Source organism: Musca autumnalis, unplaced genomic scaffold (genome assembly GCF_047663935.1).
Source record: "Musca autumnalis isolate F117 unplaced genomic scaffold, ASM4766393v1 scaffold_1, whole genome shotgun sequence".
NCBI classification, from domain to species: Eukaryota; Metazoa; Arthropoda; class Insecta; order Diptera; family Muscidae; genus Musca; species Musca autumnalis.
In genome coordinates this window covers 46,576,814-46,648,902 of record NW_027411644.1, presented here as the reverse complement: position 1 = coordinate 46,648,902, position 72,089 = coordinate 46,576,814, and positions in this window count along the sequence as shown.

Below are 72,089 nucleotides of genomic sequence, written 5' to 3'. Positions count from 1 at the left end.
GGACTTGATCCAAAATTTGGCATCGTCATATTTTGTCCAAACTTAGTTTCAAATATTTTGCCCAAATTTTGTTTAACTTCTAAAATGGCCCATATCCGTCCTCTCCTTAGAGTACCTCCGCCACAACAGTTCAAAATTTGTGTCTAGGTTCTGTTTAGGGTCTGTTCGAAGATCAAAATGTTGCGGAGGAGGTATTTAAAGGAATGTGGATCTTATTTTGGGACAGATATCGCGTCCACCAGTCATTTCAGCGGGCCATCGTATGATTTTGGACCAGTATGCCAGGTAGCATGGAGTTGTCAACGGAAAACATAATATCGCTGCAAACAGGACCACAACGAACAGCATCGGTGTACATGAACTTTAATCCTAATCCTACATTCGAACTGTCCGTACATGAAAGTTTCAATTCATATAGGCCGAGGATATATCTCTGTCGGCAAAGCCGACTGATACTTTTTTAGTTGTTTCTTTAATAAAAAATTGTATAGTCATACATTTAATTTGAGAAATACGAATAAGACAGAATAGAATTAAAAATTTTTGGTTACATAATTACGAGCATACAATAAAACAATCCGTAGCTACCGGTCAATCTGAATGTCAAGGAAAGAAAATAATAGGAGCCATACGATTTTTATACTTTCAACCTTTAGGCAAAGGAGTGTATATGGTAATATTCAAAAAAGTTTTACAATAGTTGAAGTTGAGGTTCACCTTTTAATAAGTCGCGAACAGTAAATATATTTTATACAATATGAATATATTTATACTAATTGAAGTGTTTTTAGGGGCGATCTCATAATATGGACCATAACAAATAGTTTACGTGGAAGCGGTGCTGGTGGTAATACAAACGGGACCTTAAAAATACCGAAAATCGGGAGGTACCGTTCTATGGGGGCTATATGAAGGCGTGGACCTATACCGACAAAATTCTGGGGGAAAGTTTTCTACCCCCAACGAAGACTAAGTACCCAATTTCAGCAATTTCTGTCTGCTATATCAAAACGTGGACCGATATCGCTCATTTGAAATACCAAACACCCCAGGAGTAATAGAAATTTGTATATCAAATTACAAAGCTCTATCTTAAAAATTGCGAGCTCTATCTTCATTTCAACAGACGGACGGACGGACAGACGGACATGGTTATATCCACTTAGAATTTTACCCTGATCAAAAATGTATATGCTTTATAGGGTCTTCGATGTATATTTCGATGTATTAGAAATGAAATGACAATTAATTATACCCTCCATACTATGGTGGAGGGTATAAAAAATATTTCAACAATGAGTTTTCCTTTTTGTTGGTGCTGTAATAAGCAAATTATAAAACTAATCTAGATTGTGTATGTATTTCGATTTTTTTTTTATAGATTTACATGGACTCTGAGTTAAGATAAATTAAAATTACTCCAACCTTTTTTCATAACTTTTTGATTTTCCGCGAAAATAAAAATAAATTAAGGCAATAATTAACCATCGCACATTGGGGCAAGATTCCAAAAAACGGAGATTAATTCAGGGAGGCAGTTGGGTGATAAAATGTTAAAATTTTTCGAATGTTTACACCTCAATCAATATAACGGAACAGAGGTGTGGTGCAAATTAAGGGATTGGAGATGTATATTCGAAGCACTCATAAATGGGTACCATAAAAACTATGAAGTGTTTTTATTGTTTTGTCTACATCTCTTATTTTATTAATATAAAATCTTCCAATATGATTAATTATTGGTTAAGCTAATATTTAGCAAAAAATAATAAAGTTAGGTCAATATTTTCGTGTAGCTCCCACACAAGGGTATCTCCCGATTATATGTATTTCGAGGGTCTTGACCACATTTTTAGTATATTTATCTGTAAATTAGGATTTTTAGTTCTGAAAGCCTGAGTGCGAAAATCTGTCAATAAAGGTCAAAGTTTTGTTTCTTAAATTTTAACACTGTGCTACACGAAAAGTAAGCAACATACGGCTTTGCTATTTTTGCTAACGTTAACCCTGTCAAGACAGGTTATCAAACATTTCTGTTTCAATTTTTCAATTAAGACCCGTTTTTTTTCAATCTTGCCCAACGTACATCGTCGGATAGATAACAAATGCTGTTAACGATTTATACATATATTTTCTTATTACAGCACAAAGGGAATTTTTAAATAATTTTTCTATATAAGGGAATAACATCACCATAACTTTTGGGTGCAGCATCTAATTTTGTGAACCTCCCACACCAAATTCGGAAAAACTGAATTTTAAGAGCTCCTCGCGTAACAAAAGCACATTATTTACGGACGCAAGTCTAATGGTTTGAGATAATGGCCAAAAGCTCCAGGGAACCCGGATGGCACCAACAAAAATGGAAAATCCGCACTATAACTCTCACAGGGAGTTTCATTCATCCATTTATGTATCAGTTTAGAATACGGCTTATATCGGTCCCGTCTTTATGGTACCTCCCACAAATTTTGGGAAAAGTGCAGTTTGAATAGTCGTCTCGGATCTATTTGAATTTTTGTTTTCACGGTTCCTATTGCAACAGTACTAATTGTTCCAAGCATACTTCCTGAGATAATGTCCCCCAAAAGCTCCAAAAAATCCTGCCAAACTTAGTTTAAGGTAATTTAACACGTTCGCGGACTCAAAAAAAACTCAGAGAGGTGCAAAAAATGACACTCATTATACCCTATACCACAATGTGGAAAAGGGTATTATTAGTTTGTTTTGGTAAAAATTCATGTAACACCGCGAAATATGCGTCGGAGACCCCCAATGTGGTATACCATTTTTCATATCTCGACGAGATAAAGCGATTTTGAGATGTGTGTCCGTCCGTCAGTCCGTCTGTCCGTCTGTCCATTATAAATTGTAAACACGCTCCAGGCCGCAATTATGGACCGATCGTCACGAAATTTTGTATGGAGTTCGGGTTCAGATCAGAATAGATCCCTATTCTTATTGGGGATGATCGTGAAATATTTAGCGGGTGAAATGGACCAAAAACATAATATTTATCCAATTTTGTAGCGGCTCTGTAGGTCTCAATAATAGTCCGATAAACACGTAATTATACCCTATACCACAATGTGGAAAAGGGTATTATAAGTTTGTTTTGGTAAAAATTCATGTAACACCGCGAAATATTCGTCGGAGACCCCCAATGTGGTATACCAATCTTCATATCTCGACGAGATAATGCGATTTTGAGATGTGTGTCCGTCCGTCAGTCCGTCCGTCCGTCCGTCCGTCTGTCCATTATAAATTGTAAACACGCTCCAGGCCGTAATTATGGACCGATCGTCACGAAATTTTGTATGGAGGTCGGGTTCAGATCAGAATAGATCCCTATTCTTATTGGTGATGATCGTGAAATATTTTGCGGGTGAAATTGACCAAAAACATAATATTTATCCAATTTTCTAGTGGCTCTGTAGGTCTCAATAATAGTCCGATCAACGCGTAATTTTAAATAAGGTAAGAGTATATCACAAAGGAGAAGCTTGCAATTTGAGATGGCGATCGGATAATATTTAGAGGGTTAAATGGACCAAAACTTTTGTGTGAAAATTGTGAAAATTTTTAATATACAGCTTATATCTTAATTCCTGGAAGTGACATTCCGGACAAGTGAGATATACTTGAAAGTGGAACGCTTGACCTTTCAATTGATGCAAATTATGTTGGTGTGCATGGTCAGATACCAGAGTTACAGCCTAATATATCCCGTTATTTGTTTGTAGTGTAATAATAAACTCGCTAGAAGTCGCAATTATACATCAATAGTCACGAAATTTTGCACCGGGTAAGAGTATAGGTCGAAAAAGATGCCTACAATTTTGAATGATGATCTGATATTCTTTAGCGGGTGAAATGGACCATCACTTTTGTATGAAAAATATAAAAATTTTATTTTTGGTCGATATTTGAATTCCTTGAGGACATATATATTTCGCAAAGTAGCCTACATATGGAAAAAAACTACTGACCTTTCTTCTGATGTAAATTGCAAAAAAGTGTTTGCTAGATAACGGGCCTACTGCCTGATATAAAATGGGTTCTGTGTAGAGAACCACATTTTTATACCATGCTACATATTGTCTCTCCAAACGTTTATGTAACACCACGAAATATTCGTCCTAGACCCCTTATTTGGTATGCCAAAATTCATATCTCGACGAGATAAAGCGATTTAGTGATGTGTGTCCGTCCATTAAAAATTGAAAACAAGCTTTAAGGGCAGCAATTATGGACCGATTATAACAATTTTTTTAAGGAGATTGGGTTCGGGCCAGAATAGAAATGATTAGTTTTTGGTGATGATCGTGAAATGTTTACGGGATGAAATGGACCAAAAACAAAATTTTAACCAATTTTGTAGCGGCTCTATAGGTCAAAATAATAACCCGCAAAATTTAAAAGTTTGAGTTTATGATGAAGAAGAAGCGTACAAACCTAGCGGGTTAATGGACTGAAACTTTTGTGTGAAATTGGTAAAATTTTCAATACCGTAGCGGTTAAACAACGGAAGTAGTAGTACTACATAAGTGGGTTTCATTACATTTTAGTTTGTGTGAACTAAATTTTCCTTTCCTGCCACAAAAATGTCTTTATCATGCTAGATAACTTTTTGGTTTTGGTCATAAGTATTATACATTACATCTCTGGTATTTGATAATTAAATTTTCACAATCATTGAAAAGAAGTTCCGTGGAGAGTGTTTGTCCAGGGATAGTGGTATAGGGTATCCCATGGTCGGCTCCGTCCGACTATAGACTTTTCTTACTTGTTTTAAATAAGGTAAGAGTATATCACAAAGGAGAAGCTTGCAATTTGAGATGGCGATCGGATAATATTTAGAGGGTTAAATGGACCAAAACTTTTGTGTGAAAATTGTGAAAAATTTTTATATACAGCTTATATCTTAATTCCTGGAAGTGACATTCCGGACAAGTGAGATATACTTGAAAGTGGAACGCTTGACCTTTCAATTGATGCCAATTATGTTGGTGTGCATGATCAGATAACAGAGTTACAGCCTAATATATCCCGTTATTTGTTTGTAGTGTAATAATAAACTCGCTAGAAGTCGCAATTATACATCAAAAGTCACGAAATTTTGCACCGGGTAAGAGTATAGGTCGAAAAAGATGCCTACAATTTTGAATGATGATCTGATATTCTTTAGCGCGTGAAATGGACCATTGCTTTTGTATGAAAAATATAAAAAATTTATTTTTGTCGATATTTTAATTCCTTGAGGACATATATATTTCGCAAAGTAGCCTACATATGGGAAAAAACTACTGACCTTTCCTCTGATGTAAATTGCAATAAAGTGTTTGCTAGATAACGGGCCTACTGCCTAATATATAATGGGTTCTGTGTAGAGAACCACATTTTTATACAATGCTACATATTGTCTCTCCAAAAGTTTATGTAACACCACGAAATATTCGTCCTAGACCCCTTATTTGGTATGCCAAAATTCATATCTCAACGAAATAAAGCGATTTAGTGATGTGTGTCCGTCCATTAAAAATTGTAAACAAACTTTTAAGGCCGCAATTATTGACCGATTGTAACACATTTTTTAAGGAGATTGGGTTCGGGCCAGAATAGAAATGATTAGTTTTTGGTGATGATCGTGAAATGTTCACGGGATGAAATGGACCAAAAACAAAATTTTAACCAATTTTGTAGCGGCTCTGTAGGTCAAAATAATAACCAGCAAAATTTTAAACAAAGTTTGAGTTTATGATGAAGAAGAAGCGTACAAACCAACGAGAAGATCAGATAATACTTAGCGGGTTAATGGACTGAAACTTTTGTGTGAAATTGGTAAAAATTTCAATAACGTAGCGGTTAAACAACGGAAGTAGTAGTACTACATCAGGGACGTAGCCAGGATTTCATTTCGGGGGGGGCCCACCTGACCAAAATTTTGAAAGTTCATGTTAGCGAAAATTTCTTATTTAGCAATGATTTAAACCTTATTTTAGACTTATATTACTGATGAAATAATTTCCATAACTATTTTTAATTAAATTGACGTAAGACTTCTTGGCCAATTTCCCCTCGTTTTCAGAACTCTGGTGTTAATATATGTTCAAAACAATGTATATATTAATAGTCTCATATATGTATATTTTGGGTGTATCATTTATGAAATAACTCACAACTACTAATTCAGTGATATCACTTCGGTAAGACCAAAAGGAAGAGTATACAATCGGAAAATCTTAGAAATATCTTAACATTTATTTTTTTTTTTTTTTTTACATGGAATGTTGAGGACCTTTCCTTTGTTTCCTACTTCACAAAAGTCCAAAATCGCGGCTTTAATTTCCCACTCCAATTTTATTGAGTAATTTATGGAAGGACTTCTTCTCTGAGAGAGGTCTCCCTTGACCCTTGTGGGATGTTTGTGGAACAAATATTATTATATTATTATTTATGGAAGGAAAATGGGATTAGTAGAGAATTGATTTATGCAAAGGGAACGTTTGGATATCATGGCGTTATCCACTAGTGTTTTTTATATTTACAGGTAGAATTTAGGAGTTATATAAATAAACGACACGTGTCTTCTTTTTTTTTGGTATTTTATCACGCTGTGGTGTCAGAATATGGTAAATTGTTCAATTTAGGAAATTCAGGTGTTCAATCGCTGTTATTATCATAAAGAACCCAATTGTAATATTGTAAATTCTGGTTTCCTATCGTGGTTCTTCTCATAAATGAATCAGGATCAAGGAAAACTCTGGCAAGCTGTCTTGAATTCTTTTAAAATGAAATTCTGGCGCCCAATCCAAGGTCTATACATGTATACATTCTTTTATACTCTCAGTCTTTAGACAAAATGTGTCTCATCGAAGCCGACTTAGCTATGTTCGTCCGTCTGGGTGGCTGCCTGGGGAACACGATAATTCGAACAGATCAACCGATTCGGTCTAAAATTTGGCCTTCGTGATATTTAGTCCAAATTTTGATCAACTTCGAAGATAGACCATATCGATCCACCCTCCCAGAGAGTATTTCAAAAATTTTCGAAGAAGTGCAGTTTAAGAGTTATCTGGATAATTAGTAAATATCAAAATTTCAGGGGCAAATCCATACTTCCAGAGAAAATGCCATCATGTGTAGTGGCTGATGCGCACAACTTTCGATATGGAAACTGCGTTGGTCCAAACTTTGTTTATCGCAATATTTCTGCGAGCCTTATATAAAGTTCGAAGATGGTGAATTTCGGTTTGCTCCTTCTGGTATATATAATATATATAATTGTTCCACAAACATCCCTGAAGGAACGAGGGAAACTTCTCTCATATCAATGAGAGCACCCCGATTCATATTGGCTCAATGATATGCGAGTCCGAACGGCGTGTCTTAAGACACCACTTGTAGAGAAGTTTTTCATGGCTTAAATAATCAGGAAATGTCGCCAACATTACTGAGGGGTATTTTGCCACCGTTGAAAATTTGTTGTCGCCTGGCCTGGGAATCGAACCGCAGACCTTTAGCGAGCAAGGCGGGTGTGCATACCATTGCACCACGGTGTCACCCGCTCCTTCTGGTATTTTTCCCCCAAATTTCAGCTAAAGTGGTATGTGCGAATTTTCTTGAACGGAGCAACAGATTTGGCCTAAAATTTGGATTTTGTCCAAACTTAGTTTTAGCTCGAAAATGGACCATACTGGGTACATCCCTCACAGACCTTCGAACTGAATTGACTGGTGGGCGCAATATCTTTTAAAAGATCTACTTCTGGTCCATTTCTTCAGACACCTCCTCCGCAACACTTGTGATCAATGATAAAATCCGTCCGTTTGTTGTCAAGTTCATACGTCCAAAAATGGGTACACAATTCTGAAAATCTCGTAATACATAGCTTTGGGTTAAAGGATTTTGGTTGTGTAGCCACTATTCGTTATATCCATAGATGCAAGTTTCAGTTCACACAAGCTCAGGGTATATTCCTGTCCGCAAAGCCGACTGATACTTGCTGAGATTTTGAAGAAGAAGAATCTGTTTTTTTTTTATTTCGTTTGTCGTCACAAAGTCCTTTGACGAAGAAGGAAAAAGGAATATTTCTAGAAAAGTGCATCCATTGAAAGTACTTCCCAAAATACAATTCAAAGAGTAATCGACAGAAAAAATCTTTTTTTTGTACAAGAGACATTCACTAATTTGTAGCAAGAGACCAGTTTCAAATAATCTCAACGGACGACACTGCGGTGGAACAGATTTTATCATAAATATGGTTGATACTCGTATAGTTTTTTTTAGAAAGGTTGGCGTTTTTATTTGGGATGACGACTTCTATAGTCAGGCTTAATCCCATAGTCGTTGTTTTAATATTTTATTAAAACAACTTTAATTTATTATTTTTTTGCAAATTTCAAACATAATAAAGAATTTGTAATTGTTATGATGTTCAAAATAGTTCATTATAAAAACGTGTTAGAGACTATATACAAAAGTTTAAAACCACAGAAATTAAGAGATTTTATCTTTTATTGTTGAATTGCTCTTATAACAAATTTCAAAAACAAAACATCGCAAGAATGTTTTTTGTTATAAGCCAAAGAATAGGAAGTAATATGCTGCAAACGTTCAATAAATACAAATAAACGTCTTGTACTGAACCCAGTAACACTTACAGTCAGCCTAAAATTACGATTAAATGCTTAAACAACACCTTAAAACTTAACAACAACTATGCAGAAAATTGCTCAAAAACCCTAAATTGTTAATTATATTTATACTTTCAAATATTTTGGACAATAATACCAATGTAGTTAATTAGTTCTCTGCAATAATTCTTGTAAATATTTTACATATTTCTTACAAAAAATAAAACAGTTTAAAAATTTTACTCAGAAATTAAAAAAAATGTGTAACATAAGCAAATAGCCTATGGGAACGAAAATCATTCCGGGGGGGGGGGGGGGGGGGGGGCCGGGGGCCCGGGCTACGTCGGTGTACTACATAAGTGGGTTTCATTACATTTTAGTTTGTGTGAACTAAATTTTCCTTTCCTGCTACAAAAATGTCTTTGTCATGCTAGATAACTTTTTGGTTTTGGTCATAAGAATTATACATTACATCTCTGGTATTTGATAATTAAATTTTCACAATCATTGAAAGAAGTTCCGTGGAGAGCGTTTGTCCAGGGATAGTGGTATAGGGTATCCCATGGTCGGCTCCGTCCGACTATAGACTTTTCTTACTTGTTTTTGATTAAATCGTCATTGAAAAATGTACTGAAATCAACGGCATAAAGATAAAATTAACGGTTTTGGAGATACGGTGCCAAATGTTTAAAATTTTGCATATATTTTGCAATTTGAGGCAATAAATGTAGTTTTTCGAGTTCAATATTTCTCTAAATATTTTATTCTTGTCCTTATATACAAATTTGCTTCAGAGGTCAGAAGAAGATTCGCATTGGTTTCAGAGATATAGCCCTCAATATTTAACCATGTTTAGATTGGACCAAAAAAATTCGAGCTGGATCTTACACAACTAAACCCAACTAGGGTTTCTTGTCGTTTGGGTCTGTACTTTCAAAAAATCCTCAGTTCGAATTGTTTGCACAAGATCACCTTAAAAATGTTGCACAGTGTTATGGGCCATATCGGTCTACTCCTTCGGGTACATCCCCTACAAAAGTTCAATATTTTCTGTAAAATGGCGTGAACTATAACTCTCTAATGGAACAATGGATTTGGTCCAACCCTGGCACATTATATTATTCCATCCAGATATCGATCGGGTTCGAATATTTAATATATCGGTCCACTTCTTCGGGTACCTCCCACACCAAAATCGGAAAAAGTGAAGCTCCTGAATCCTGAATCTTGTTAGCAGGTTGTCCTTGCAGCTCCCCTTACAACGGACATTGTTTTATGGCGCATGTCGATTCTTCCTAAGATAATGGCCCAAAAGCTCCAGGAAACCCGGACGGCACCAACTAAAATGGAAAATCTGCACTATATCTCTCGCAGGGAGTTTCTGATTGGTCCAATCTTTTCACATCGTATTACTTTATATATTCATACATCAGTTGGGAATATGGACTATATCGGTCCCGTTCTTATGGTACCTCCAACACAAAATTTGGGAAAATTGCAGTTTGAAGACTCGTCCCGGATCTATTTGAATTTTTTGCACAAGGTTGTTTTCACGGTAACTATTACAACAGTAAAATTAGTTCCAGATTAAGTCCAAATTTCCAGAGATAATGGCTCAAAAGCTCCAAGAAATCCTGCCAGCACATATTAAAATGGATGTTGTGCAAGATAACTCTCGACATTTTCCAATATTTCTTCCAAATTTAGTAATTTAATATTTCGAGTTCTCTCTGAATAAGAAGTTTGCCTACTATTAAGTTTTGGTATACGTCAACAATTTGGTATAGCCCACATTATTATAACTAAAGTTTTCTCGTATTTTAAGCAAACCTTCAGATCCTAACATTATATTATTGTAAGCTATGACAAGCGTTTCTACTGTACACTGGCTATTTTACATAGAATATAGCATAAAATTTACATAAAATAAAATGCAATCTAAAACAGTTACTCACTTGTATTTTGCTTCCTCCAACATTGTTTTGTGTGTGTATGAATATGTGAGTAGGTGTGGGCATGAGTGCGGGTGTGTGCCGGTTTATGTGGCATTTAATGCTGGCCAGAAGGCCAAACTAAAATATGCATTTCCCACAATCCATGCGACAAGACATTGGGCACGGATATCCATGCTAGTCCTGCCAGCTATACAGCTGATGATGAGGATGTCATAATTCAGTACACATCTCCACGTTGAGTGACAAAGAATTTAAATTTATAGTCACAATGTTACATATTTAACTAACTAACATCAGTTTTATGTTACCACAGCAGAACATAATTATCATTTTATCCGCTTGGTAGATTTTTTCCATGTTTTCGGGGTGTCCTTTGGCCCGGGAAACTGTCGCGTAAAGTTATAATGCATAAATTCTGTAAATCCTATTTTCTTTCTACTAACTTTGTGATGTTGATATGTTGTTGTTGTTGGCACGAAGTTAAATAGGAGAATTAAGTAAGGTTCACCGCAAGCGTAAGATAGTGTCAGTATGAATAGTTTTTGAATTTCAACAAATGAGATTGAAGATAGTATAAGAAGAACTGTTTAAGGGGCAATGCCTTGGGAACGCAAAGTTTTTAAAGGACCTGAACAGGACAATCAACGTGGATTTTTAGTAAGCTTTATAGAGGAACTTTGGAAGGCATTCTAAGCTTATATCTCGATTATTTTTCTAGACTATGTTAAGATTACAGAAGTCGCGAAATTTTCAAAGGTTTTCTAGAAGACTTTTAGCGGATATTTCGCGTGGATTTTTTAGAGGATCTTAATGCATGCATCCTTTTTAAGATTTTTAAAGGACCTCTAAAGGACATTAAGCGTGCTTTTCTTAAATATGATCTAAAAGGATTTTAAAGGACTTTAAGCGCAGATTTTTTACTTTTAAATTTGCTAAAGGACCTTTCAGAGCTCCGATTCACTCACGAGTGAAAATTTGTGGGGAGGTGGTAATTTTTTTTGGGTGCAATGTTTTTGGTGGTTGTGGGGCAAGTTTATTTGGGGGTGGGATAAGTTTTTGTTTCGTGTTGGGGTGGGGGCAAGTTTCCCCCTGAACCTGCTAGAAACCTAGATTTTTTAAGATTTTCTAAAGGACTTTTGAGGACATTAAGCTTAGAGAACATTAATCATAATGGACTTAAAAAATCTTTAGAGAGCCTTAAGCGCGAATTTTTTAAAGATTTTCTAATAGATCTTTAGAGAGAATTAAGCGTGGATTTGTTAAACATTTTCTAGAGCACCTTTAGAGAACATTAAGCGTGGATTTTTTAAACATTTTCTAGAGCACCTTTAGAGAACATTAAGCGTGGATTTTTTAAACATTTTCTAGAGCACCTTTAGAGAACATTAAGCGTGGATTTTTTAAACATTTTCTAGAGCACCTTTAGAGAACATTAAGCGTGGATTTTTTAAGCATTTTCTAGAGCACCTTTAGAGAACATTAAGCGTGGATTTTTTAAGCATTTTCTAGAGCACCTTTAGAGAACATTAAGCGTGGATTTTTTAAACATTTTCTAGAGCAACTTTAGAGAACATTAAGCGTGGATTTTTTAAACATTTTCTAGAGCACCTTTAGAGAACATTAAGCGTGGATTTTTTAAACATTTTCTAGAGCACATTTAGAGAACATTAAGCGTGGATTTTTCAAACATTTTCTAGAGCACCTTAAGAGAACATTAAGCGTGGATTTTTCAAACATTTTCTAGAGCACCTTTATAGAACATTAAGCGTGGATCTTTAGAGAGCCTTAAGCGCGAATTTTTTAAAGATTTTCTAATAGATCTTTAGAGAGAATTAAGCGTGGATTTTTTAAACATTTTCTAGAGCACCTTTATAGAACATTAAGCGTGGATTTTTTAAACATTTTCTAGAGCACCTTTAGAGAACATTAAGCGTGGATTTTTTAAGCATTTTCTAGAGCACCTTTAGAGAACATTAAGCGTGGATTTTTTAAACATTTTCTAGAGCAACTTTAGAGAACATTAAGCGTGGATTTTTTAAACATTTTCTAGAGCACCTTGAGAACATTAAGCGTGGATTTTTTAAACATTTTCTAGAGCACATTTAGAGAACATTAAGCGTGGATTTTTTATACATTTTCTAGAGCACCTTAAGAGAACATTAAGCGTGGATTTTTTAAACATTTTCTAGAGCACCTTTATAGAACATTAAGCGTGGATTTTTTAAACATTTTCTAGAGCACCTTTAGAGAACATTAAGCGTGGATTTTTTAAACATTTTCTAGAGCACCTTTAGAGAACATTAAGCGTGGATTTTTTAAACATTTTCTAGAGCACCTTTAGAGAACATTAAGCGTGGATTTTTTAAACATTTTCTAGAGCACCTTAAGAGAACATTAAGCGTGGATTTTTTAAACATTTTCTAGAGCACCTTAAAGAACATTAAGCGTGGATTTTTTAAACATTTTCTAGAGCACCTTAAGAGAACATTAAGCGTGGATTTTTTAAACATTTTCTAGAGCACCTTTAGAGAATATTAAGCGTGGATTTTTTAAACATTTTCTAGAGCACCTTTAGAGAATATTAAGCGTGGATTTTTTAAACATTTTCTAGAGCACCTTTAGAGAATATTAAGCGTGGATTTGTTAAACATTTTCTAGAGCACCTTTAGAGAATATTAAGCGTGGATTTGTTAAACATTTTCTAGAGCACCTTTAGAGAATATTAAGCGTGGATTTGTTAAACATTTTCTAGAGCACCTTTAGAGAATATTAAGCGTGGATTTGTTAAACATTTTCTAGAGCACCTTTAGAGAATATTAAGCGTGGATTTGTTAAACATTTTCTAGAGCACCTTTAGAGAATATTAAGCGTGGATTTGTTAAACATTTTCTAGAGCACCTTTAGAGAATATTAAGCGTGGATTTGTTAAACATTTTCTAGAGCACCTTTAGAGAATATTAAGCGTGGATTTGTTAAACATTTTCTAGAGCACCTTTAGAGAATATTAAGCGTGGATTTGTTAAACATTTTCTAGAGCACCTTTAGAGAATATTAAGCGTGGATTTGTTAAACATTTTCTAGAGCACCTTTAGAGAATATTAAGCGTGGATTTGTTAAACATTTTCTAGAGCACCTTTAGAGAATATTAAGCGTGGATTTGTTAAACATTTTCTAGAGCACCTTTAGAGAATATTAAGCGTGGATTTGTTAAACATTTTCTAGAGCACCTTTAGAGAATATTAAGCGTGGATTTGCAAACATTTTCTAGAGCACCTTTAGAGAATATTAAGCGTGGATTTGTTAAACATTTTCTAGAGCACCTTTAGAGAATATTAAGCGTGGATTTGCAAACATTTTCTAGAGCACCTTTAGAGAATATTAAGCGTGGATTTGTTAAACATTTTCTAGAGCACCTTTAGAGAATATTAAGCGTGGATTTGTTAAACATTTTCTAGAGCACCTTTAGAGAATATTAAGCGTGGATTTGCAAACATTTTCTAGAGCACCTTTAGAGAATATTAAGCGTGGATTTGCAAACATTTTCTAGAGCACCTTTAGAGAATATTAAGCGTGGATTTGTTAAACATTTTCTAGAGCACCTTTAGAGAATATTAAGCGTGGATTTGTTAAACATTTTCTAGAGCACCTTTAGAGAATATTAAGCGTGGATTTGTTAAACATTTTCTAGAGCACCTTTAGAGAATATTAAGCGTGGATTTGTTAAACATTTTCTAGAGCACCTTTAGAGAATATTAAGCGTGGATTTGTTAAACATTTTCTAGAGCACCTTTAGAGAATATTAAGCGTGGATTTGTTAAACATTTTCTAGAGCACCTTTAGAGAATATTAAGCCTGGATTTGTTAAACATTTTCTAGAGCACCTTTAGAGAATATTAAGCCTGGATTTGTTAAACATTTTCTAGAGCACCTTTAGAGAATATTAAGCGTGGATTTGTTAAACATTTTCTAGAGCACCTTTAGAGAATATTAAGCGTGGATTTGTTCTAGAGCACCTTTAGGGAATATTAAGCGTGGATTTGTTAAACATTTTCTAGAGCACCTTTAGAGAATATTAAGCGTGGATTTGTTCTAGAGCACCTTTAGGGAATATTAAGCGTGGATTTGTTAAACATTTTCTAGAGCACCTTTAGAGAATATAAAGCGTGGATTTGTTAAACATTTTCTAGAGCACCGTTAGAAAACATTACACCAGAACACTTTTAGAGAACACTAAGGGTGTATTTTTTAAAGATTTTCTAGTACATCTTTAGAGTGCATTAAGCGTGTATTTCTGGAGGACCTTTAGGGAACATTAAGCGTGGATTTTTAAAGATTTTCCGGAGTGCCTTTAGAGAACATAAAGCGTGGACTTCTGTAGAACCTTTAGAGAACATTAAGCGTGGATTTTTTAAAGATTTTCTCGAGCACCTTTAGAGAACGTTAAGCATGGATTTTTTAAAGATTTTCTAGAGCACCTTTAGACAACATTAAGCGTGGATTTTTTAAAGATTTTCTCGAGCACCTTTATAGAACATTAAGCATGGATTTTTTAAAGATTTTCTAGAGCGCATTTAGACAACATTAAGCGTGGATTTCTGGATAACCTTTAGAGAATATTAAGCGTAGATTTTTTACAGATTTTCTAGAGTACCTTTTGAGAACATAAAGCGTGGACTTCTAGAGCACCTTTAGAGAACATTAAGCGTGAATTTTTTAAAGATTTTCTAGAGCACCTTTAGAGAACATTAAGCATGGATTTTTTAAAGATTTTAGAGAACATTAAGAGTGGATTTTTCACACATTTTCTAGAGCATCTTCAGAGAACATTAAGCGTGGATTTTTTAAAAATTTTCTAGATCACTTTTAGAGAACAGTAAGCGTGGATTGGTTAGTCATTTTCTAGAGCACCTTTAGAGAGCAGTAAGCGTGGATTGTTTAAACATTTTCTAGAGCACCTTTAGAGAACAGTAAGCGTGGATTGTTTAAACATTTTCTAGAGCACCTTTAGAGAACAGTAAGCGTGGATTGTTTAAACATTTTTTAGAGCACCTTTAGAGAACAGTAAGCGTGGATTGTTTAAACATTTTCTAGAGCACCTTTAGAGAACAGTAAGCGTGGATTGTTTAAACATTTTCTAGAGCACCTTTAGAGAACAGTAAGCGTGGATTGTTTAAACATTTTCTAGAGCACCTTTAGAGAACAGTAAGCGTGGATTGTTTAAACATTTTCTAGAGCACCTTTAGAGAACAGTAAGCGTGGATTGTTTAAACATTTTCTAGAGCACCTTTAGAGAACAGTAAGCGTGGATTGTTTAAACATTTTCTAGAGCACCTTTAGAGAACAGTAAGCGTGGATTGTTTAAACATTTTCTAGAGCACCTTTAGAGAACAGTAAGCGTGGATTGTTTAAACATTTTCTAGAGCACCTTTAGAGAACAGTAAGCGTGGATTGTTTAAACATTTTCTAGAGCACCTTTAGAGAACAGTAAGCGTGGATTGTTTAAACATTTTCTAGAGCACCTTTAGAGAACAGTAAGCGTGGATTGTTTAAACATTTTCTAGAGCACCTTTAGAGAACAGTAAGCGTGGATTGTTTAAACATTTTCTAGAGCACCTTTAGAGAACAGTAAGCGTGGATTGTTTAAACATTTTCTAGAGCACCTTTAGAGAACAGTAAGCGTGGATTGTTTAAACATTTTCTAGAGCACCTTTAGAGAACAGTAAGCGTGGATTGTTTAAACATTTTCTAGAGCACCTTTAGAGAACAGTAAGCGTGGATTGTTTAAACATTTTCTAGAGCACCTTTAGAGAACAGTAAGCGTGGATTGTTTAAACATTTTCTAGAGCACCTTTAGAGAACAGTAAGCGTGGATTGTTTAAACATTTTCTAGAGCACCTTTAGAGAACAGTAAGCGTGGATTGTTTAAACATTTTCTAGAGCACCTTTAGAGAACAGTAAGCGTGGATTGTTTAAACATTTTCTAGAGCACCTTTAGAGAACAGTAAGCGTGGATTGTTTAAACATTTTCTAGAGCACCTTTAGAGAACAGTAAGCGTGGATTGTTTAAACATTTTCTAGAGCACCTTTAGAGAACAGTAAGCGTGGATTGTTTAAACATTTTCTAGAGCACCTTTAGAGAACAGTAAGCGTGGATTGTTTAAACATTTTCTAGAGCACCTTTAGAGAACAGTAAGCGTGGATTGTTTAAACATTTTCTAGAGCACCTTTAGAGAACAGTAAGCGTGGATTGTTTAAACATTTTCTAGAGCACCTTTAGAGAACAGTAAGCGTGGATTGTTTAAACATTTTCTAGAGCACCTTTAGAGAACAGTAAGCGTGGATTGTTTTCTAGAGCACCTTTAGAGAACAGTAAGCGTGGATTGTTTAAACATTTTCTAGAGCACCTTTAGATAACATTATACCAGAACAATTTTAGAGAACATTAAGCGTGGATTTTTGAAAGATTTTCTAGAACACCTTTAGAGTGCATTAAGCGTGTATTTCTGGAGAACCTTTAGAGAACATTAAGCGTAGATTTTTTTAAAGATTTTCTAGAGTACCTTTAGAGAACATAAAGCGTGGACTTCTGGAGAACCTTTAAAGAACATTAAGCGTGTATTTTTAAAAGATTTTCCAGAGCACCTTTAGAGAACATAAAGCATGGATTTTTTAAAGATTTTCTAGAGCATCCATTAGAGTACATTAAGCGTGGATATTTTGCAGATTTTTTAATGGACCTATAGTGAACAATAAATGTGTATATTTTTGGAGATTTTCTAATGCACCTCTAGAGGACATTAGCGTGGATGCCAATATTGGTTCTAATACTAATTTTATTATGAATCATTGTACATTAAAGTAGCAATTTTATGTTTTAAAATAATTCAATCAAAACCGATAGATAATCATCACCAACTTTAAAAAAAAACATGCGAATTTAATGGGCAATTTTGGTAACAAAATTTTGTGTTGATGTATTGGAAAACGACACTTTTGCAACGATCTCGAAATCTGTTGACCAAATTCACCCTCACACATACATAAACACACTTGCAATTCCAATAATGTTGATAACGAAAACTGAATGGTGTTAAATATTCATTTCATGTCATTCTGTTTCTACATCACTTTGCTCCATTAAAATTGTATTTTATTTAATTAAATGTAATTACATTCTCCAGTGCAAAGTTTTAGCACACTATGGAATTCATAGAGAAAAAAGAAAAGTATGAATCGTAAATAGTTATTCAATGTTTATTTAAAACAAATTGTAATGTGAAGAAAAACAAAGCACTTAAACCAGTAGGGTATTGTTGAGAGGTAAAATGGGATAACTTACATTTACACAACAATTTCGACATCCTTTGTGGGGACATTTTATAAATATTTTGGTCTGTGTGGATTTTGTAATAAATACTTTTAAAGTGGATTGTTATTTGATATTTGTAAAATTGTTCAAGAAAATAATCTTATATTTTCATAGAAGATTTTTTTGTTATTTTAAAAACAAGTGAGCCAAGGATCGGGGCCGACTATGTGATACCCTACACCACTTCCCCTGTGCATAAGCTTTTGTCTGGTAAAATTCAAAATATTAAAATTGGGATAGCTTAGCGCCTTTGCTCTGAATGTCTTCATTAATACAGGTCAATTTTATTGAAACGCGTTTAAGTGGGATGTATGCCAACCATCAACCATCACATTCCGACCCCTGAATAATATCCGACCACTACCAAAATCAATAGGTTTATTCCTCTGTGGGACCCCCATTAACACCCAAAATTTCGTGACGATCCAATCAAAATTACGACGTGTAGCGTGATTACAAAGAAATGGAAAAATGGGATGTATTAACGACTATTGCGATATCTCCGTTATTTGGCCACCTACGCCAACCTACTTTGCATCATTGTAAATATGGGATTTTCTTCTTTCATCGTCAGACTTTGTTTTTGGAAGGTCCCCAACCAAAGCTGTCATATTCGTCATTATTATTAAAATCGCAAAAATGAAAAGTTGTGTTCTATTAGTGGCTATTGCGATATCTTCGTTGTTTGACCACCTACAACAACCTACTTTACATCGTTGCAAAGGCGATATTTTCTACTTTCATTAGTAGGTTTTGCTTTTGGCATACCCCCTACAGAAGTTGAGATATTCGGTTTGGAAAAAAACATTGTCTTTTTCTCCAAAAAAGTGTTTTGCCCATTCCGACCCCTAAATATTATCGGACCATCACCAAAATAAATAGGCTTTTTCCCCTGAGGGGACCCCCATCATACCCCCTACAGAAGCTGAGATATTCGGTTTGGAAAAAAACATTGTCTTTTTCTCCAAAAAAGTTTTTTGCCCATTCCGACCCCTAAATATTATCGGACCATCACCAAAATAAATAGGCTTTTTCCCCTGAGGGGACCCCCATCATACCCCCTACAGAAGCTGAGATATTCGGTTTGGAAAAAAACATTGTCTTTTTCTCCAAAAAAGTTTTTTGCCCATTCCGACCCCTAAATATTATCGGACCATCACCAAAATAAATAGGCTTTTTCCCCTGAGGGGACCCCCATCAACACCCAAAATATGGTGACGATCCGATCAAAATTACGACCTGTAGCGTGATTTTTTTAAAAGTGGAAAAATGGGATGTATTACCGACTATTGTGATATCTCCGTTATTTGGCCACCTACGCTAACCTACTTTGCATCATTGTAAAGACAGGATTTTCTACTTTCATAGCCAAGTTTTGTTTTTGGAAAGTATCCAACAAAAGCTGTGTTATTCGTCATTAGAATTAATATCGAATAAATTAAAAGTTGGGTTCTATAAGCAACTATTGCGATATCTTCGTTGCTTGACCAACTACAATAACCTACCATACATCGCTGTAAAGGTGATATTTTCTGCTTTCATTAGCATGCTTTGCCTTTAATATACCCCTTATAGATACGGAGATATTCGCTTTGAAATAAAACGTTGACTTTTTCCGCAAATAAGTTTTTTGCCCATTCCGACCCCTGAATATTATCCGACCATCACCAAAATTAATAGGTTTCTTCCCCTCCGGGACCCTCATCAACGTCCAAAATTTGGTGACGATCCGATCAAAATTGCGACCTGTAGCGTGATTACAAGGTTTAGATGGACAGACGGACAGACGGACGGACTGACGGACGGACACACATAGCCAGATCGACTCAGCTCGTCGAGACATTCATTTTGGTATATATAAGTATGGGTCTACGACCATTATTTCGATGCGTTACAAACTTTTGTGCCAAAACCAACTTATAATACCCTCCCCACATAGTGGTGTAGGGTATAAAAATAATCGTTGATTCATAATTAATATTTTTAAGTTATTCCGTATGGTCATCTAAGCTATTAAAAATTGAGATTTAGTTAGTTATCCCCTTTAACTTCGTATCTTGTTTTGAATTTAAACAGAAGTGATATTCAAATTTACTAGAGCATACAAATTGCACAAATAACATGGATTGTCGTAATTTGTAAACAATTGTTTGCAGCATAAAGAGAATGTAAGAAAACGGTGGAGAGAAGAGAGAAAGTGGCAAATACAAAGGACGTTTATTGACAACACAAATAGCAGCGCCAGCATCATTCGTTTGCAATGTCTTTTCGTGTTTGCTTTTCTTTTTTTGTTTCAAGCATTCCATACACCGCTGAAGTACAACTCGTTATGTTGCATATTGTAAGTTGAAATCAAAGAGCGAAACATGTTTTTAACGGCAACCAAATGAAAGCAATCTCTGTGTAGGCATTAAATTGGTGCCTAGGTATATTCTTAGCTGTTATTTTGGTTTTTTCTCAAAGGTAGCTTTTTATAACATATTTGCAATGGAAAATCCAATTCTTGTTTTTTCTTTTGCTACGATATATTCCACCTTTTCTTACGGCCACGTGTGAAAGGTTTGAACAATTGCCATAATTCCATATGGTGACACATTTGTGGCTAAAATATTTTTTTACACGACTCAAGTGTGTAATTGTTCGTTTCTAAGTGAATGACGGTTTTAGCAGTAAAAGACAAGAATAAGCCACACAGCAGATTAAAGAAAAGGTGACAACATGAGTCGTAATCAAAGAAATGTTGCCGTCTGTTTCTGCTGTTCAAATGGTTGTTATTTTGAAGATGTCAATAATCAAGATTAAGTGTTCTGCCTTAAACCCCCTTTGTTTCATAGTTTTTTAAGAATATTACCCATTAAAAAGGGCCAAAAATACTCTGCAAACCTTAAGAGAGGGTTATAATTGGACAGGGCCGACCATGTGATACCCTACTTCACTACACCTGGGCACAATATTTTCAACGAATTTCTTTCATATGATTACGACATATTTTAGTCATCCGGTCCTACATATATAAGTTAATATACATGGAAACATATCAGAGATATAGAACATACACATACGCCGTCATTACTTGAAACGTATGGTATTATTTTACGTATTTTATAATGACAAATATACCCTCAGCCTCGGACACGAAGAAAATAAGTAAACTCAATACTTATAAAGTCTCTATATTTTTTTTTTTAATTTTGGGCCAATTTCCCAAGAAGAATAGACTTTGACGCCCCAAAAATTGTACCGTCGTAACAAGGGCCAAAAAGACAAAAAAATACAAAAAAAAAATTGAAATAATCCGAGACGAGTCCTCTTTCCAAAATTTGTGTAGGAGGCCCCCGAAGGAGTGTTCCGATGAATTCCATATTCGGACGTAATCCAAGTATCTAAGAAATAATACGATGTACAAAATTTAGACCAACCCGGTTTCTCCATTCGAGGGTTATCCAAGGCACTAGTCAGTTTAGTTGGCGTCGTCACAGTTAGTCTCTTCTGGAACTATCGCGCGAATAACCTTAGCGAAAAATGTTGAACTTTTGTGGGTGTAATTAACGGAAGGGGTAGACCGAAGATAGACCATATCTTCGAACATAAACTAAGTTTGGACAAAGTTTACGAGACCTAAAATTTGCTATTAATAGGTTGATTCTTCGAGAGTTATCGTGCGTACCAGCAAGCGAGACAGACGGACGGACTTCTCCAAATTGTCTGAAATGGATTTCGTCCAAACATACCTGGGGTCTAAAATCATAATTTCGATAATCTCGTTGGCCTAAATTTTGAGGGTATAAACAAATATGAAAAGAATTTTAGAAATAGTTTTCGGTCGATGAAAAAAGACCAATGAGGTAGTATTACTTTTTACCAAAGGTATCACAAAAACTTCAAGACCTCGTGCAGCCTTGTAATTTTTAACAATTTAAAAATATGGGAACCCTACTTTCATAATTTGAAAACTTTTCTATAATGATTGCGACATTTTGTAAGATGTAATTTAAATGTTGTTCTATGCTAGAAAATCACAACAATAACAAACCACTTTTATGTTAGGCAGTATTTCAGTTATCTAACCGCTATATTCATGTTGGTTTTCAAGTTTATTTTCGTAGATTGCCGAAACATGTCTCCTAGAAAGAAAATATAGACCAAAAATGTAATTTTGATATTTTGATACCCTCAGCATTTATGCTAACGAGGGTATATACACTTTCATACGGGCAAAATGTGCCTAATCGAAATAATGGTTTTAGACCCCAAATATGTTTGGACGAAATCGCTTTTAAACATATTGGAGTCAATTTGGTCCAAAATTTAGCCATCGTAGTATTTTGCCCAAACTTAGTTTAAGTTCGAAAATGGCCCATATTGGTCCACTCCTTCAGGTACCTCCCCCACAAAAGTTCGAAAATATTCCGAAAAATTGTGCGAACGATAACTCTTAAAGATAGTAACCGGTTTGGTCCATACTTTACACATCGTGAAATTTCTACCAGACATAGATGAGGTTTCAATATTGACTCTATCGGTCCACTCCTTCGGATACCTCCCACACAAAATTTCGTAAAAGTTCAGTTTGGGACCTGCCCTCGAATCGTTTTGATTTTTATTGTAACAGCTTGTATTTGCTGTCCCCATTACAGCAGTACATGTTTTATCAGGGGAAAGTCCATGCTTCCTGGGAAAATACCCTGAAAGGTTAAAAATCCCCTGTGGTACCATGTGTAGTGTTTGGAACGCAAGATAACTATCGAACGGATGTGCCGATTCGGTCCAAAATTTGGTCATTGTAATATTTTTTCTGAGCTTAGTTAAAGTACGAAGATGAGCCATATGAGCCCATTGCTTCAGATACCTCCCCCACAAAAATTTCGAAAATTTTCTGAAAATTTGTGCGCACGATAACTCTTGAAGGGAATAACCGATTTGGTCCATACTTTGCACACCGTGAAATTTCTTCCAGACATAGATGAGGTTCCCATATGCACTCTATGGGTTCACTCCTCCGGGTACCTCCCACACAAAATTTCGGAAAAGTTTTATTTAGGACATCCTCTCGAATATCTTAGATTTTTATTGTATCAACTTGTATTTGCTGCCCCCATTACGACTGAACAAGTTTAATCAGGGGCAAGTCCATACTTCCTTAGAAAATAGCCCGAAAGCTGTAGAAACCCATATGACACCATGTGTTTGTGACTGGAGCGCACGATAACTCTCGAACGGATCAGCCGATTCGGTCCAAAATTTGGCATTCGTAATATTTTGTCCAAACTCAGTTTGTAGATGTGGACTATCCGGTAACACCCACCCACCCTAAAAAAAATTAAAAAAGTGAACGGAGCAACCGCCCACACTTTGGATCTTCCAATATTTTGTCCAAATGTAATTTTACTTCAGAAATGGCCAATATCGGTATTCTCCTTAGGGTACCTCCCCCCAAAAGTTCAACATTTTTGTTGATTTGTAGATCCTTTGGAAAATTATACCAATGCTACTCCTTGTGGTCCTGTTTAAGCGATATTAGGTTTTCCGAGGGCAATACCATGCTCCCTGACATAGTGGTCCAAACATCTAAGTTATACGGTGATCAACTGTCGGTCCATAAATTCAAGTACATCCTCCGCAACACTTTTGAGCTTCAAACCAAATATATTTTTGTCGGCAAGTTCATTCTTCCAAAAAGGTCCACAAAATCTGCGTAGCCGGTATAAGATTCATATTGGATCTCTCAATAGATGAAAGTTTCAATTCTCAAAGGCTGAGGGTATATATTTGCCGGCAAAGCCGACCGATACTTTTTTCTTGTTCCCACAAAAGTTCACCCGCTAAGAAGTATCCGGAATAAAGATATAAGATATACATATATTAATTTTTTCAAATTTTCACACAAAAGTTTCAGTCCATTTCACCCGCTAAAAACTATCTGATCATCATGTAAAATTGCAAGCTTCTTTTCTGTCATAAACTCACACGTTATTTAAAATTTCGCGCTGATCGGACTATGACTGCGACCTACAGAGCAGATACAAATTCGGATAAAAATTTTGTTTTTGGTCCATTTCACTCCCTAAATATTTCACGATCATCACCAATAACAATAGCGATCTATGCTGATGTGAAACCGACTTCCATACCAAATTGCGTCACGATCGGTCATTATTGCGGCATGGAGTTTGATTACAATTTATAATGGACAGACGGACGGACGAACACACATCGCTGTATCGCCTTATCTCGTCGAGATATGAAAAATGGTATACCACATTGGGGGTCTACGACGAATATTTCTTGGTGGTTCATGAATTTTTAGCTAAACAAGCTTATAATACCTTTTCCACATTGTAGAGTAGGGTATAACGACAACTGTTAAAATATAAGGAATAAACTTTTTAAACAAGTTTTCTCAATTCTTAGAAATAAAAATTGTTTATATAACTTTTTATTGCAATCTATAATCCTGTTCATTTGTGTGTGTTTTTGTGTGTGGTTAAAGTCATAAATTTTAATACTTTATTCAGACGAACATAAAATTAGAAAATTGTTAAACCAACAGAAAAAAGACAAATATATTGGAATTTCTTAGGTCAATGTATATCAATAAATGGTGGATGGTGGTGGTTCTTCGTGAATCATGTTGTCCCTAGAATATTATGATTGTCCATAAGTGACCATATGTCATATGAATGCTGCAAAGGCATTTGTAATAGTGTGGAATAGAATACCTTCTATAGACAGAGAGAACTTCTCGAAGCCTTCTATAAACAAAAAAGCATTCAAGCATTGAGGTCCCTCATTAATAGAAGTGCTCCTTAGGTATTTCATAGACAGAAGACCTCTTGAATACTTAAAAAAAACACCTCAATTTTTCGTCTATAGATAAAATAACTTTTGAGGTTTTCTACAAATGGAAGACCTCTTAAAGTCTTCTAGAGACTAAAGTCTTCAATAGACTTTCTCAAAAGTCGTCTCACTATAAACGATTACAGGAGGGCTCCTTTCTATAGAAGTCATCAATATATCATTGGTGTTGTCTTCTAGAGGAGACATGTCTACAGAAGAAAACAAAACGTATTCGTCTTATAGACATAAAACCTCGTGTAGTTCTCTTGAGGTCTTCTACAGGCAGATAACCTATTGAGACTTTTTATAGAAAGAAGACCACTGGTGGCTTTCACTCTTGCGGTCGTCTATAAACAGAAAACGTCATGAGGTCTTTTATAGGCAGAAGGAATTTGTGGCCCTCTTATTTGTTTGTCCTCTTGTAGTTTTCCTGCGGAAGTCCTCTTGATGTTTTCTATAGGCATAAGTCCTCTTGAGGTCTTCTGTAGACAGAAGACCTTTGAAGTCTGCTATAGACATAAGTCTCTTGAGGTCTTCCATAGGAAAAAACATCTTGAGGTCTTCTATAGAAAGGAGACCACTTGAGGTCTTCTGTAGACAGAAGCCCTCCTGCTGTCTTCTATGTACAGAAGATATCATGATTCCCTCTATAGACTGACGAGCTATTGGGATATTCTATTGAGGTCCTAAATAGACAGTAGATAGAAGACATCTTCGGATATTCAATAGATATGCAACTTCTTGAGGTCTTCCATATGAGGTATTCTGAAGTAAGATACTTTAACATTAACATTCTTATCATTATATAATGCTAAAATAATTTATTTACTTTTTGTATGTAAGTTAAGCTTAATCTCATATTTGTTGTTTTCAAATTTAAAAACAACAAGTTTAAAGTGAGTGTAGTTAAAATTGATTACTTTTGGGGATGGCAGAGAAGACTAGTTTCGTCCAACGCCACTTGTACTCATCAGTTCTCTTTGTTCTTTGTATTGAAACAAAGAACCCTTCCCCAATTTTATTACGACTCGAGCTCAAGAATAAGTGTGGCTGATGAATTCGTTTAAGTTCGAATTCAACCGAAACACCTTAAAACTCTCGTAGCCGCATATGTGAACCAAATTAACTACTCCCACTGTCATGTGTCTCTTTGTGTCTATTTTTAGATTCACTTTGGCAGTTTTGTTGAGATGTGTGTTTTACTTACTCTTTGTATGTAAGTTAAGCTTAATCTCATATTTATTGTTTTCAAATGTCTCCACATTCCACAGACTTTTTGAAGTCCTTAAGGTCTTCTATAGAGAGAAGTCATGATGAGATATTCTGTATAAAGAAGTCCTCATGAGACCTTCTACAAACAGAGGACCTCTTGAGGTCTTTAAAAGAATAAAGACCATTTGACGGTATTTGAGTTATTCTATAGACAGAAGATTTTTTGATGCTTTCTATAGACAGAAGACCACTAGATGTATTTTATAGACAAAATACCTCTTGAGGTCTTCTATAGACAGAAGACCACTTGAGGTATTTCATAGGCAGAAGACCTTCTGAGGTCTTCTTGTACAGAAAAACTTTTCAACATATATCATGTTCGAAGGTTCACTAACCGGCCAACTGTTACCAGTGTCTACTCTACTTACGTTCAATATGTTCCCTTAAGGGCAGTTTAAAGTAGAGGATCGTTTCAAAATTTTCACTGATGGTTGTCTTTCTTGTAATGATATAATGAATTTCTTAGGCAAGTCCATACTTCCTGACATATTTGCGCGTGGACTCCAAGAAATCCTTCGGTGAGCAATTACACATTGTTCCGTGATGTTCAATGACCGCCCATTCCTCCAGAAAAATTCTTGTGGTCTTCCATAGACAGAAAAATTCTTGAGGTCGTCTATAGGAAGAACGCCATTTGCGGTCTTCTATGGACAGAAGACATCTCGAGTCCTCTAGATGTTTTCTGTACTTACGTTCAATATGATCACTTAAGTGCAGCTTAGAGTAGAGGATCGTTTTAAAATTTTCACTGATGGTTGTTTTTGTTGTAATGATGTAATTAATTTCTTAGGCAAGTCCATACTTCCTAACATAATTGCGCTTGGGCTCCAAGAAATCCTATGGTGAGCACCTACATATTGTTCCGTGATGTTCTATGCCCGCTCATTCCTCCAGAATACCTCTTGAAGTCTTCTATAGACAGAAAAATTCTTGAGGTCGCCTATAGAAAGAGTACGACTTGCGGTCTTTTATGGAAAGAAGACATCTCGAGTCTTCTATAGATAGAACATCTCGTAAGGCCTCATCTATATACCGAATACAGTTTGAGGTATTTTTTTTTAGGTCTTACACTGATATAATCAATGTTGAGGTATTCTTCTGACCAAAGTTCTTTTTAGTTCTTACACAGGCAGATGTCCGCTTTAGGTTTTGTATAGACAAAAGACAAGTAAGGTCTTCTATCGACAGAAGTTTCTCTAGACAAAAGACCTATTGAGGTCTTTTATAGGCAGAAAACCTCTTGAGATCTTCTGTATACAGAAAACCGTTTGAGATTTTCTATAGACAAAAGGTTTTTAGAAGTATTCTATAGACAGACGACTTCTAGATGTTTCCTGTAGACAGAAGACCCTTTGGTGTCTTCTATAGACAGAATATCTCTTAAGTTCTTCCTAATACTGAATATTTATTGAGGCCTTCTATAGACAGAATAGTTCTTGAGGTATTCCATAGGCAGAGGAACATTTGAGGTAGAAGACCTTTTGAGGACTTCTATGAACACAAGACCTTTTGAACATAAATCATGTTCGAAGATTGACTATTTCGGTCAACTTTTTTCATTTTTACTGTAGAAATTGGTTGTTGACTCTGTTATAAAGGTGTAATTTTATTCAGAATGCTTTCCTTGATAATAGCCCAAAAGTTGCAAAAATTACCACCAACGTACACGGAAATTCATATCGGGGTTAGGTGGGCCATCTAGTCAAAATATATTTTTTTGGAAGCAAAATGTTTAAATAGTGTATGAAAAATTTACGGGATACCATTAGCAAAAGTCCATGCCATTGGACAATTACACTGTGCTACAAAAGTTGGCAAAAATTTCGTGCAGGGGTTTTGATGAATATATTCAGTTTTGTGGGAGTCCATGGAAGACGAAAATACCTTTGGTTTCTTTGGGTCACTTCGTGTTTTGGTTTTATAACGGTAAATGTAGTAAAAACGGGGTTTCTTGGATTTTCAATTTAAAACGGACATAACTTCTTTTTTCCACAACGGAATTCTACAGACTTCGTAAATATTTACGTTTATCAAGAAGGAAATTTAGTTTTCTTTACAAGATGGGGAAACCCAATGAAATCGGTTGAAAAATGCGTGAGTTATGCCATCTTTAGCGTTTTAACTTTTTGGTTTTTCCTTCATAAGAGATTGGTACCTTGTGCGTAATTATTAATTAGACAAATTCAAATTACAATCATACGCCCAAAGGTACCAACTTTTATAAAGTAAAAACCAAAAAGCTAAAACACAAAAAATGTCATAACTCATTTATTTTTTCAACCGATTTCATTGGTTTTCCCCATTTTGTAAAGCTAACTAAATTTTTTTCTTGCAAAAGTAAATTGTTAAGCAGTTTGGTGTCTTCTACGCAGCCTAGAGCATGAGGAAAAGCATTTTCCTGTTTTTTAATGCGTTTTTTTTCACACTTAAATTACTAAAAAATATGGCTTGTTTAAAGGCATGATTTTCACCTTTTAAATAAAAAACAAGTAAGAAAAATCTATAGTCGGACGAAGCCGACCATGAGATACCCTATACCACTATCCTGGACAATCGCTCCTCACGGAACTTCTTTTCAGTGATTGTGAAAATTTAATTATCAAATATCAGAGATGTAGTGTATAATACTTATGACCAAAACCAAAAAGTTATCTAGCATGACAAAGACATTTTTGTAGCAGGAAAGGAAAATTTAGTTCACACAAACAAAAAGGTAATGAAACCCACTTATGTAGTACTACTACTTCCGTTGTTTAACCGCTAGGTTATTGAAATTTTTACCAATTTCACACAAAAGTTTCAGTCCATTTAACCCGCTAATTATTATCTGATCTTCACGTTGATTTGTACGCTTCTTCTTCATCATAGACTCAAACTTTGTTTAAAATTTTGCGGGTTATTATTTTGATCTATAGAGCCGTGACAAAATTGGTTAAAATTTTGTTTTTGGTCCATTTCATCCCCTGAACATTTCACGATCATCACCAAAAACTAATCATTTCTATTCTGGCCCGAACCCAACTTCCTTAAAAAATTCGTTACAATCGGTCCATAATTGCGGCCTTAAGCTTGTTTACAATTTTAATGGACGGACACACATCGCTAAATCGCTTTATCTCGTCGAGATATGAATTTTGGCATACCAAATAAGGGGTCTAGGACGAATATTTCGTGGTGTTACATAAACTTTTGGAGAGATAATATGTAGCATGGGATAAAAATGTGGTTCTCTATACAGAACCCATTATATATTAGGCAATAGGCCCATTATCTAGCAAACACTTTATTGTAATTTACATCAGACGAAAGGTCATTATTTTTATTATATGTTGGCTACTTTGCGAAATATATATGTCCTCAAGGAATTAAAATATCGACAAAAAAAAATTGTTATATTTTTCATACAAAAGAAATGGTCCATTTCACCCGCTCATCATTCAAAATTGTAGGCATCTTTTTCGACCTATACTCTTACCCGGTGCAAAATTTCGTGACTATTGATGTATAAATGCGACTTCTAGCGAGCTTATTATTACACTACAAACAAAAAACGGAATATATAAGGCTGTAACTCTGTTATCTGATCATGCACACCAACATAATTGGCATCAATTGAAAGGTCAAGCGTGCCACTTTCAAGTATATCTCACTTGTCCGGAATGTCACTTCCAGGAATTAAGACATAAGCTGTATATTAAAAATTTTCAAAATTTTCACACAAAAGTTTTGGTCCATTTAACCCTCTAAATATTATGCGATCGCCATCTCAAATTGCAAGCTTCTCCTTTGTGATATACTCTTACCTTTTTTAAAATTACGCGTTGATCGGACTATTATTGAGACCTACAGGGCCGCTAGAAAATTGGATAAATATTATGTTTTTGGTCCATTTCACCCGCTAAATATTTCACGATCATCACCAATAAGAATAGGGATCTATTCTGATCTGAACCCGACCTCCATACAAAATTTCGTGACGATCGGTCCATAATTGCGGCCTGGAGCGTGTTTACAATTTATAATGGACAGACGGACGGACGGACGGACAGACAGACATCTCAAAATCGCTTTATCTCGTCGAGATATGAAGATTGGTATACCACATTGGGGGTCTCCGACGAATATTTCGCGGTGTTACATGAATTTTTACCAAAACAAACTTATAATACCCTTTTCCACATTGTGGTATAGGGTATAAATACTGTCTGCTAGATAACTGGCCTACTTCCTAATATATGATGGGTTTTGTGTAGAGAAATTTTGTCATTCCCTGTTTTTGCATTATTGCAAATTACATGGTGCCCTATCGTATTAATTGTCCAATTGAATCTTTATACATACATTGCAGCATGGGTCGCTTTGCCACCTTTTTTCAAAACGATTCCCAGCCAGGCAACATCAAATTTTCAATCGTAGCAAAATACCCGTCAGTAATGTTGGCGACATTTTCTGAGTCTTTACGACATGTAAAACTTCTCTACAAATGGTGTCTTAGGACACGCCGTTCGGATTTCGAGATAAGCCTTGGGTCCCATATCATTGAGCGAATATGAATCGAGTTACACTCACTCATTGATATGAGAGAAGTCTCCATTGTCCCTTCTGGGATGTTTTTGAAACAACTATTATATAATTATTTAAGATTGGTGTGATACGGTGCCTGAATCCACAAAGTTATTTCTTACACACGGTGTGCCTTAACTAACTTTAAATGAAAGGTACTTACACCTGGGGAATTTTTGCGGATTTTGAAACTACAATGTTCATAGATGAGAAAAAACAAAAAAAAAATGCTGGAGGAAGTTTTAAATAAATCGCGGTCAACATAATATGAATGAATGAAAATCATATCTATTTCATAAAGTCTTCATAATAATGTGCTCCATAAAAATTATATTTTGCTTATTTTGCAACAACATAGCATTTTGACTTCAACAGCCAACATACACACAAGTGACAACCAACAACCCAGCTAACAATTTTTTCCGAGGGCTCTGATTTCCGATTTTTTTTCCGAGATTTTCTGAATATTTTTTAGATATTTGCCGATTTCTCTAATATTTTTCTAGAAATTTCCTACCGATTTCCTAAAACTTATTTTTTAAGAATCTCTGCACATTTTCTGAAGAACCTTAAGAATCTTGTTCCGAATTCGTTCCGGTTTCTAATCGATTTTCTAAGAGATTTTTTATCCGATTGTTGTCGAAAATCAAAGCGATTTTTTATAAAATTCGCATATGCAGTTTTTGAATTGTTTTTATATAAATGCAACATATAATAACTCAGGCTAGTGTTGATAGCTTCTACATACTCGTGCACATTCTTCTACTATTAATCACAAAGTGATAACACCAGGGAAAATCATTAGAACGTTTGAAATTACAATTATCCATAAATAGCGCATTTAAAGAACATTATCTCTGATTGGGGATTTGTTCTGTGTTGTGTGTCAATATCAAAGGCGTCAGCGCCTAAGAACATTTTCCGATTTTTTTTTTCAGAAAATCTAAACTTTTCTTCGAATTTTTCCAGAATTTCTTTTCGAATTCGGACCGATTTTCTTCAAAAAATCTAAATTTTCTAACGAATTTTCCATAATTTTTTCAGAATTCGGACCGATTTTGTTGCGAAACTGTAATGTTTTGTTCGAATTTTCTTAGAAAATTCTTTCCGAATTCGGCGGACACGTCCATACAACTTTTGTACGGAATTCGGAAAGAAATCGGCAACTTGTGCAGAGATTCTGACCGAATTCGCAAAGAATTCGGAACAAAATGTTAGCTGGAAACAAACTCACACGTAATCACACCCATACCCACATACATGAACATAAATTGAATTATTAGAAATTGTTGCTATGACTTGAACCATTTCTCTTGTCTAGTGGAAGATGTTTGTTTTTGTTCCTTTCCGTGAACTACCATAATTCTTAAAAATACATAAATCACTGATGTGATGACTTTATTTGGTAAAACTGTGCAACAGTCTGTGCAACATATGTAAGCTAAGGGAAAGTAAGAAGAAGATAAAGTTTTCTAAAAAAAAGTGCGACACTTAAACAACTTTTTTAATGCTTTTTTAAAATGCATTGTTTTTCTTTGGGGCTAATTCAAGTCGGAATGTAATTTATGGATCTAGTTGTGTTGTTAGTAACATACGGCGTATGATGTATTTTTGTGTCAAACATACGCCAATTGTCACCTGCACGGTTGTTTGAATATAGTAAAACAGTTTAAACTTCATCCAAATTTATTTAATTAAAATTTTTCTTAAAAGCTTTATGTAAAGTGCACTGTAACTGTCCGGAGATTTATCGTGGAAAACATTTAGTTTTCTATCATCATCAATGTTATACAAGTCAACGGATATAAACAATACCTTGATGAATCCATCAAACCATTGACTTAATAACACTTTGACACAAATTGGAAATCAAGATCTGTGCCGTCGAAAATTCCTTTCGGAGATGATGTCCTTTTCGTCCTTTTTGTACGACCGCAGCAAAATTACCACAAGATGAAATGTTATAACATCCAAATATTCTACAAAATTGTTGATCAGAAGGTATTTGGTAAGGTTCTTAAAGACTGAATAAGTTGTCTTTATGTTCACGCTTTCATTGCCCTTCTGAAATTTTAGCGGGTCTTTGTTCATAAAAAAACCTTATGTATAAGGTACTGGTTATGTAGATATCTGGTGTGCATCTGAAATATTCAGCTTAATTTTCATTGAGGAAAGATCCGTTTATCCACTTTTCCGGATATTTTGAAAATAATTTTTAAGAAACAAATAACTTATGGAATTGTCTATCACATGTAATATATTCGTTGATTAAAACGTTGCATGTTCTGGTTCTATTATAAAACAAGTAAGCCAAGGCTACAGTCGGACGGGACCGACCATGTGATACCCTACACCACTACCCCTGGGAATTGGCTTTCCACAAATCAAAAATTTTTTATGGAAGAAATAAACGTATTGTCGACGGTGCGCCTTAACTAACTTTAAATGAAAGGTGCTTACACCTGGGAAGCATTTTGCGGATTTTAAAACCACAATGTTCATAAATGAGGAAAATCAAGAAACAAAACAAAAAAATCGCCGGAGGGATTTTCAAATGAATCGCAGTCGAAGTTCAAGTTTAAGTTTTTAGGTTTTTTTAAGATTTTCAAGTTTTGGCTTGGAAACAGCAAGTCCTTTCTAAATGGGATTAGAGAAATACTCTAAAAGACTGACCTTTATGATATTTTCGGAGGTTTTACCATTTTTAAAATAGATGTACAAATTGGGATAATGCACTGACTGCATCGCCTCCTTATTAAACAATGTCATGTACGGAGCCGTTAACTAACTTCAAATGGAAACCGCTTACACCTAAAAAGTTTTTGCGGAATCCGAAATATCAATGTTCATAGATAAGAAAAATCCGAAAAGACAAAAAATTCGCTGGGGGGATTTTTAAAGAAATCGCGGTCAATGTTCACATTTTTAGGTTTATTTTAGGTTTTCAGGATTTTACTCGGAAACAGCTTAAAAAAATGTTATAGCGCTGAAAATCCTCTACAACATGCTCTTTAGTCTCATTTCGATAGGGCTTGTCGTTTTCAAGCAAAATATTGAAAACCTTAATATTTAAAACTTCCTCCAACGATTTTTTTTGTTTTTTCTTATCTATGAACTATGTAGTTTCAGATTCCGCAAAATCTCCCCAGGTGTGAGTAACCCGATTCATATCCGCTCACTGCTATGGGATCCACAGCTTATCTCGAAATCTGAACGGCGTGTCCTAAGACACCGTTTGTAGAGAAGTTTTACATGGCTTAAAAACTCTGAAAATGTCGCCAACATTCTGAAGGATATTTTGCTACGATTGAAAATTTGATGATGCCTGGCTGGGAATCGTTTTGAAAAAAGGTGGCAAAGCTGCCCATGCTGTTATGTATATAAGTTAACAATAAAAGACTTCTTCGTCTTTTGGTGAGCTTAAATAAACTGTTTCTTTATTGAAATCCAAAAACTTATTCTACTTAAACTACTTAAGTTATAAAAGACAAAAAGTGCTGACACCATGATCACGCCACTAGACGTAACACGACTCCATCAATGTAGCCTAGCAAGAACACAACACAGCCAAGCAAGCAACAATGTTGTTTGTTAGTTCGGCAGGGATGTGCTAACTACCCCCTCACTTAAGTGGAGGCCGTCCTCGGTCTTCTTTATAGCCATTGCTACGGCAGATTTAAATCTTTGTTGTTCTCTTATCTTTGTCCTACGTTTGACGAGGCACAATATGAAATGGAGTATTCCGATACTCATAAAAACAACACCGCCAACTAAAATTGGTCGCATTCTTGCATCTTTTTCAAGGTCGCCAATATATTGTAAGTTTTGCAAGTTCATCTGATGGATAGATGACAAACTTAAAATTTCACTGTGGTTGTTTATAATAATTGAGGGGAATGATGGTGTTCCTGGTTTCCGCATATCAATGTTGTTTCTATTTACGAATAGTGTACCATTGACAGTCACATTTTTTTCAAAGGTTATGAGGAATGTGCCGTTTATGTTTCTTACATTTTCGGTTGCTTCTTTCACTTCTGCAATAGCGTTATTGACAATGATAATTCCATCGTCGATTTCTGTCACTTTATCAAGATTATTGCTTTGCGTATTACAGTGTGCTGATTCACCCGATATGAGTTGTTGAGCGCAGGTTTCGCTTGGCATAAGTTGACAATAGGTTGAAGATATTGTTTGCTTGCAATTTGTTGCTGAATACGTCTTGCCTTCGCAGTCTACTACAGTGTTGGTGTCAGCGAATTGGATAATTTTATTATCGTGAGGTACTGGGAATAAAGAAATTTTCTGACATGTTCTTATTGGAATAGGATATTTAATGATAAAATACAAACAATATTCATTTGATATTACTTTTACTTTAGACAAAGACATTAGTTCTGATATGGTGAAATCTGTGTGTTGCTCATTGCTCTGATTTTTTATAAATATTTTTAAATCGTCCTGGTCCAAAACTGTTGGATTTACAATATTTATTTTAGCTAAAGTTACGGATAAAATTATATTTTGTAGTTCCATAACTATCATCCGATTTCTGGCCATTAAAATTTCAAATAGATTTACGGTATCAATTTGTTCCTTTCTACGAGTCCTTAGAATCGTGTTTACAGCGTTTGTTAATTTCTCGATTTCAATTTGTATTTTTGTATTTATTTCTATCTGTCTATTGTTGGAGTCTACAAGTTGTTTTTCGATTAATTTTGCTTCTTCCCAATCATCTGCATCTGGTGTACCCGCAATGACCTTAAGTGCTTTGCCTATCAAATTAATGCTTCTTGCATGCCGATGATGTATGGTGAGGGTTGTTAAAAGAGTATCAATGTGCAATAAATCGGATTCTAATATCTTTTTTACATGAGTCTGAGGAAATATGCTAATTGCATTTTTAGTTTCACGTTGTATCTCAAAGTACGTTGTTAAGTTAGTTGTATGCCTTAGATACCCATAGTCATTCCAAACGATGGCTTTCCCATCCAAAATTGGGACATAATCGGAGTGTGAATAGTCAATAATCTTTGCACGAGTCAACGTTAGTATGAAAAGAAATTGTAGTAACAGCCTAGGTAAAAAACAAAAGCAGAAAAAAACATTTTATCAATATAAACTAAAATTTATCTGAGGTTGTCCTTATGGACCACCCTCCCCTTTATTAGGACAGTTGTCCCCAAATCTGCTTCGACAGTAGCTTCTTCATAAAGTGGTGTCATTTTATTTCCAAGTCTACGATTATTCCTAACAAAGACTTTATCCCCCACATTGTAAACTTTGTCATGACGACTTTTATTAAAGTAATGTAACTGCCTGTTTTGCGCGTTAGAGATTCGCTCTTTAATCTTTTGTTTTACCTCAGAGGGTGCAGAATGTATCGTATCAATAGGTCTTTCATTCGTGACAGAATGAATTGTTCGGTTGTATTCTATAGTTGATTGTAAGATGAGTTCGACGGTATCCTCGATCTTCCTTTCTATTTTCAAGCATCTTGCGATTTCGGCAAGAGTGCTATGAAATCTCTCTACCTGCCCATTTGAGGTGCTGTGTAGAGGAGGTGAATTGACAATATCTACATTAAACCTGTTTTTCAGAATTGATCTGATAGTCTCAGAGTTAAAGGACCTCTCATTATCACAGTAGACAACTTTGGTATTTGGAAAAATATTCATTAATTGGAGAATTGGTTCTTTTACGTCTAGAATCGTTCTGGACGCTATTGGCTGTACCACAGCGAATTTTGAGAATTTATCCACACAAGTTAAGAAATGGTTTTTATCAGTTGAATAAATATCAATATGTAGAATTTCACCGGAATAAGAAGGAACCTTTGTTTCTCCTATAACGTGTTTTTCTGGATGCCGATTGTATTTTGCTTTTGAACATGTCTTGCAGTTGGCAACAACCTCATTCGCTATTTTCACCATTTTGGGGAAATAGTAGTCTGAAAGGATTTGCTTAACATTCTCTTGGGCTGCCCGATGAGCTCTATTGTGTTCACTTACGACAATTTCTCTCTGGTCGCATTGGTTGAAAATGTCAGAGACAAATTTACTACAAAATCGGAACTTCGTTGAAGGGAACATTCTAATCAAATCGTGTTGAATGTGGGCCAACACAGGTAGGCCGCAATGAATAGCATTGACAACTTCAGTGTTGACTGCATCAACAATTTTGGCCAATATTTCGTTTTTATCTCTATATTGTACAATATGTCTCGTTTTGTTTCCGAAAAGTATAAAATTTCGAGTGGTGGGAAATTCCGATTCTTCCAGAATGATTTGGTTGCGAAAACAATTGACCGGTTTGTCTGAGCTTTCCATAGTGTAAGTGAATGACTCTTCACTATGGACTGTTGCCATGTCTGACGAATTATCGTTCTCCAACGCATGGACAAGTTGCCTTGATAGCGCATCTGCAACTTGATTTTCTTTTCCTGACTTATAATACAAGTTTGCATTATGTTCATCGATGAAAGCTTTCCAGCGCTTAATTTTTGCATTCGGATTACGATCCGAAACTGCATATGTCAAAGGTTGATGGTCAGTGAAGATGTTAAGAGTCTTCACACCATAGAGGTAATGTCTTAATGTTTTAAGAGCCCAGACTATTCCTAAAAGCTCCCTTTCGTTTGTTGCGAAATGCAACTCTTTATCCGACAATGCTCTAGAAATCATAGTGATTGGTCTTCCCTCTTGGGATAGGACAGCACCTAAACCATGTGCTGATGCATCAGTGGTAAGGTCGAACGGTTTTTTATAGTCAGGGTACATCAACATGACGTCCTCCGAAGATAGAATATTTTTCAGTTTGTGAAATGCATCCAGTTGGAAGGCGTTAAGATTGACTACAACCTTTTTGGATTTGGTTGCAGGAATTTTACCGTTTTCTCCTTTTAAAATATCAGTTAAAGGTTTTGCAATTTTGGCAAAGTCCTTGATAAAACATCTGTAATAATTTGCTAACCCAAGAAACGATCTTAGTGCGAACAACGTCGTTGGTTCTGGGAAATTTTGTATTGCACTTATCTTTGATGGTGCGGTTTTTATACCTTCTTTGGATACGACAAAGCCAAGGTATTCAACTTCAGATTTAAAAAAATTTGATTTTTCGACAGAGACTCTCATGTTTGCATCGAGCAGTTTCCTAAGAACACAGTCGATATGTTTTACATGATCCTCTTTGGTTTCTGAAAAAACAATAACGTCATCAACATAAACGTAACATGTTTTGCCTATTTCATCTCTTAGTATGTCATCTATCGCTCTTTGAAACATACTAGGAGCATTCTTTAGTCCAAATGGGAGACGGCAAAACTCGTACTTTCCGTTATTTACAGAAAATGCCGTTTTTTCCCTATCTCTTTCCGCGAGTTCAATTTGATGAAACCCGGATTTCAGATCTAAAGTGGTAAAGTACTTTGCTTTACCTAAATTTGATAATATCATTGTTACGTTCGGAACGGGATACTTATCACTAATTGTTTTGGCATTAAGCTTCCGAAAATCTATAACGAGACGTTTGTTTCGGTTGCCTAGATTATCGACACCTTTTTTGTCGACTACCCATACTGGGCTATTAAATGGTGACCTTGAAGGTCGAATTATACCATCTGCCAACAATTTTTTTATTTCTGAATTTACGAATTCAGATACACCCATTGGGTATGGATATAGTTTAGAATAAATAGGTTCTTCGTTCTCCATGTTAATGGTAGCAACGATATTTGTATTATAAGGTAGTGCTTCTTTAGGATCAGCAAAAACCTTTATTCGTTTTTTTAACATTTTCTGAAAATCCGCCTTAATTGCGAAAGGCACATCAATTTTATCGACGTCTATAAAATTAACATCTTTACATTCAAAAAATTCAATTAGTTCAGAGCCAGAATTATGTAGGATAAATCCTTTTTTTAAATCAATGTTTGCATTGATTTTCTTTAATAGGTCTAAGCCCACAATTCCATCAAATGTTGTTAGAGTTGGCAAAATGAAGAATGTAGAGTTCATGCCGAATAAATTTACAAAACATTTTTGTTTAATAGGAGTTTGTCCGTTGACAGAGTGAACTGAAAAAGGAGTACTTACGGGAATTATATGCTTCAGTTCATTGAGAGGTTTTATATAATTTTTAGAAGCACCAGTGTCAATTAAAAGGCGTATTGGTTTCCCTGCTATCGTCCGCCTTATGAACGGTAGTAGGGACCTGCCTCTAAAAAATTTACATAGTCACGGTCTTCATTTATTTCATCGTTTATGTCTCCACATTCGGATTGAGCTATGTCACAATAGTGTCCCGCCTGCTCTTCTCCTGAATGGGATTCTGGAATCATATTATTCACTTTTTGAAATTTTGGGCCCGTACTTCGGCCAGACCCAGCTTGACGCTTAAATGGTTGTCTGTGAGAAGTTTTACCGTTACCATAATTGGTCGGTTGTCTGAATTTAGACGAAGTTGGGTCCAAGTCCATGTCCTCTATTTGATCTCTAGCCTGTAAATTAGCATCACCACCATTTTCGTAATGTGGATTTTTCTGTTTATGATAGTTTTGTTGTTTATAGTTCCAACCACTATCAGACGGTTTTCTTGGCTGAATTTTTTTTGAGGTTTCAGACCTTAACTTTTTTTCATCATTCCTATTCGCAAACGATGTGGCAAAGACGTATCTTTCGTGATTCGCCTCTACCTCCTGCGCTAAGGCTAGAGCTGACGGAAGATCAGCAGCGCGGGCTGAGAAAAGCACATCGCAGAGAGGTTTCCTCAATCCGGAAACAAATACTCTGAGTGCATCCTGTCTATATTTGTTATTCATGGCCAAAGCGAGAGTTTTGTCGTAACTCATAATTGTTTTATTGGTTAATAACGACAGTTTCTTCTCTACTTCGTCATAAAATTGAATCACTGACTGTTCGCCTTGTCTGAGGGTACTTAGTTCTTGTTCGATTAGATGAATTGGTTTTTTATCTGAATATGTAAAATCTAATCTAGCTATGATCGCTTTAAAATTTAGCACAGTGTTGAATGACGCTAATACAGCATCTGCTGACCCCCTAATTTTGTTCCTAATAATGCAGACCGCTTGGTAGTGTTTTGAACTATCATCGTATTTTTCGAAGACTTTATACGCGTTATGTGCCGCTTGTCTCCACGAAACATAGTTTTCGATTTTCCCGTCAAATTCGGGCAAAGATTTGATAATATCAAGTGATTCATCACACGTTATTGATGAATAAATTTTTACGTCTTCGTATGGTTTCACATCTGTTTGCCCTACTGAAATGGACGATAATTTTTTTGTTAACTCGTCGACTTTTTTGTCGACTTCTGTTTTATATGCCAGAATCGCTGTACGTACAGCGGATTCTATTAATGCAGTCATTTCTTCACTGTTCATATTGTCTTTTCAAACAAAAAATTGTTACGACTATAACAAGATCTAAATCACTGTGTTTGTTTTTTTTTTTTTTTGGCACAAAGATAAAAATTTTTTAAACACGCACTACACTTTGTTTTTTCTTAAATATTAAGTTCTTAATTCACCAGTTTTGGACACAATTTTGAAATTCAATGAGTGACACACTTACATGACTTTATGTTGTTTAAAAAGAGTAAATCCTTATATTTTTCAGCAAGTTTTAAGCGGGGTCTCTTAATCCAGCAAGTTTTAAGTAAGGCTTCCTTCCAGTAAATATTACTTTCAGTAAGTATTACGTTATTTAAAAAGAGTAGATCCTTAGATTTTTCAGCAAATTTTAAGCGAGGCCTCTTAATCCAGCAAGTTTTAAGTAAAGCTTCCTTTTTCAGCAAAATTTAAATTTAAGATGATAGATCTCTTTTTTTTAGATCTTTATATTCGTAGGACTGATTTAAACTGATAGATCTCTTTTTTTTAGATCTTTATATTTGTAGGGTTGAACCCGGTTGGGCGCCAGTTAACAATAAAAGACTTCTTCGTCTTTTGGTGAGCTTAAATAAACTGTTTCTTTATTGAAATCCAAAAACTTATTCTACTTAAACTACTTAAGTTATAAAAGACAAAAAGTGCTGACACCATGATCACGCCACTAGACGTAACACGACTCCATCAATGTAGCCTAGCAAGAACACAACACAGCCAAGCAAGCAACAATGTTGTTTGTTAGTTCGGCAGGGATGTGCTAACTTATATAAAGATTCAATTGGACAATTAATACACTATGGCACCATGTAATTTGCAATAATGCAAAAACTGGCAATGGAAAATGTGTTTCTCTACACAAAACCCATTATATATTAGGCAGTAGGGCCGTTATCTAGCAAACACGTTATTGCAGTTTGCATCAGGGGAAAGTGAGTATTTTTTTTGATATGTAGGCTACTTCGCCGGTATATGCCCACCAGGAAATAAAATAAAGACCAAAAATATATATTTTTATTTTTCATACAAAGGTAATTGTCCATTTCACCCGCTAAATAATATCAGATCATCATCCAAAATTGTAGGCATCTTCTTCTACCTTAACTCTTACCACGTGCAAAATTGTATGATTATTGAGCTATAATTGCGTCATCTAGCGTGTTTATGATTACACTACAGACAAATAACAGGGTATGTTAGGCTGTAACTCTGTTATCTTATCATGTACACCAACACAATTAACATCAATAGAAAGGTCAAGCGTTCCTCTTCCAATTATAGCTTACTTATCTTATCTCTTACAGGAATAAATTTATAAGCTGTATATTAAAAATTTTCACAATTTCCACACAAAAGTTGTGGTCCATTTAACCCTCTAAATATTATCTGATCGCCATCTCAAATTGTAAGCTTCTTCTCTGTCATAAACTCTTACCTTATTTAAAATTTCGCGTTGATCGGACTATTATTGCGACCTACAGAGCAGATAAAAATTTTGTTTTTGGTCCATTTCAATCTTAAATATTTCACGATCATCACCAATAACAATAGCGATCTATTCTGATGTGAAACCCACCTCCATACCAAATTTCGTTAAGATCGGTCTATAATTGCGGTCTAGAGTTTGATTACAATCTACAATGGACAGACGGATGGACGGGCGGACGGACACACATCTATAATCACTTTATCTCGTCGATATATGAAGATTGGTATACCATGGGGTCTCCGACGAATATTTGGGGGTCTCCGACGAATATTTCGCGGTGTTACATGAATTTTTACCAAAACAAACTTATAATACCCTTTCCATATAGTGGTGTAGGCTATAAAAACCGTCTGCGAGAACCGTTGTTAAGAAAAAATACCACTGAGTAAAATTTAAGGGCAGGTATGACATACCGCCCACAATGATTCAGAATAGTTTTTTTCCTGGTCAAAATTTGAACGGATATTTTCATAATTATTTTTTTTTGTTGTTGTTCAACAAATAACAAAAAACGCTTCTTCTGGGAACACAAAAAATCAAATTAATGATCAATTCGATAGAAAAAGGTGACTAAAATCTTCAAGAAACCTTAAATTGTGGCTACGTTTATATGGGGGCTATACCAAAAGGTGAACCTATACCGTCTGATTTTTTGCAATGGATGTTTGTACCTGTATAAATGTCGTGTAACTTTAGCGAAGACTACATATCAAATTTTAGTTATTGCGGTTGATAAATGTGGCTAAAACTTCCAAAACACAGTTAAACCTGACAAATTTCTCACATTAACTCACAACATCTCTATCATGGCGTAGACGCCGCACTCCCTACATATTTCATAATATGAATATATTGACGATTGTAAGCACTTTTTTCTTGCAAATTATTGGGATTTCTATTCTTTAATAGTTGTCTATTAACTGTATAAAATATATTTTTATACCCTCGACCATAATTGTCATCGAAATATTCATCGGAGACCCTATAAAGTATATACATATATTCTTGATCAGGGTAAAGTAGTAAGTCGATATAACCATGTCCGTCTGTTGAAATCAACATACAGCTCGCAATTTTTAAGATAGAGCTTTGTAATTTGGTCAGTGTTCGAAAATATACAGTACACTAAAATAACCGCTCCAGGTACGGTATCACTAAAAATATTTTAGTGTACCCTACCGGATCACAACCACTAAAAAATATTTTAGTGTACCGTAGCGGAGCACAACGAAAATCGTAGTGAACCGCAGTCGGTACACTAAAAACTCGTAGAGTACCGCAGTCGGTTCACTAAAATATCGTAGTGTACCACTAGTCGGTTCACTAAAAAAATAACGTACCGGTAATGTACCACACATGTGTTTTTTATTTATGAGGAAATATGAATTGTGATATGTTTTCTTGGCAAAAAGGCAAGTGTAATAAATAAAATTCAAGATTGATTTATATAATCTCAATTTTTTATCACTTATAAACAGTGAGAAAATAGTGGAAAATAGAATAATGGTTACTTACATGAATGAATAAAGAATAATGTTAGTATCTTGGTGTCATTAGGATATTTATTTGCGGAAAAAGTCAATTCAGAAAAAGGTAATAATCCACATTAATTTTAACTGTACCAACAAAGAATCACGGAGCATTAATGTCACAGTGTTATGCAGTCGAAGGAAAAATTACCCTCGTCAATTTAATTCATGATTGTATAAATTAAAACCCTGAATGTGTAATACGCATGGGTGTACCATATTGGTTGAAGTGAACAACATTCGTTAAAGATGATCGCTTATTAAAAAGGGGGTTTCCAATCTGTTTTTTACTCATTTTAAGTATTTGTAGCGAAACCAAAAATGTCAATATAATTTTATTTTTCAATATAAAATGTATTATTGAAGTAATATTAGACGACCTACGGAATTCTGCCTGTTGCTTTATGGTGCCAACAACAAAGTGGAACACTAAAAATCCGTTAATTGCTGAAACAATAACAAAATAATAATACACCTGTAGTGTACCATACATTCGTTTATTATATTATTAGGAAATGTAATAGACTGTATATATTAAATCGTTTTGAATGGTTAACCTTCTTTATGAGGATTTATTTGACGCGTTCGTAATAGAATTGGCATTTGAACCCCAGTGGTTTTTGTTATTATAAACGTGCTCTATTCTAAACGTGCTCTAAGGTTTAAGGATTTTTGTTTAAAAGTGCAAACCTATATATATATATATATATATATATATATATATATATATATATATATATAACACAGATGGAGCCAATGTTCTCACTATAAAATATGACTATAGTTGGTCCAAACGAAGTGATTTTTAGCAAAGTTCAAAAATGTGGATAAAAAGTTCTGCTTGGACGCTATCACCGCGTAAATGAATAAAAATAAGTAAAATCATGATGAAGCTAAAGAGTTTTTTAAATTGTTATTCGATTGCTGGTTAAAAACCAGTCCAAAATAAAACTAGAAGAACATAAAATGAAGATTACACTGAAGATTACTGAAAGCACTTTTTTATGGATGCAGACATATTGAAGACGGATTTTATGTGTTTTTGATGTGGATGCGACGCGCACATTGGTATTTCTAAAAACTAATCATATGATTAAAGTACTCGCTATAACGCATAATTAGATATGCCCACACTGCATCACAGTCATCTACTAGCAAAAGCCAACATTTTGTGCCATATTTTTTCTAAAAATCCTATTTTTTGGATACAGTACTTACAATATCCTTTGTTTATGCTGGAATCCCAAGATATTTTAGTTTTATTTGCCATTTTGTGTCATATACATCATATACAGCCGAAAAACGAAAAATTGGCATTTAAAAATTGAGCATTGAAAATAATGCACCACAATAATCGATTAATAAAAATCAAATTGATCTTAGTAATCAGAATTGTAGATCAATAGGTTTTCGATCATTTTCAATAATGTTTTCATTAAATCCGACAGGTAGAATCCTGTCATCGCCGTTATTTTCACATGATCGTATTTAGTAGCCCTTCGTAGGCTATTTGGCTGGGAATTTCTTGTTGTTGGAGTTATTTCCAACAAATTTTCCAGCAAGATATATGGAAGGTTCTATAATAGCCAGGCGTGCCCACACTAGATTAGTCGAAATTTCTGAAGGTTGGCATTCTCGAGTTCGCGAAAGGAGAAAATAAAAACATTTTAGATTGTGAATGTGCATTGTATTGATATAGGTGTAGATCGATTTTGATAGTGAATTCGGATGTTCATCTTAGCCGCCAAAGTACATCTTTGCAAATAGTACATTTAAACGAAAATAGAAGAATTTGCTGTATTGGTAAACCGCATGCACATAAAACTAATTTGAGGATTTCGCGATCTACACACATTTCATTTTGAAACAGTTTTACTTCAAAACTGTTTACTATTTAATATCTTCCTCAAGATGTTAGAGTGTATTGTTAGAGTGTAAAAAAATGGGAAAAATGTGTTGAAGTAAACAAGTTTTTTTGTGTTCTTTCTTGATTTCTAGCCAAACCACGCAAATTTTAAAGCTGTGCTCAAAGAAAGAACTAAAGAATACCCTTTGGGCAACATGGTTCTAGTGTATGGCTTTTCGATATATACACTGCATCCCCCTAAAATCGATGCTGACATTTTGAAGTTTTGATTTCAGTGTTTTTCGATTTTTTTTTTATAATTAGAGGGTGCAACTAGATAACTAGTTGCTACTAGTTATAGCATGAGTGTGCTCCGTACAGCTTCCTAGTAATAGGAGTCCAAAGGCGAAAATTTGGTGCGTAAATTTTCTGAAAAAAACTATTTTTTGGCTTTAAAATTTACAACTGTCGTACAGGTACCCCTGAACCCCGCGTGATTTTAGTTTTTTTACGTGCCGGATCTAATAAGCCCTTCCGCGTTCGAATCCATCCAGTAAAACGCCGGGTATAGATACCTTGAAAGTAGGAAAATCTGCAAAAATGTATTTTGACAATTCCGCCAATTGAACCGCTATTTTCTTTGATTGTTTTTACATAAATGTAATCCTTTATACGCGATTATAATATTAGCCAAAAAGGTGTGTCACAAATTACAAAGATTCGGGAGTAATATCCCTATTTATCCCAAAATAGAATGTGGTGGCACATCCCCAGTTCTTGACGAATCTGTCTAAAATAATTTATATTGACGTATTTTTAATAAGCGGCCATTGAAATCGGATGCACCTTATAATCATATGCAGATCGCGTAATTTTTGCCCACTTGAAGGTTTTTTGAATAGTAAGATGCAACTGATGGCACACTTTGGCCGCTGAATGAAACATGAGAAAATCCATGCATATTGACAGACATGGACTCCCTGTATCCGAAAAGCACATGCACCTCAACTTGTTTTAACGAATTCGAGAAATATACGGATTTCAACTTTTATGTTTTTTATTTGGTTGTGATTTCAATATTACTCTGTACTTCTTAACTCTATTGCTTGTCATTCTAAGCAAATGTACTTTCACGATGACAAACTATTTTCCTCGAAAAGGTTTTAGCAAAATACTTCAGGTTTTGTATGGAAATTTAGCGAAATAGTAGAATAACTTCTAAAAATGTTTCTCCAATTTTTCGTTTAGACCAAAAAAAATATTTTTGAAATAATATTCCTACAATAAGTTTTTGTGTTTTGTTGTTGCTATAATATGCATGTTGTGAACCCAATCTTTATAATTTTGGTCTCACATATTTCTATGCGTTGTCTAGATGCTGTAAAGATTTTAAAATTATTTTTTGAGATTTATATGGACTCTGCGTTAGAATAAATTAAATTTACTCTAAGATTTTTTCATTATTTGTTGATTTTCCGCGAAAATAAAAACAAATTTTGAAATATTTTAACATCCGCGGATAGATATAACATTCTGTTAACGATTTATAAATATATTTTCTTATTTAAACCCAAAGGGAGTTTTTAAATATTTTTTCTTTATAAGGAAAAAACCCCTATAACTTTTCGGTGCAGCATCCAATTTTGTGAACGCGAACATATTTGAAACCACAATTTTTTTCTTAACCTGAGTACCAAAAATCGCGGATGTGCTCGCAAAAAAATTTATTTTTTTTTTGTTTAATGGTATTGAAAAGGAAATTTGAAATTTACCATATATTTTTATACCCTATACCACAATGTGGAAAAGGGTATTATAAGTTTGTTTTGGTAAAAATTTATGTAACACCGCGAAATATTCAACGGAGACCCCCAATGTGGTATACCAATCTTCATATCTCGACGAGATAAAGCGATTTTGAGATGTGTGTCTGTCCGTCCGTCCGTCTGTCCATTATAAATTGTAAACACGCTCCAGGCCGCAATTATGGACCGATCGTCACGAAATTTTGTATGGAGGTCGGGTTTAGATCAGAATAGATCCCTTTTCTTATTTGAGATGATCGTGAAATATTTAGCGAGTGAAATGGACCAAAAACATAATATTTATCCAATTTTCTAGCGGCCCTGTAGGTCTCAATAATAGTCCGATCAACGCGTAATTTTTAATAAGGTAAGAGTATATCACAAAGGAGAAGCTTGCAATTTGAGATGGCGATCGGATAATATTTAGAGGGTTAAATGGACCAAAAGTTTTGTGTGAAAATTGTGCAAATTTTTAATATACAGCTTATATCTTAATTCCTGGAAGTGACATTCCGGACAAGTGAGATATACTTGAAAGTGGAACGCTTGACGTTTCAATTGATGCCAATTATGTTGGTGTGCATGATCAGATAACAGAGTTACAGCCTAATATATTCCGTTATTTGTTTTTAGTGTAATAATAAACTCGCTAGAAGTCGCAATTATACATCAATAGTCACGAAATTTTGCACCGGGTAAGAGTATAGGTCGAAAAAGATGCCTACAATTTTGAATGATGATCTGATATTCTTTAGCGGGTGAAATGGACCATTACTTTTGTATGAAAAATATAAAAATTTTATTTTTGGTCGATAATTTAATTCCTTGAGGACAAATATATTTCGCAAAGTAGCCTTCATATCGGAAAAAACTACTGACCTTTCCTCTGATGTAAATTGCAATAAAGTGTTTGCTAGATAACGGGCCTACTGCCTAATATATAATGGGTGCTGTGTAGAGCCCATGCTACATATTGTCTCTCCAAAAGTTTATGTAACACCACGAAATATTCGTCCAAGACCCCTTATTTGGTATGCCAAAATTCATATATCGACGAGATTAAGCGACTTAGCGATGTGTGTCCGTCCATTAAAAATTGTAAACAAGCTTAAGGCCGCAATTATGGACCGATTGTACCGAATTTTTTAAGGAGGTTGGGTTCGAGCCAGAATAGAAATTATTAGTTTTTGGTGATGATCGTGAAATGTTCAGGGGATGAAATGGACCAAAAACAAAATTTTAACCAATTTTGTAGCGGCTCTGTAGGTCAAAATAATAACCCGCAAAATTTTAAACAAAGTTTGAGTTTATGATGAAGAAGAAGCGTACAAACCAATGTGAAGATCAGATAATACTTAGCGGGTTAAATGGACTGAAACTTCTGTGTAAAATTGGTAAAAATTTCAATAACGTAGCGGTTAAACAACGGAAGTAGTAGTACTACATAAGTGGGTTTCATTACATTTTAGTTTGTGTGAACTAAATTTTGCTTGCCTGCTACAAAAATGTCTTTGTCATGCTAGATAACTTTTTGGTTTTGGTCATAAGTATTATACATTACATCTCTGATTTTTGATAATTAAATTTTTACAATCATTGAAAAGAAGTTCCGTGGGGAGTGATTGTCCAGGGATAGTGGTATAGGGTATCCCATGGTCGGCTCCGTCCGACTATAGACTTTTCTTACTTCTTTATTTCAATCTTTGTGATGTTTAAATTATTTAAATTTTTTAAATATTTTTACCATGTATAAAAGCTTGAATTTTAATAAACATACCATTTTTTAATTCCTGTTTTGCTAAAATATACAACTTTTTTACCAAAGTTATGGGACCTCACTACTCAACTATGGACATTATTGGTCAATATAAATAAAACTTGAACAATAAATAAGTATGTATTAATTGGATATTTTAGGTATTTTCATATTTTCTACTAATTTTTTTAAAATTCGTAACCGACATAATAGGATGGGGGTTTCCACATTCATGACTTTAATTTAAATATTTTGGAATTTTATTTACTGTGCAAGCATATATTCTCAAAAAAAAAAAACACATGTTTGAATAATACTTCCTCACAGTTCACAAAAATTGTCCGTTACACTACCGGTACAATATTTTTTAGTGAACCGACCAGTGGTATACTATGATAATCGTAATGTGCCGCTGTCGGTTTCCTAAAAATTCGTAGCGTACCGCAGCCGGTACACTGAAAATCATAGTGTACCGCTGTCGGTACAGTAAGATTTTCGTTGTGCTCCGGTACAGTATCACTAAAATATTTTTTAGTGATTGTGTTCCGGAGTACATTATCTATCCACCTTGGTACGGTACGATACCATAGTGTTTATTTTCGAACACTGAATTTGGTATAGAAGTTTCTATTACTCCTAGGATGTTTGGTATTGCAAATGGGTTGTATCGGTCCACGTTTTGATATAGCCCCCATAGAACGGTAGAAAATGGCTGAAATTCGATACTTAGTCTTTATTGGGGTACAAAACTTTTTCCTAAAATTTTGACGGTATAGGCCCACGCCTTTGTATAGCCCCCATCAAACGGTACCACCAGATTTCCTGTATTTTTAATGTTTTGGCCTCAATATTCCTCCGAAATGACTGATATTTCGTATATAGTGTTCATTTGCGGTATAAAACCTTCCATATGAAATTTGTCGTTATAAGTCCACGCCTTCATATAGCCCCCATAGAACGGTACCACCAGATTTCCTGTATTTTTAATGTTTTGGCCTCAATATTCCTCCGAAATGACTGAAATTTCGTATATAGTGTTCATTTGGGGTATAAAACTTTCCATATGAAATTTGTCGGTATAGGTCCACGCCTTCATAGAGTCCCATAGAACGGTACCCCCGATTTTCGGTATTTTGAAGGTTGTGGCCTCAGTATTCCACCGAATGGCTGAAATTTGGGTATGTCTTCAGTTGGAGTATCAAACTTTCGGTATGAAATTTGTCGGTATGGGTTCACGCCTTCATATAGCCCCCATTGGACGGTACTTCCCGATATTGGTATTTTGCAGGTTGTGGCCCCAATATTTCTCCGAAATGGGGGAAATTTGGTATTTAGTGTTCGTTTAGGGTATGTAACTTACGATATGACATTTTCCGGTATAGGTTCACGCCTTCATATAGCCGCCGATTTTCGGTATTTTGAAGGCTGTGGCCCCAATATTCCTCCGAAATGGCTGACATTTCTTATTTAGTCTTCGCTGATGGTATAAAACTTTCCCCACAGAAATGTGTAGGTACAGTTGCACGCCTAAATATAGCCCCCATAGGACGGTACTTCCCGACTTTTCGGTATTTTCAAGGTTATGGCCACAATAATCCATCGAAATGGCTGAAATTTGGTATTTAGCCTTCGTTGGGGGTACACAACTTTCCACCTGAAATTTCATAATGCCCCATAGAAGTGTTGTTGGATGGTTGTGGCTTCAATAATCCACCGAAATGGCTGAAATTTGGTATTTTGTCTTTGTAGGTTTAGGTTTACGCCTTCATATTGCCCCAATAGAAATGTAAATCCCGATTTTCGGTATTTTTAAGATTGTGGCGTATAAAAATTTCCCCCTGGAATTTGTCCGTACATGTCCACGCCTTCATATAGCACTCATAGAACGGTACCTCCCAAATTTCGGTATTTTGAAAGTTAGTCTTCTTCATAAAAGAAAGGAAATTAATTGTTCAGTTTTATTGCAATACAACTCGTTGTGGAGGGTATAACAACTTATCGCCGTTCCTACTTGTTGATATCACAAACTATACATACCATGAATATTTTTCGCAATACTCTGAAAACACAAAACCGCGTGCATACGCAATCAAATCTATGACACAAATTCCAACTTTTGGGAGATGTTAGATCTTCGTTAAGCTCACAATTTTCCCTTTAACAATATTTTTTCTAGCACTTTTAGTTTTCAAAAAATCGGCCCAGTAGCGAAGCCGCCCCAATGGAGAAACCGCCCCAGTGGCGAAGCCGCCTACCATATACTTTATGTGATCGCAAGTGATTTGTTCGATGTTTTACAAACATAAAAACAAACTTAATATACCCTTCATACTATGGTGGAGGGTATACAAATTATGGTTGCTAATAAATACTACACCCCTTTATGTATAGTCACGAAACTCCAGAAAAATACTCATGCACATACACTTGCATTTTGCACTATATGGAACATTCAATACCTTAACTGCGCAAATATTTGTACATTTATAAAAGTTGTGTGTTGTTTGCAGACGTGTTTATGAGAACATTTGTAGCGAATGTTTTCCTCCTCTTTGCATTCCATACATTTTCGGCAGTATGCAAAATTTGTTTGAATGTTCTCATGTATGTGTGTGGCGTTTATACTTGTGCACTTAGGCCACTTGTAGATATAGTTGGTGCTCTCGAAATTTACAAATGTTTTTAACTACAACTGGTAAACACAGATAGTAACATGATTTATTTTTTCCATTCATAAATTCATACAACACAACTAACTGAATTTGGTTCCTAATTTGTGCAAAATAAAAGAAATCTCTGTGAATTGTGAGTGCATTTAGAGCAGCATTTAGTCGTTTGTGCATTTCAAAGTATGTGTCTATATATGTGTGCACAAGTATAATAGAATGCGCAGTTCTAAATTGTTGCATTGTAATGCAACACTTTTTGTTTCAATTTATGTTTAAAATGGTTTTTAACAAGTAAAAAAGTATCAGTCGGCTTTGCCGACAGAGATATACCCTCAGCGTATGTGAATTGAAACTTTCATCTGCGACAAGATCGAATGTATTTAGAGTCTTTTAGGAATATTATGGCCATTTTTGGAACATTGAACTGGCCGACAAAATTGTGGATTAGGATTAAAATTCAAAAGTGTGGCGGAGAAGGTACTTGAAGGAATGGACCGACATAGTCAATTATGGAAGTGGATCTTATTTTGGGATGCATCGATAGATATCACGCTCACTAGTCATTTCAGTGGGTCATCGTGTAACTTCTGGACCTGTATGCCAGGAAGCATGGACTTGTCCACGAAAAACATAATATCGCTGTAAAAGGATCTTCGAACAGACCCTAAACTACACTAGGACACCTATATTGAACTTTTGTGCGGGGGTACCTTATGAGAGGACTGATATGGGCCATTTTAGAAGTTAAACTGAATTTCGACCAATTATTAGGAGATCCAAAGTTTGGACCAAATTGGTTGTCCCGTTCGAAAGATATCTTACATACCATTTTAGTGACATTTTTTTAAATATTGGGGGTATTACCGGAAGTTGAGGACCGGTATTGCCCATCTTCGAACTGAAACTAAGTTTGGGCAAAATATGATGACGGCCAAATTTTGGATCAAATCAGTTGACCAGTTCGAGAGTTATCGTGTTATCCCACAACATATGGTGCCATAGCGGCTTTTTACACCTATCGGGTTGTTTTCTCAAGAAGTATGGACTTGCCCTTGAAAAAATGTTACCGTTGTAATTGAGCCAGCGAATGTAAGTTGCTTCAACAAAAATTAAAGTGATTCGAGAGCAGGTCTTAAAGTGAACTTGTCACTTCCTTCAAGAGTTATCGTGCGCACAATTTTTCAGAACATTTTTGAACGTTTGTGGGGGAGATACCTGAAGGAGTGGACCGATATGGCTTAATTCGAGCTAAAACTAAGCTTGAACAAAATATTACGGAAGCCAAATTTTGGACCGAATCGGTTGAACCGTTCGAGAGTTATCGTGCGCACCAGACAACCAGGCAGACGACTCCAAATTGTCTGAAATGAATTTCCTCCATACATTTTTGGAGTCTAAAACTGTTATTTCGATAGCCACATATTTGGTCGCATCAAAGAGTATATACCCTAGTAAGCATAAATGCTGAGGGTATAATTACTTAAGTATTGGTGCCAGAAACACAAAGAAAAACAAGTAAGAGAGGGTTATGGTCGGACGGAACCGGCCATGTTATACCCTACACCACTACCTCCGTGCACTAATTTTCCTCGGATTTTTTTTCATTTGATTGCTACATACATATTTTAGCCGTCAAGTCATACATATGATATGTTAGGTTCATGGACGTCATAATATACAGTCGCTCCAATCGGAGACCTTATTGTCCATTGTGTTCATCCTGGTAGTGTGCTGAAAGAGAGAAATTAACGAAAAGATAGTCGTAGTGAACAGACTATTTCTAAAGATTAGAAATTAGTTGAGTTACGAAGGTATGTAGGTTTACGTGGGTATTTGCCATGTTTCCTTCTCGTTGAAGCAATCCCAGGCCTTTGACGAGGAAAAGCAGGCTTGTCGGCTCGGTTTTGCAGAAGACTGTTAGAGATTGTGTTCAGCGGAGGTACGCAATCGATTAGACATAAGCATTGGACAGCGACATAAAAGGCGCTCGATTGTTTCTATGTCTTCTTCATCTTCACACAGCCAGCAATACATACATGAGTTGATTAACACGATAACATAACAGAGATATAGCATATTATACACCGTCATTGCTGGAAATGTAAGACAATTTCTCTTTTTTATAATAGGAAGCCGGACAGTTTTGGCCACATATACATACATGTTTCTTCAAAAAAATTTATGTTTGCATTAACCTTAGATGCAAGTGGGATGACAATAACATTGAGTATTGTAGGTTATGTGAGGATGAAGAGAAGACTTAGACAATCGAGCACCTCCTCTGTTGGTATCCTAGATTTTCGATCAAAAGACACAGGCTATTTGGTGTATATGTGATTGAATCCCTCACTTTCTTTTACCCCATCGACCCTACAACGTTGTTAGCATACTGCAGAAGCTTTTAGTGGCTACGAGCAGGTCAATATATATTAAAAATAGTCAAGGAAATCTCTTCAAGCAATCTATCATCTTATTACATCCATCACATCTCTCCTACCTCTCCACTTTCCATCCCTTCCGCTTTTTTCATCAATCATCATCAGGACAACACGTTACTCAAATCCTTACCACATCTATAACTAGATCTGCAACCTCATCCCATCTACAACCATCACCATCTACACATCTACAAGCACATCTCATCTACAACCAACACCGTATCCACAATCATCTGTCAACACCTCCACCGCATCATCATCACAACTACAACCTACAACCTCTCAGAATTAATCAATCATCATCACGACAACAACTAATTCACATCATCACGACATATATAACCCATCTATAACCATATCTGCAACCACATCCATAACCAAATCTACAACAACATTCCATATACAACCATCACCATCTACAAATCTACAACCACATCTCATTTACAAACATTACCATATCCACAATCACCTCCATCATAGCATCACCACATCTACTACCATCAAATTTCAATATATTTAGGATGATCACAATGGACCTTGAGGTCTTGGTGTGGAGTAGCTGCCATCGCAGCAGCTGCACATCCTAAACCTAACATATCCTTAGATTACTGAATAGGTCCCTGGGGACCTTTTCAATTTTCAATCTGAAATTACTCAGAGATCGTCAATGGGAAGTATGTCCAGTCTCCACATGTATTTCAAAGAAATTTTGCGGAGAATCATTAAAAAAGTTCAAAATACCCTTAAAAATAGCTTTCGGTGATTTTTACCGAATGAACCAATGAAAAACGATCAGTATTTCGAGCCATTACCTTACTGCGTGATTATGGTTACATTATACAGAATTAAAATTGTGGGATCCCTTTATATATGGCTGTAACTCTTTTATCTTACAACGTACATCAATATGATGGACATTAATGGAAAGGCCGAGAGTTCCTCTTCCAAATATATCTTTAATTTTAACAACTTTCACACAAAAGTGTTGTTCCATTTAACCTCCTAAATATTAACTGATCTTCGTGGTAAATTGCAAGCTTCTTCCATGTAGTTTACGCAGAGAAAGACGGAGGGACACACATCTCAATCGCTTTATCTCGTCGAGATATGAATTTTGGTATACCACATGTGGGGTCTACGACGAATATTTCGGTGTTGCATGCATTTTCGGAAAAACAAACTTATAATACCCTCTCCACATAGTGGTGTAGGGTATAAATACAAACTGCAAATACTGCTATAGAGTTTTATGGGCTTTTGGCAAATTTTATATAGTGGTCGAGTTTTACAGCTTAATTAAGTTGGTCAATTTGTAATGATTATTCACTTGCATTAGGTTTGTTTCAAAATAGCTCACCAAATATTGCTGTCACATTCACAAATTCTTTCTCGCAAATTATTCATGATTAGTAACGAGAGATAAATTTTTTTGGCAACGAATTTATCTAATTTGTTCGTGGTAAGTTAAGGTTTCACAAGTGGATTACCAACCGCACCTTCAAGCTCATGTATTTATTATTCTTATGGATGAATGTACTAAACATATTTTACTACATTACGAAAATATAATAATTACATATTTTTGGAAGGCAATATATGATAACTCCTTCACTTCCGGCAAATTATTTATTTACAACAATCTGTCATTACACCTGTGCACCTACATATAAAGGAGGAAGCGGGTAGAACTCCTAGTTGAAATGAATTTAATTTCAGTTTTAGCTAATTTGGTATTCAGTACGCAGACCTACTTTAAAGCTGCAAAAACACATCAACACATGCATACATATGTATTATATCAATGTCAAAGGGAACAGATACAGCAATGGTACGTGTATTTTTTGGAAAACATGTAGCAAAGGCGGTACAACGTATCTAGAATGATGAATGATATTTGGATCTAAAAGTAGTTTTTTGCTTGTTTGAAAATTTAATTTCTCGCAACAACGCAAGGGACAGTCAAGCTACAAACAGTTATAGTGTTAGAAACAACAACACTGTTGAATTTGCATACGCCAGAGATCTGACTGACATTTACACTGCTCCTGGTTGATATGTAAACAGGCGCATCAATTTCAATTTCCAATTGAAAACGTTTTGCTAAGAATTATGAATAGTAGTAACTTTTAAAACCATTGCAGCCAGCATATACAGTTAGTCAACTAAATGATTGCAAACGATGAATTTCAACAAGAAATTCTTTCAATAATTTTGAGTTTTTTGTACATATGAGTTGATTTACCAGTTTGCTACATCATCAAGGCAATAAATCGGTTGAAAATAACAAAAAACAACAGGCAAAAAGGATAAGTACCTAGTTGTTTAGGTGTCAACTAAATAAATGCAAAATGAATAAATAAAGATTTCTATGTCCTTTGGCTATATAGAGATGTAATCTCTTGTCATTAATTGATTGGGCGGCATACACGCTTTGGAAGAATGGGCGGCATACACGCTTCTGAAGAATGGAATAATTGGTCTATTCCAAAAATAACAAGTGAGAAAAGGCTATATTCGGTACGGGGCCGACTATCTGATACCCTACACCACTACCTCTGTGCATTATCTTGGAGCGCAAAATAACTCTAGAACGGATCTGCCGATTCGGTCCAAAATTTGGCCTTAGTAATATTTTGTTTGAAGATAAGCCATATCGGTCCACTTCTTCAGGTACATCCCCCACAAAAGTTCAAATATGTTCGAAAAAATTGTTCGTACGGTAACTCTTGAAGGGAGTGGCCGAATTGGTCTATACTTTACACATCCTAATATATGTACCAGATATAGATCAGGTTCAAATATAGACTATATTTGTCCACTCCATCCGGTACCTCCCACACAAAATTTCGGATATGTGCACTTTAAGAACTGATATCGAATCACTTTGATTTTTGTTGAAGCAACTTGCATTCGCTGCCTCAATTACGATGGTAAAAGTTTTTTTAGGGGCAAGTCCATACTTCTTAAGCAAACAGCCCGAAGAGTGTAAAAACCCCCTATGGCACAATATGTTGTGGCTGGAGATCCACTTCCATAACGGTCAATGTCGATCCATTCCTTTTAGTATCTCCTCCGCAATACTTTTAATCTTTAATCCTAATCAACATTTTTGTCGTTTCAAACGACCAAAATTTTTAAAACCCCCTAAATACATACGTATTTTGGGAAAACAAGTGTTTCAATATACGCAGGCTGAGGGTATATCTCTGCCGGCAAAGCCGGCTGATACTTTTTTACTAGCTTTTTTTTAATTTACCCTTTTGTTGTTACACAAAATGCTTTATTCATTGTTTTTATGACCCTTGTGTTTTGTTGCGTACTAAGAGTCATATATTTTTTAAAAAAAGGTCCTCATTAGACTGTTTTTAAATCAAAGGGAAAATTCGATGCCAGGTTTTTATGCGGCACCCCTTTAGAGTAATTTCGTGAACATTCGCCTTTGGCCGCATACTAATTACTGTGGAAACTTTGAGGCCCCAGTGGTACGTGTTAACATATTCCGATTGTGCTCAAACTTTGGCAATCTTAAAATCTAACAAAACTGAACACTTGAGTGTGGCGCCACATAAAAAAAATCGTACATCGATTTTTTTAAGGTCACCCTAGTCCTCGTATATTTCTATTTGTTTAAATGTTTTCATGTCATTCACTTTATAAAATTCTACATGACATATAGGTTTGCATGAATATAAACAACGTATTCTTTATATATATTTTTTTCATTCATACTTGACACATTTAATTCCCATAGTATTCAACAGAATTGAAAGTTAACATTTCCATTTATAGGGGTTAAGAATTAAATAAAAAGAAAAACTAAGACTTCCAATTATTTTCACTACGTTGTTGGTGCAATAACAAAATATGGTAAAAAAACAAAAAAAAAAATGTATTTAAACTAGGTCAATAAACTTTGTATGGCTGGTTTCTGAAAATTATTTATTTGAAATACTTCAGAAAATTCTATAGAAAAATATATGTACATACTATGGTCGAGAAACAAAAGAGAATTTTAAATGAATTGCTTGAAGGTAGAGCCGTCATGAAAAGCCAGACGACATTTGTCCCTTATTGGCGAAGTGGTATTGTTTCTTGTAAATTTTAAATGAATGACAAAAAATACCGAGGAAAGAGAATTTGACCAAATTAAAGCAAAATCATTGGATTTTCCAAAGAACATGTATTGACTTTTCTGGTGAAATATTACGTGAATAACCTTTGATGTTTGAAGATTATTTTTGATGGACCATTTTATTTTTGGATTAACAAAAAATCGCCATCGTCCAAGGTGGTCATTATTTATTAGATAGTCTCGGGTCAATAAAGTAAACCAGCGTGTATATAAGTATGTTTTATATGTATTATGTTTTTCCAGAACCTGCAAGATTCTACAGTTCTGGAACAGTACAGTTCTGTAATTATTATTATTATTATTATTATTATTATTATTATTATTATTATTATTATTATTATTATTATTATTATTATTATTATTATTATTATTATTATTATTATTATTATTATTATTATTATTATTATTATTATTATTATTATTATTATTATTATTATTATTATTATTATTATTATTATTATTATTATTATTATTATTATTATTATTATTATTATTATTATTATTATTATTATTATTATTATTATTATTATTATATTATTATTTCGCATTATACTCGTAAACCGTGGATTACACTATGCAACACTGAAAATGTACACAACTTCTAGTATGCATTTTTTGAAAGTACATATTTAGACTACAAAAACCCGAATAGAAATTTGGCCTTGCTGTCTTTAGCGATATTGTAGCCCAAAACTATTAGAACTTATCTTTTGAAAAAAGCACATACGAAATAATCCATCTAGGACATCAAAATCTATAAAATATAGAAAATTTTACATAATTGCTGAAATTCTGGTCAGTATCGGCTAAACTATTGGGAGTTGAACCACGTAACCTTTTGCAAAAATTTGCCAAATGAAGTTCTCAAGAATTCTTTAGGACATTCTCAAACTCTAAAACGCTTACTTCATGTTGTTTCAGCGGTATTTTGCATCATATCTTTTACAACACGTATTTCAAACACAGTTCACACCAACAGTTTATTCTCGTATTTCGGATTTCCCTACATTATTGACATTTTTATTAAATCGTCTAAAAAAATGTACTGAAAACAACGGCATAGAGGCATTTTACAACATATGACATATTCTGAAGAGTTGTGTATTACATTCCGGGGAATATTTTTCTGGAAAAATGAACGGTTTTAGACATACGGTGCGAAATGTATAAAAATTGTGGAATTTTTGCATATATTTTGAAATTTGAGGCAATGAATTTAGTTTTTCGAGCTCATTATTTCTCCAAATATTTTAATCTTGTCCTTATCTACAAATTTGCTTCAGAGGTCAGAAGAAGATTCGCATTGATTTCAGAGATATAGCCCGGAATTTCTTTAAAAACTCAATATTTAAGCATGTTTAGGTGGTGCCATAAAATCCTGGATCTGGATCTGACACGACACAACAAAACCCAACTAGGGTTTCTTGTCGTTTGGGTCTGTACTTTCGAAAAAATCCTCAGTTCAAATTGTTTGCACAAGATCACCTTAAAAATTTTGCACAGTGTTAGACAAACGAAGAGAAGTTAGAAAGAATCTACCGGATTTGTTGATTGGTAAATACCATGGCGATACTAAAAAGGACAACGAAACTGTGGTAGACCTTAATCAAATCGATAATCCTTCATATAAGGCAAGAAAAGTAGTCATGCGGGGTTTTGCTAGGGGGGGTGTGTTAATAAGTAGTTCTTAATAATTGGTCACTTTGGTACGATTATCTCGGGAAGTATTATCCTTATATTAGTATAATTATGATCCATTATCTCATCAATTGTAGCAAAACACTTTCCTTTCATCGGTGTCTTCAATTTTGGATAGAGGAAAAGGTCAGCGGGTACGAAGTCCGATGAATATGGTGGTTAAGGCATAATAACGATTTTGTGTTTGACCAAATGGTGCAAAATCCATGATTGGTTTTCAACAAATCTGTACGTTTATGACCGTACAATCTTGTGGCAAGAATTCATGTTGCACCACGTCATTGCAGTCGAAGAAAGCAGTGAGTAAAACCTTTACATTTAACCTAACGTTTTTTGTTTCGGCTATTCTCGACATTCCCATTGGGATGATTGGGCTTTGATTTCAAAGTCCATGCCATGTCCTTGCTAAAAAATTTGCAATTTTGTAACAATATATGTATTTTGCCGCACGTTTCGTGCATATCTCTTTAGCAAACTACATGACGATTTTTATGGGCGCTATGAACTTTATATTATATATTTGAATACTGGACTATATAGTAGACACCCTAAGCATATCCGGTATGTCATATGAAGATCCTATGACTTCCCCCGATGACGTAATTACAGCATAAAAATAGTCAAAATATGCAACTTTTACAAGGTCCGTCGTATGTTTTCTATATTTTTTTGATATATATTCACCATAATTATTTCAAAAACTTTTTTTGTCGAGCGAGCAACATCTCCTTGATATATTAGTGTCGAAAAGCCCACAAAAATATTTGTTTGTATCCGAAAATAACGAAATTCTGGGTAAAACTCGTGAAAACGATTTTGATCTATATCTCAAGAACAAGAGCTGATGGAGAAAAAACGAGACCGGATTTGAAAATAACTAGCCGCTTTCAGTTAGAAACGAAAAAAAAAATCGGTTGAAACATTCAACTTTTTCAATTTTGTTGAGGAGTGTAATTAATAGAAATCGTATGCAAGTGATCCAAATAACAAGAAAAATAATGTAGGATTTTAACTAAAACACATTGAAACAATTTTGATGAATTGCTTAAATTAGGTTTTATTTAGTAGTAATCCTTAAAATTATTTTTGATCGGAATTGATGTTCCGTGATCTTAAAGCTAGTAAAATTGATGTTTTACACAGTTGGCGGTTGCTTAAAGACTAAAAGCTTTTTACAAACTATTTCACAATTCTTTTAGTATTTATGTTGGTCTCACTCTTCAATCATATAGATGTCCTTATTTTAGTACGTACATTGTTCTAATTTATACAGTGTTGTATTTCTCATTGAATTTAATGCAGTGTTGTGTTTCTAGAAGGTAAGGCCACTACGTATACTTCGTCTGTTATACCCAATTCCCACATTCGGCCATCCTGCGGTATCATTCGACCCGAATGACGTGTTGCACTTTCCCAGTATACACATTCCACGTTTGCCTATCTTACACACGCTATTCTCGTCATTGCTTAACTCTCTAACGTTTTTACCACTTCTGCGCTTTTGTTTAAAACGTAAGCTTGGTCGGAACTCATTATGCTTAATGGCGTCTAGTTCTCCTGGCTTAATATCATCTGTCTTTCTGTTGTCAAAATTGCTCCCTTTCTTCCTAGTTTTTGTTCTGGCTCTTCTCTCACTAGATCCGAACCTAGTCTTATCTCGTTTACCACAAACTTCAAGAAATTTATTTTCCTTTACAACCTCTGTAATATTATCAACATCTCCTAAACCTATGCCTGTTTCCCTTCTCATATTAACATTAGAATGTTCGCACTTTACTAAAAGGCACTCTGATTTTCTATTTTCCTTAACTATATTCTCCGTTTGTTTATGCTTTGAACTGTTCTTTTGACACATTTCTGAGGTTTGTTTTGATTTTAAGTTTGGTTGTCCAAAATAGCTCCCTTTTTGTGTTATCGTTGACCCATCAGATGTCATAACAATGTCAACATCTTTTAAAATATCATTGCCAAGCTCCCGCAGCGCTTGGCACAAAATGGTCTGCTACGAAAAATTTTACACGAATTACTATATCGTCAGTCACCACATTCGCATTAAAAAATCCTCCTGTTACCAGAGCAGTACCCCCCGCAGTTTTAAACGTACACTTTTTCTCTGTGAATTGCTCGATTCTAAGTTTCTGGAATATGTCAGCGCGGATTATGGATATATCGCTACCCGTATCAATAATGGCTGAAACGTGAGTGTCATTAATTTTTAGTTCCTTAAAATTTCTATTGTGCTTCGGCAAATCAAGATCATTCACTACATTTCCAATGTTCTTAATAACACATGCATTTTCTTGCTCTGATTTTATAGCAAGTTGTTTATTTTTGCACGAATTTGCCTTATGACCTAATCCACCGCATTTAAAACATTTTGTTGAATTAGATTTACAATCGCTAGCTAAATGGCCGACATCACCGCATTTGTAACATTTTCTCTGATGGCTGACGTCAACTAAAACATTTCCCTCTTTCGACCTTGGGGTAGGCTCTAAGGTTGATGCCTGATTTGCCGATCCCCTGATTTGTTCGTAAATTCGCATTTTCTCTTTTAGATCACTTATACTTTTAGCTTGGTACAGTATGCTTTTACCAAATTTAGAGTCCGGAATTCCCTCTATAAAATATTGTATAATGCTTTCATCATCGATAGAAATTGGTTTTCCTATTTCCAAAAGGGCATATAAATATTCGCGAAGACTCTCGCTACTTTTCTTTCTGCGGTTTTTCAAAAGCCTATGTACCTCAATGCTAGATAAAGTCATACCAAACTCTTCTGTCAATGCTTTTTTAAGATGGACCCAATTCTTAATACCGGTCTGACAGCGGATAAACATTCTCGCGGCGCCTTTCAGAAGCTGGAGATCATTCCAACCAATCGTTTCCGCATTTTCTTCAAATTCGTCTAGCCAATGACTTATTATAATACCATCTGTGCCGGTAAAAGATGAAAAAGAATCCTCAACATCTCTCAATGTAAACATACTTCTCTGAACCTGAACCTGAATAGGTAAATTAGCAGAAGCAGCATCGTCATAATCGGAGTCAGAATTACCAGCAGGAAAGTTGTAGTGTTCTATTACTCTTTTTTGCAAATCGGACTTTTGTCCCGTAGTGTCCAACCCTAATGTCTCTAATTTACTTTTCAAATCATTTACATTCATATCTAACACTTGTTTTAAATCCATTTTGTTTGTTTGTTAATCTTCGTAAAAAATGTTTAAAATAAAAATTGTATATGTAAGTATAAATATTACCCTTATCTTAAAAATCAAAAAATTCAATGCCTTTAAAACTATATATACATACGAACTGAAATCAAATTGTGCTTCTCAAAATTTTAGTTTAAAAATTTGGTTTTTGAATTTACTTTTTACAGTTTGGAAATCACTACAATAAACTTCAGATTTTAAAACTTTAGCGAATTTTTAAACCTAAAAGATTTGATCGTTATCTATTTTTTATATTTTAAAACTTTAAAAGCCTTGCAAAACTTGCTGTGCGCCCTCTATGATGAAACATTATAATTAAACACTTTAATTGTAGAGTTTAAGACTTTAGCGAAATTTAAAACTTAGAAGTTTGATCGTTAACTTAAAATTTTATATTTTAGAACTTAGAAAACTTGTTGAGAGCCCTCTATCATGAAAATTTATAATTAAAAACTTTAATTTAAAACTTTTAAAAGCTACACAAGTGCTAAAACTTTTTTTTTTTAAAGCTATTCAGTACAAAATGCTTTTTAATACAAGATAATTAACATCTAAAACTTTAAAAGCTATATACTGTTTGTAGCAATAGATAAAAATATAAACTTATCTTATAATTCTCCAACTCGTCAAGTTATCTCGCTCTTGTTTCTTGGCACGCGGCTGTCTCCGTCTCTCGCTCGTTTCACCAAATGCTCATTCCTCTCATGGCAAATAAGGGTTGTTCTCACACACTTTGTTGTTATTTTGCGCTTGACAACAAGTATATTTTTTGTAATTTTTATGTACGTGTTTATATGATCGTTAATTATCAACACTTGTTCTCGACTTAGTGGTCATTAGAACATTATGTATAGCGTCTTGTATTTCACCAAACATTAGTTTATTGAAGCTTTTTTAGTTATATAAAAGCTTTTGCTCGAAGCGTCTTTAGAAAAAGTCATCCAGCAACACTTTCAAAGCTTTAGTTTAAATTTTAACGACTCAAAGTTTAAAAGCTTTTTTACACACATACATGCACAATTAAATTTCACAATTCAGGTTATGTTAGATCTCTCGAATATTAGTTTTTCTTTCTTAAATTGTTTTTTTCACACATGTAAGACTCTGTTTTTTCTAAGCAGTTTTTACATTTAGACACGTACAATCATTTTTTCTTTAAACATTTTCATACAGCTAAGTTCTTACTGCTGTTTTCTTCAACCACTCAGGTTTTTAACCACGCTGTTTCTCGCAAACACACAGATATTTAATGCATATTATTCTGGAATTTTCTCCATTCACAGTTTAGTTGCATTTTTGTACACTTCACTTTCACAATTCGTTTAGCTCCGGTTCGAGCCCCCAAAATGTAGGATTTTAACTAAAACACATTGAAACAATTTTGATGAATTGCTTAAATTAGGTTTTATTTAGTAGTAATCCTTAAAATTATTTTTGATCGGAATTGATGTTCCGTGATCTTAAAGCTAGTAAAATTGATGTTTTACACAGTTGGCGGTTGCTTAAAGACTAAAAGCTTTTTACAAACTATTTCACAATTCTTTTAGTATTTATGTTGGTCTCACTCTTCAATCATATAGATGTCCTTATTTTAGTACGTACATTGTTCTAATTTATACAGTGTTGTATTTCTCATTGAATTTAATGCAGTGTTGTGTTTCTAGAAGGTAAGGCCACTACGTATACTTCGTCTGTTATACCCAATTCCCACAATAATGTACATTTGTATAATATTGTTCATGTGTGACAAAACGCACAACGTGTCCTGGAGCGGATGTTCCCTCGGACCACAATCTTTTAGTTCTTAATCTCCGTAAATTAGCAGTTATAAGGCGAAAAATTAAGAAATCTAGAATTGATCTGCAAAAAATGAAAGACCCAAGCGTGAAAAGGGATATTAAAGCGCAAATTAATTACAAACTTGAGGTAATAAACAGTGATGATCTGGAAAATGTATGGGATAAGCTCAAAATAAACATCACCATCACCACAAAGGAATGTCTAGGAAATACGGATAGAACCTCAAAAGAAGAATCGATCACGAACGAAATAAAGGAACTGCGGGAACAGCGAAGCCGATACAAAAATATCAACTACGAAATGTACTGGGATATAAATAAAGAAATACGAACTGCTACAAGGGCTGCAAAAACCGATCTAATTAATAAAAAATGCCAAGAAATTGAATCACTACACTGCATGATCATTTCAACTTTCACAAAAAACTAAAGGAAGCAGCTGAAGTCTATAAGCAGACTTCTACAACAATATTACTTGACGAAAATAATAAAGCCATTTTTGAGATATCAGATAAGAAAAGGATATGGAAAAATTATGTAATGAGATTATTTAATGATGAAGGAAGAACCCCATATGAAGGAATACAAATCAATCTGAATAAATAAGAACGAGGTAGAATACGCACTAAAGGCTCTTAAGGAGAATAAAGCATCAGGCCCTGACGAAATTCCCTCAGAGGTACTGAAATTGATAGATGGAGATAATATAAACCTACTCGTAAAACTCTTTAATCATGTATATGATACTGGAAAATACCCGTTAGACTAGCTTAAATCAAGGTTCATTACTATACCAAAAAAGAACAACGCCAAAAGATGCGAAGAAATAAGGCTAATAAGCATTATGAGTCATGCATTAAAAATATTCCTGCGCGTAATACAAAGACGTATATACTCCAAGTGTGAATTGTCAATGGGAGCCACTCAGTTCGGTTTTAAGGAAGGAATGGGAACTAGGGAAGCTCTACTAAGCATTCAAATATTAATACAGAAATGCCGAGATGTACATAAAGATGTATATATGTGTTTCATTGACTATGAAAAAGCCTTTGATACTGTCCTTCATGATAAGCTAATTCACATCCTCACAACGATTGGAATAGATGATAAAGAAATACGATGTATAAAAAATTTATACTGGAATCAAACAGCATATGTTGACATTGATGGTGAATTGACTGAGGAATTTTCAATTTCAAAGGGCGTCCGACAAGGTTGCATACTCTCTCCGCTACTATTTAATATATATTCCCAGATGACATTTATGGAAGCCATCGAATCGGAGAAAATTGGCATAAGCATATACGGAACACTTATTAATAACATACGATATGCAGACGATACAACACTATTAGCTGGTAGCATATCTGGACTTCAGAAGTTAATCGACAATCTTACACATGTAAGTGAAACGTATGGACTTAAAATCAACACTAGGAAGACTAAATACATGGTAATAAGTCGAAATAACTTACCTAGCAACTTCATTTTAAAGATTAACAACTCCGAAATTGAAAAAGTCAAAACCTTTAAAATCTGGGAATCACTATAAACGACAAATGGAATATATCCAATGAAATAAAGTGCCGTATAGAGATGGCTAGAGACGCCATCTATAAATACTACAAAGTACTAACGAGTCACGACATTGGTATCCAAACAAAACACAGATTTATAAAATGTTACGTGTGGTCTGTTCTTTTATATGGTGCAGCAACTTGGACGCTAAAAACAAGCGACATGAAAAGACTCGAATCCTTTGAGATATGGATATACCGAAAAATTCTAAAAATACGGTGGACAGACCGAATGAATAATAACGAAGTTATTAGGAAAATTAATGCGAATAGGGATCTAATAAGAACTATCAAAAGCAGAAAAGTGTCATATCTGGGACACATAATGAGAAATAACAAATACAAAATACTGCAAAACATTATCAAAGGAGTGATTGAAGGAACCAGGGGCAGAAAAGAACTCTCCTGGCTTAAAAATATCCAAACCTGGACCGGTCTCCAAGACGAAAGAAGCCTTCTAAATGTTGCGAGAAATAGAGATCTTCAATTAATATGAAATGTTCTGAAATATATATTCACTTTATCAATTAAAATTTTAAAAATATTGTATAATCGCATATATCCGAACATCGGATGTGCAAATAAAGAAGAAGTATAGCATAAGCATCTGTTGTTATTTTTTCACAATGTTCTCCAACATAAACATGTCTTCGGTTTACGTATGGAACAAACGGAGAGACAACAGAGAGAACTGCATAGTGTTTGTTAGTGTTATAAAGTATAAGTGTATTCTATATTATACTTATTTATTTTCCAAATTGTTCTTAAGTAAATAAAACTTTTATTTAAAATATATTGATACATCTTTTAATGGGCAATTAATCACAAGGGTACATTATAATTCCAATAAAAATACTACTTTTTAGAGGCAACCACAACATGTTTTCGGCGGCTACCACGACATTTTAAAATATATCAAAAATTGTATTATTAGAATATGATAGAGGTTACCATATATCTATGATATATATTTTTCTTCCAAAACATGGTGGCGTGAATCATATTTTTCTTACATATCAATTCAAACCAAAGAATTTATGGGTCATCCGCCGTACAGTCCTGACTTGGAACCCAATGTCTTCATTTGATTCCCGCACATTAAGAAAAAAGGTGTGGTCAAGGATTTTCGTCGCCAGAAGATGCTGTTGGAGCGTTCAAAAACCATGTTTTGGAGATGTCTCATCCGGAGTGAGAAAAGTGCTTGAACAATTGGTTTGAGTGCTGCCAAAAGTGTATAAATCACGATGGAGAATACTTTAGAAAACAACAAAATTATTTTTGATGATAAATATTCGCGTTTTCATTATTAGACCAGAAATTTTTATAGAAGCCCTCCTAATTACATTATAGATGAAAATCCTGGAGTAGATGAAGCAAATTTTATAAAATTTATCTCCTCCATTTTTAAATGTTCAAGAAGATTTTTTTTTCGAAGTCTTTATTCCACTTGTTCAGATAGCGATGACTATATTGCACTTGCGTTATTGTAACAAATCTTGCTTTGCTCTTCTCACTGACGTCAGTAAAAGAGCGAATCTGGAAGACACCGATGCTATTATTTCAGCTTGTGATCAGGAAGCCTTACATAAAACCCTGGAATTGTTTTAAAAAATGTTTGATGGTGGTTTGGTGCAAGTTATTACTCAATTCTCCAATGCCTATGCCCCAAACATAATAAAACTACATTTGTTTTTGCATACGTATATGCCGAGTGTACTACATGTCGTACGGCCTTAAAATCCAAGTTAGAAAATATATTTTTTTTATTTTTCCTTCAGTTTTGTAATATTATCAGTCAGAATAACACTATTTTGGAAAATCACGAAAATTGCTGCATTAGTTGCCCGTCGGCATAACCGGTTTAAAAGTTTGTTTTTCGAAAAATGCAGTAACACCGTGAAATATGTGTCGTAGTCCCCCCTGTGATGTACCAAAATTCATATCTCGACGAGAGCAAGTTATTTTGAGATATGTGTCCGTCCGTCCATTAAAAATTGTAATCAAACTCCAGACCGCAATTATGGACCAATCTTCCCGAAATTTTGTATAGAGGTTGGGTTTATTAATTAAAATATTAAAGGGATGAAATGGACCAAAACCAAATTTTTATCTGATTTTGTAGCGGCTCTGTAGGTCAATATAATAGTCTGAACGGTGCACAATGGTTCAGGAATCGATTTTCCTGGCCAAAAATCAAAATTTTGTTTTGTCAAAGATATTTAATTTCTATATAGGATTCGATAGTAAATATATTGAAACTAAAGAAAACAAAAAATTAGGCCCAAATATTGGAAGGTGTGGGGGTGGTGTGCCCCTAAAAACGAGCATTGTCCCCATTTTTGGGAAATACGTAATTTTTGCAAATTTCTGGAAAAGACGAAGCTATTTCTCTGAAACTATAACAGTTATTGTGCCCATTGTTTTTTTGTAAGGTAGGTAGGATCGTGAGCTTTGAAAATCGTTTTAGTAAATTACCGTAGCGTTTACACATCATGATCTATTTTATTTTTCCTCGGGTACTAAATTTTATGAAATTCCAAATTTAGTGGACTAGAACTGTTGTGGAACACTTTTTTCAATTTATTGAAATTACATGGGTAAAAATGTGTGTTTTTCTATACTGTTTCCATATGAATTACAGTTTTTTGACACAAATTCCATTTTTTTTGAGTATATGAGTTCTTATACGAATTATATAAGTTTTATTAAAACTCAAGGAGATTTTTTTTAATTTTTGAAAAAATTAATTTTTTTTTACAAATTTTTGAAAAAAAATTTTTTCGACATTTTTCTTAGTTTTTTTTTTTTTGGTAATTTTATTGTTAATTTGTTGGTGTTTAACCATCTTTAATACATAGGAAGATATAACAAGTAAAAAAGTGTCAGTCAGCTTTGCTGACAGAGATATACCCTCAGCCTGTGTATATTGAAACAATTTTTTCCCAAAAACGTATGTATTTAGAGGGTTTTAAAAATGTTGGATTTATGAACCGACAAAAATGTTGATTAGGCTTAAAGATCAAAAGTTTTGCGGAGGAGATACTTAAAGGAATGGATCGACATTGACCATTATGGAAGTGGATCTCCAGCCACTACATATGGTGCCATAGGGGGTTTTTACACCCTTCGGGCTGTTTGCTCAAGAAGTATGGACTTGCCCCTGAACAAGATTTTACCATCGTACTTGAGGGAGCGAATGCAAGTTGCTTCAACAAAAATCAACCTGATTCGATTGCAGGTCTTAAAGTGAACTTATCCGAAATTTTGTGTGGGAGGTACCGGATGGAGTGGACAAATATAGTCCATATTTGAACCTGATCTATATCTGTAGATATATTAGGATGTGTAACGTATGGACCAATTCCCTTCAAGAGTTACCGTACGAAAAATTTTTCCGAACATTTTTGAACTTTTGTGGGGGAGGTACCTGAAGTAGTGGACCGATATGGCTTATCTTCGAACTTAAACTATGTTTGGACAAAATATTACTATGGCCAAATTTTGGACCGAATCGGCAGATCCGTTCGAGAGTTATCCTGCGCTCCAACCACCTCACACAGTGCCATAGGGTTATTTTGCAACCTTGGGGCTATTTTATCAGGAAGTGTGGACTTGCCCCTGATGAACCGTCGTATAGAGGGCAGTGAATACAAGTTGGTAAAACAAAAATCAAAACGATTCGAGAGCAGGTCCTAAGCTGAACTTATCCCAAATTTTGTGTGGGAGGTATCTGAAGGAGTGGACCGATTGAGTCCATATTGGAAACTCATCTAAGTCTGGTAGACATTTCACGATTTCCAAAGTATGGACCAAATCGGTTACTCCCTTCAAGAGTTATCGTACGTACAAATTTTCCGAACATTTTCGAACTTTTGTGGGGGAGGTACCGGAAGGAGTGGACCCATATAACCCATCTTCGAACTTAAACTAAGTTTTGACAAAATATTACGAAAGCCAAATTTTGGATCGAATCGATTGATCCGTTCGAGAGTTATCGTGCGCTCCAGCCAGCCAGACAGACAGACGGACGGACATTGCTCAATCGACTCCAAATTGTCTGAAACACATTTCGTCCAAACATTCTTGTGGTCTAAAACCATTATTTCGATGAGGCACAATTTGCCCGTGTGAAAGTGTATATACCCTCGTTAGCATAAATGCTGAGGGTATAAAAACCACTCAAACACTCATATTTTGATGAAAAATAGTTAAAAAGCTCAAAAGTTTAACTTTGACCCTGAATTTCTCTGCAACTACCAGACCGAACTTGACCGCTTATAATTTTTCTGAAAGCTGATTGTGTTATCTGTCTAACAGAAAAAAAGAATTATGAATATATCTCTATCCGTTCAAAAGTCACAGAATTTTGACAAGGAAAAAACGATTCTGAACCACTGTGCGGCGGTTAAATGGACCAACACTTTTGTGTGAAATTTGGTAAAATTATTAATATAATCACTATATAAGGTAAGTTTTATTTGAAAGAGAAACTTCCGACCTTTCCATTGGTGTTCAAAAAAACAAAAAAAAAACATTGTTCCACAACATCCCATACGGGACAAGGGAGACTTCTCTTGGGTGCCATCGTGGTGCAATGTTATGCACGCCCGCCTTGCACGCAGAAGGTCGGTGGTTCGATTCCCCGGCCAGGCAACATCAAACATTTTTCAACGGTGGCAAAATACCCCTCAGTAATGTTGGCGACATTTCCTGAGTATTTCAGCCTTGAAAAACTTCTCCACAAGTGGTGTCTTATGACACGCCGTTCGGACTCGGCGATAAACAGTAGGTCCCGTATCATTCAGCTAAATATGAATCGGGGTGCACTCATTGATATGAGAGAAGTCTCCCTTGTCCATTGGTGTTCATCATGTTGATTTACGCTGCAAGATAACAGAGTTACAGCCTAATATATATGGGGATAACACAATTTTAATTCTGTGTAATGTAACCATAATCACACAAGAGATTGCAGTTATAGTTCAATACTGACAAAATTTTGCACTGGTCAAGGAAGATTCCAATAATTTTGGATAATGATCGGATAATGTTTAGCTGGTGAAATCGAAAATAACATTTGTGGACAAATTCTAGCAAATTACGAAATCCATACTTGAAAATCAAATCTTGACCTCTCCCATAATGCAAATTACATCAATGTAGAGGTAAGATAATGGAACTACCCAGCAAACCAATCGTACTGACATCGTAACGAAATCCGAACAAAATTCGGACGATACGTCCGATATCTGATCCGAAATCGTAACGATATCTTAACGAAAGTTGTATGAAGTGGTTGACATAATTTCGGAACGAAATGTCGGAGCAGTATCTAATCGATTACGGTCCGATTTCGTAACGAAATCTGAAGATTTTCTTCAGAAATTCGGAAAGGAAATTTCTTTCCGACATTCGTTCCGAAATCGGAACGAAATCTGTATAAAATTTGAACTATTTCCTCTCCGAAAAATCGTTTAGAAATCGGAACGAAATCTGACCGACTTTGCTTCCGAAATTGTTCAGACGTGTCGGACATCAGACATTTGGTTTCCTGGGTACTGTCTATTTAAGTGGGTTCCTTTAGTGTTATGGTATGTTTTTTAAAGAACTGCATTTACCTGTCATGCTACAAAATGTAGCAATCATTGCAGTAAAGTCTGTTCTCATGATAGAGAAATTCCAAGTTTTTCAAGCTGACGCTAATAAGAATGATATTCGGGGTCTTGATGTCTTGATGGCTCGAAATATTGGTCGTTTTTTCATTTTTTCGTTGGATAAAATCACCGAAAGCTATTTCTAAGGGTACTCTGAACTTTTCTAACGATTATCCACAACATTTCTTTGGAATACATGGAGGCTGGACATAGTTTCCATTGACGATCGCTGCATAATTTGATTTTGAAAATTAAAAAAGGTCCCCAGGGACCTAATCACTTATCTAAACTTTAACTTTTTTAAGTAATATGTACAGTGTCTGTCATTGAAAATGATGCAACCTGAAATAAAAAATGTAAACGTCGATAACTTGGAAACGAGTTGAGATTTTTTAGCAATTCAAAAACAATTTTGTAGGCTGAAAAGTTGTCTTTAAGATGGCATAGAAA